The sequence below is a fragment of the Quercus suber genome, unplaced genomic scaffold, assembly GCF_002906115.3.
Source record: "Quercus suber isolate HL8 unplaced genomic scaffold, Cork oak 2.0 scaffold_29, whole genome shotgun sequence".
Taxonomy (NCBI): Eukaryota; Viridiplantae; Streptophyta; class Magnoliopsida; order Fagales; family Fagaceae; genus Quercus; species Quercus suber.
Window position 1 is genome coordinate 424,746 of NW_027069494.1, and position 72,089 is coordinate 496,834.

General features: G+C 33.5%; 4 protein-coding genes and 1 long non-coding RNA gene across 5 annotated transcripts; 3 read left to right on the plus strand and 2 right to left on the minus strand.

Annotated features, from left to right (window-relative positions):
- The first annotated feature begins 5,296 nt into the window (after positions 1–5,296).
- On the plus strand, positions 5,297–10,701 carry LOC112027510 (anthranilate synthase alpha subunit 1, chloroplastic). Its single transcript, XM_024060173.1, has 11 exons — positions 5,297–5,507; positions 5,802–5,986; positions 6,287–6,476; positions 7,940–8,091; positions 8,281–8,396; positions 8,509–8,755; positions 8,929–8,985; positions 9,254–9,406; positions 9,547–9,627; positions 9,921–10,007; positions 10,267–10,701. Exons 1-11 carry the CDS (start codon positions 5,357–5,359, stop codon positions 10,591–10,593), a joined length of 1,746 nt encoding a protein of 581 aa, XP_023915941.1. The 5' UTR covers positions 5,297–5,356; the 3' UTR covers positions 10,594–10,701.
- Positions 10,702–12,747: 2,046 nt separating this feature from the next.
- On the plus strand, positions 12,748–18,195 carry LOC112027526 (putative receptor-like protein kinase At3g47110). The gene is made up of 3 exons (XM_065770268.1): positions 12,748–15,527; positions 17,055–17,528; positions 17,930–18,195. The coding sequence occupies exons 1-2, from the start codon at positions 12,833–12,835 to the stop codon at positions 17,525–17,527; spliced, it is 3,168 nt and encodes a 1,055-aa protein (XP_065626340.1). The 5' UTR covers positions 12,748–12,832; the 3' UTR covers position 17,528; positions 17,930–18,195.
- Positions 18,196–19,618: 1,423 nt separating this feature from the next.
- LOC112027505 (large ribosomal subunit protein uL10) lies at positions 19,619–25,462 on the minus strand. Its single transcript, XM_065770298.1, has 5 exons — positions 25,355–25,462; positions 21,255–21,323; positions 20,528–20,626; positions 20,059–20,451; positions 19,619–19,959 (listed from the first exon to the last, which is right to left on the minus strand). The coding sequence occupies exons 1-5, from the start codon at positions 25,460–25,462 to the stop codon at positions 19,810–19,812; spliced, it is 819 nt and encodes a 272-aa protein (XP_065626370.1). The 3' UTR covers positions 19,619–19,809.
- A 20,910-nt stretch (positions 25,463–46,372) lies between these two features.
- LOC111999857 (probable LRR receptor-like serine/threonine-protein kinase At3g47570) lies at positions 46,373–51,539 on the plus strand. The gene is made up of 3 exons (XM_024031967.2): positions 46,373–49,432; positions 50,391–50,867; positions 51,258–51,539. Exons 1-2 carry the CDS (start codon positions 46,738–46,740, stop codon positions 50,864–50,866), a joined length of 3,171 nt encoding a protein of 1,056 aa, XP_023887735.1. The 5' UTR covers positions 46,373–46,737; the 3' UTR covers position 50,867; positions 51,258–51,539.
- A 16,017-nt stretch (positions 51,540–67,556) lies between these two features.
- On the minus strand, positions 67,557–68,482 carry LOC136066276 (uncharacterized). The gene is made up of 2 exons (XR_010627724.1): positions 68,250–68,482; positions 67,557–68,167 (listed from the first exon to the last, which is right to left on the minus strand). It is a non-coding gene; the product is annotated as an uncharacterized LOC136066276 (long non-coding RNA).
- Between the last annotated feature and the right edge of the window lie 3,607 nt (positions 68,483–72,089).

The following is a 72,089-nucleotide window of genomic DNA, read 5'->3' on the forward strand; positions in this document are numbered from 1 at the left end:
CAAAATTCGATCTTCATTAATATTTGATTGGAAAATGGACCGGCCCTTCTTTCAGAAACAACATGCTTATCACGGATATTATTAGATATTTCCGAATACAATACTGTTGTACTTCCTTTCATGTTAATAATTTATAATTTTATATTATTATAAATTTAATTAGTAAAACGCATTATTATATGAGATGAAGGGTAAAGTTTTCAACTCTCTAATTTTAGCTAAATATGCGACTCGTAATAGTTATTTGATTTTTATATACCACGTCTTACATTTACATAAAATTAAAAAGAATAAGAAGATTTAATGGGAGGAGATAAGATCATCCTCTTCGACTTGGAGTGCTGCATATTTACTCCTTTATTGCACTGCACGTTATTCCTTTGTCTTCATTATTATTATTATTATTATTTATATTAATCTACATTTATCTTATGGTATTGTTACATGTCATTTGAGACTTATTATTTTGTATGATTTTCTTTTTTTTTTTCTTTTGAGAATCTGGTATGAAATCTATCTCTATATGAGAGGAATGCCGCAACAGCTATACATAATATCACCTTGTTAGTTGGATTGAATTTTGGTTCTAATACACGTATTTATGCTACAACCTCTCAGACTAGCTGTGGCCTTTGTTTTTTGGGGCCTATTACCCAACTTCACCCTTTACTTCATTGCTCAGCCGGTGAAAATTGGGCTCAACTCCCAATCAAAATAGTTGTTTGGGCTAGTAGGCCGGCCCAAAATGTTTGATGATTGAGGTTTTCCACTATTAAACTAGTAAATTTTTTCTATTTGTTAAAAAAAAGAAAAAAAGACGTCACATAACTACCAAAATAAAAAGGAACTTGTCATGCCTGTTCAAAGTTCAAACTCTATATAGGAGTTACGCTTGTACTTGGGCCAATGGCCCATGGATTGCCAAGGATTCAGGCACTTGTAGAGATAAATGAATTTATCTTTCCAGCCTGAATTTTCACTCACTAGATTATGGGTTCAAGTCTTGTAAAGGTGTTGAATGGGCTTGGATCAAGCACCACATGACCACATAAGACCTGCCCAAGCCACTAAAAGCAGGCTTTTTAATGGCAATATGGAAGTTGATAAGATTATAAAAAAAAAATAAAAATTGTAAGATAGTAAGATTAGAATACAAATTACATGTCCCATTTTTTATGTTTCACTTTATGTTCCATTAATTACAACTTACAATGTATTTGTTTAACTTTCCTTATAATATAGCCAAAGTTTAAAATGGAAAAAAAAAAAAAAAACACATGACAATTTGTAATTGATAGAACATAAAATGAAACATAAAATATAGTACTAAGAATTTGTATTAGTAAGATACCCAATAAATAGGGTGAAATTGGTTATGTTGGCAATTTTGGGGAGAAATGGATCCAAGATTTGAAGATTCAATTTAATTTTGCCAATTTGGCAATCAATGCCAATTGATATTCCTACTAAATGCGCCAGACTCACCAAAAATAGTCCTGGTTCAAACTTCCATGTAGTTGGTGCTTTCAGATTCATTCACTCTTGTTTTTTGGTTCCATGTGCTCTGGTTTGTTTCGATAGAAAAATATGTGTAAAGATAGTTTTCTTATTTTTTTTGTGTTTAGTAGTATAATAAAAAATAAATCAAAGGAAATATATTTCTGGTCAATATAAAATGTATGATTTATTTTTAGAAATTGTTTTCCATTAATATTGTGGGCCTGTTAGTTAAAAAGGTATAGTAATCCTCAGAAATGGGCTCGGGGCCCAAAGGCCCAATCCGAGAACACGTAGTAATCCGAGGACAGCCTAAAAAGTTTTATTCTTATCAAATGGGTGGTATGAAAGAAACGAGTAGATATTATATACAGCGGCATAACACACGTCCGAGGACACCAAAGTTCGAGGTCAAGGTAACCTTCATGTTAGCGGAAAGACTCCACCAAGTTGTATCTGAACTGGAAATTGGATATAGCTTAGGAGGCGTTAGGGAAGGTAGCAAATATCTTTTGAGGCCATCACCTCCACATTAAATGCTTTCCAGCTAACAGTCTGGCCGCATTAATGTGGAGGTGATACCTGAACAGTAACTAAGCAGCTTTATGGCCACTAAGCTGAAGGTTCCGGTAGGTACTGGATGGGACAGAAAGGAGCTCCCAGGATAAGAACTACACGTGTACGATGGAAACAGGGGGAAAACGGAGTATATAACATAGGAATGAAGAAAACAGGAGAGGGGGAGAGACAAAAAAGGAAAAAGAAAAGGAGGAAAAAGAAAAGAAAGAGAGAGACCAATTGAAAGAGAGCCGAGGATAATTTTCCTCAGAGAGCGAACCGAAAGTATCCCTTATTGATTGATGAGTAGAACCCTTCCTGAAAAACAGTACTAGTTCTTGGACCCATACTCTAAAAATTTATTGTTTGGGCGGGTTGGGCTGAAAACCCATTCATATTCAGGGTCAATCCAAATTGGGTCCCTACAAATATATTTTGTAAGACAACTCTATTTAATGGTAAATTAAATAATAGAAATTATAAGATAATTTTTTAACTCATTTAATGTTGGTACCAAATATAAGAAAATAAGATAATTTTATAGAAATTTCTTTTATTGAACAATGACTCATTTTTTTAGAAAATATTAACATCAAAACAAACAAACCCAAACGTAATTAGTTGGTAATTACCAGTCTATCCAAAAAGAGTATTACGTGTATGTAAGTGTCAAATTGGAAAAAAACATTTAAACTTTTGTGATTCACCTATGTTTCACAAAACTTGGGAGTATAGTCAGTAATTACACGTACAATACGATACACATACGTACGTAATATTTAAAAGCACTTTCATCTCCCATCTTGCTTCCAATTGTACGTGAATAATGAATATACCCGACTTTTCCGAACTAAGAATACATTACGCGCTCTTAATTAAAAATGTTAGAATCGGCTACTAAAATACGGTGCCGTTATACCAAACTCCACATGCAAATGACTAAATCATTCTTAGAAAATATAAATATACAAGCTAACGCCAAACGCATGTATTCGTCCAAGGACAATTTAGGTACAATATCTTAGATGTTGTTCTTTAGGTTCTCTTTTTAAAATTCAGTCACATAGCTATTTAATTAAAAAATACACTTCTATCCTATGAGAAAAAATTCACATTGCAAAATTTTAAAAGGGAAATCTAGGGAACAACACTTCAGTACTGTACTTAAGTCTTACCCTTCACTCAATAGTCAATATATTCATAATTTTTTTTTTTTTTAGAAAGAGTTTGGTGATATGATATGAACTCAAAAAGTTAGAAAGCTGCCATATGTAGTTAGTAACGAAGCCAGGATTTCACTTCATGGAGGGTAAGATTTAAAGACAATTTTGATAATCATGTAAAATTGTATATGCACTACTTTAATTGCTTTCAAAACATATGTAGAATTTAGCCTTTTTCTTTTCTATTCTATAAATGGTTTAAATTTGAGTTCATAGAAGAAAGTCAAAGTTTAAACCATTTGTCATCTCGGTGTACCATTGACATTTTATCTACCAATATCAGTTTATCACTTAGCTTTATCATGATTTTGTTGTGAAAATATTGAGACTACAGCTTTATTGTTGTGTATAAAATATAAGAGCCACAAACAATTGAAATTCCATGAACAAAAAAAAAAAAAAAAAGGGATAAACTTTTAAAATGCCGTGAATAAACATGATATAATTCAGGTACAAGATAATTTAAAAAAAAAAACAAAAGTGACATTAGTTTTTGTTTAAAAAGTGTTGAATCTCTCAATTGTTTTCTTTGGTGTCAGAGTGTATTAAGTAGGGGCGGCCTTTTATTTTATTATGGGACAAAGTATTTAAGAGGTCTATACATAATACTACTACTAGACTTAAAAGATCTTATTAGCTTCTTTAGGTGGAGTCGGGGGGCAAGTGCCCCCGTCGACCCCCCTGGCTTCGCCCCTATATGTAGTTATGAACCCTACAATCTACTAGTCTAATGGTTGTGTGGTTGGGTCTCACAATTTTCGAATCCAATTTCTTTGCTACAATAAATTTTAGAGTTATTCTAGTACTTCAAAGAAATGCAATTTATTACTTTTATATGTAACTATTATTTTTTCTCAATAATCACAGTTAGCCACAAGGAAGTTGTAGCAAAAGTTGTGTATTTTTTTGGGTAATATATATATATATATATATTGTAAATTTTACTCCTTTTTTACTTTTTTTTTTTAAAATAAAAATTTTAAAATCTCTCTTATCTATTATTATAGTTACTCCCCTTTTCATGATTTAATATTTTATTATAATTTGTTAGCATTTTTTTTTTAAATAATTTGTTCGTATCAGTGCTTGTATAATAGAATAAGGATCCCATTTTAATCAATTAATCCCAAAATTTACCCACATCAGACTATGCAAAATCGTGTAAAAATACATTGTTGCTACATTAGATTCAAACTTGTATTTAATTTGAATTACATAATTCTTTTTATGTATTTATTATAAATAAGAAATATGGTTGGAAAGTAAGATCGCTTTGGGAGTATGTTGGATTATTGTATTTATGTTCATAAAAGTATATGACAAATAGTTCATATTTTTGTTGAAAAATTTTAAAATATAAATGTTTTATACACATTCCGTTATTTAATCGTTTTCGTTTTGTTCAGCCGAATATTTAATTCGTACTTTTCTTAAAGATTTTGAATTATATATTTATATATACTTATTGTATTGTACACGCATTGTATTTTACTAACTATGCTATGGAGAAACATTAATTTAACCATTTGCACTAATTCACATGTGTTCCACAAAACTGGGAAGAAACATTTAAATTGTCAATCTGCAGTAATTTACACATGTTTCACAAGTTTTTATTTATTTATATGATCTAATTCAATAATCATGTGAATTACTTAAATAATTTAGGTAATGTAATATATGTTGATGGTCTTCTAGATCACAACGTAATAAGTTTAAAAAAATTTCTCCTACCTTATTTGAACGGAAACTCTGTCCTCACCTACCCCTATTTTTTGAAGTAAAAAGATTTGAATCACTAGTATTGTTAAGTTATTACTAAAATTAAAAAGAAATAGATTTATTTCATGATTTAGATTAAATATTAGAATTCTAATCCTTTCATATAGAACAAATCCTAATACATCCTATATAAGGCCAAAGGTAATGAAAGGAAATAAAAATCGGTTACATGCACAGCTTTATATATGTGTCCCTTCCCAAGTAAATCACTCTTCACTGCTAGACACTGAGTTTTTTTCAATTACAATAAAGTTAGATCTCAGTTTCCGGAGAGCCACACCAATTACCGAGACAACATGCAGACCCTCTCTCCCCACTTGGTCATGTCCAGCCACTGGCAGTCTCCATTTCTAGTCACTGGCATCACCAGAAGAAGCTCAAGCTCACTTGCATTTGCTCGTAGAATCCCCACGGTGAAATGCTCCTCTATCAGTAGCTCATCGTTTGGTACGAGTCACGAGCTTTACAACTTGTATAAAAATTGAGTTTATATGCATTTGGAACCTATTATTTTTAAAAGGCTTATTGGTTTATGTAACCCTTTTAAAGTTTTACATTTTTAAAATATAATTATACTTCTGTCAACTTTCAATAAAATAGATAATTAAACCACCCCATTTAAATGAGGAAGCAAAGTTGAAAGTCAAAATTTTTGTAGATTTTCATTTACATAATTTCCTCAGCAACCAAATTTAATGTTTTCTTTTTAGTTCGAACGTCTAAGGGATTTTATTGATTCAGGTGAAGATGGAGCAAAGTTTGTGGAAGCGTCTAAAAATGCAAATGTTGTTCCACTTTATCGATGCATATTCTCTGATCATCTTACTCCGGTTCTAGCATATCGGTGCTTGGTTGAAGAAGACAATCGAGAGGCTCCAAGTTTTCTTTTTGAGTCAGTTGAGCCACATCCTATTGTTTCTAGAATTGTAAGTGTGCCCTAAGATTTATACTTTTTTTAATAAAATTGAATTTATTAGAAAAGATGAAATATAATTCTAATACCATGATAAAATGTATGAAAAAAAAAAAAAAAAAAAGAGAGAAAGAGGAAAAAAGAAAAGAAAAAAAGAGAATGCATTGAATTAACATGATCTGGTCTTAAGTTAAATGGCTAAGTCCATAGACAAAATGACTTGATTGAAGGCTACGTATTATTGAAAGTAAAGTAGAATTTATGAGTCTCCATAATCATATTTTAAAATTCAATACTGCATTAATTGTACTAGGGACGTTATAGTGTAGTTGGAGCTCAACCAACAAAGGAAATTGTTGCAAAAGAAAATAAGGTAACGATAATGGACCATGAGGAAGGCACTTTGACTGAAGAGTTGGTTGAAGATCCAATGGTGATTCCTAGAAGAATCTCAGAGGGCTGGAAACCTCAACTTATTGATGAACTCCCAGGCACATTTTGTGGTAAGAAAACTTTGTTGTTGACTTATACATGCTTTTTTATTTATTTATTTATTTATTTTTTTTTAAAATAAAATCTTGTTAGGTATGTCTGGATATAGATCATAACTTCGTGAGTTATTAAAATTTGGCTCTTGAGTCTTGACTATACATTCCGCATATAATTTGAGAGTTGCTTGGCATGGATTTACTAGCTAGGATCAAGCTAAAATGGAAGTGAAAATTAGTTAATGTTTATTGCTGATTCAACACTGCCATGCATTTCTATTATTACAACCCACTTTGGATAGGAACAAGATCCTAGCTATTTATAAAGTTTCCATTTTATTGTGTCGTACAACTCTTTCACAAACTTGGGTTTAGAAGTAGCTAGGGATGGTGAAAATTCCCTTACCTATTTTAGTTGTTCTGCTCCATTCTATCTCACGTTAGTTTCCCTACTTTAATTAGGAGATAAGATAAGGATAGGTTTTGCTAACCCCACCTTACCTCGGATGTGTGTATATATTTACACACATTTTTATTTAATACATATTTATATATTATTTAATCTATTTTATATTGATCTAAGATATAATTGATTTATTGTAACTATTTTATTATCATCCTCTAATTAAGCATGAGTTTTTTTTTTTTTTTTTTTCTTTCTTTCTTTTAGTATTCTCTCAACTAACAATCCTTTTGTATTCAAATAACAAAATACCTCTAACTTACCATGTCCCATCCTGCATGAATTTCCTTGTCTAGAAAAGGAGATGGGAAGGGGACAAGGCACCCCTATCCAATCCCATTTCACCTCATTGCCATCCCTATATAAGAGTTATTAGTGCTAGCAATCAGTTGAGATTGGTCAAGAAGGATTATGATGCTCTAGACCTATTGGGAAATGTGTGAATTGAATTTTGTTATGTAATTATGATTTAAACAAATATTAGCTAGCTAATACTTTTTTGTTAAAAATTTAAATTATTGATGTGCAAAATCGGATTCATTTAATTAATAATGATTGATTAGTATTTCAAGAACTTTATGATAAAATTATCTTAAGAACTCAAAAGTATCTTAAACCATATTTAAAAATACAAATCTGTCTCAATTTTAGATATTTCATCTCACAATTTCTTATGGCTTGCTCATTATCTTACAAACAGCAAACCTATGGTAGGTTTCATTCATAGGAAGAATCCAACAGTGAGCGATGTTAAGTATATTACAAATTTTACTAAATAAACTTTATAAGTTAATGATGTGTCAAATCTTAAACATAATAAGAAAAATTAAAAAAAAAAATATATATATATATATATATATATTTATTGTGTTGATGATGTGCTACCAATCATATTTATTACCGATGATTGCATGTAAACACTTCGTAACAAAGCGTTAGCATTTTTCATAATGAATTCCCCCTTTGTATTTTTGTCATGAATTCCTTCTTAGTGGTACATTTTTGTCATGAATAGGTGGCTGGGTAGGATACTTCTCATACGACACAGTTCGCTATGCCGAGAAGAAAAAACTGCCATTCTCTAAGGCTCCGAAGGATGACAGAAATCTTGCTGACATACATCTTGGCCTCTATGACGATGTGATAGTTTTTGATCATGTAGAGAAGGTAATCTGATTTTGTTGCATTAACAATTTTTGACCTCTTACAGGGGATGATCATAAAAGGTTTTAACGTTATTAGTGTATTTACTCTTTTGTGCGAGGCCACTAGATTTCTTATGACTAATTAGCTTGAAGATTTTTTTTCTTAATTAAAAACGTTATTAAGGTAATCTGTATATTTTTATTTCTTCAGAAAACTTATGTGATTCACTGGGTGAGGATAGATCGGTACTCCTCTGTTGAGAAGGCTTATAAAGATGGGATGAAACGCTTGGAAGTGTTAGTGTCCAAAGTACACGATGTAGATCCGTGAGTAACTCTTGTGCTTTGTATGAAAATTATAATGATAATTAATAAATAATAAATTACTCGAGGTTGTAAAATTCTTAAGAAATTTTTTGACCTGGTTGTCATTTTTTAGCCCAAGGCTTTCTCCAGGTTATGTGAGTTTGGACACTCACACATTCGGAGCTTCTTTAGAGAAGTCCACCATGAAAAGCGAAGAATTCAAAGATGCAGTTATAAAAGCAAAAGAACATATTAAAGCAGGAGATATATTTCAGGTTGTTTTAAGTCAACGTTTTGAGCGGCGAACATTTGCTGATCCATTTGAAGTGTATAGGGCACTGAGAATAGTCAATCCAAGTCCCTATATGACATACTTGCAGGTTTGTATCTTATAAAGCTTTTCTAATTGCAGTTTTTGGTTTTGTAGCTAGTTGTGTGATGTTACAGATTTGCTACAGATTTGCAGCTTTTCTAATTGCAGTTTTTTAGCATTTTTCATATCAGTTTGCTAAATTGTTTTAAACTTGCTTTTTATGAAATTGTTCTTGATCAGGCTAGAGGGTGTATCCTGGTTGCTTCAAGTCCAGAAATTCTTACACGCTCAAAGGAGGTAAATTGTATAAACTAATTCCAAGTCGTTATAAACAAAAAAGATTTTTTGATGACTATATGTTGCTGACACTAAAATATATTTGGAACTAAGGCTTAGTTGTTGTAAACCAATAATATGTTCCTTGGTTAGCCTAGTATGATTTTTCTTGCTGTAAGTTTAAGCTAGTTTATGGATACATGTGAATTTTTGTGCATGAAGAATTTATGCCTCTTATTCCCTGAATATCTATAAACAAATATGTCCATCCTTACAATGTTATGAACAGAATAAGATTATCAATCGGCCATTGGCTGGAACTGTGAGAAGAGGGAAGACAAAGGAAGAAGATGAGAGTTTGAAAGTTCAGCTACTAAGTGATGCAAAGCAATGCGCAGAACATGTCATGCTTGTTGATCTGGGTCGAAATGATGTTGGAAAGGTTTCTCTTAACTTATCCCCATCACAGTGTCTCTTAAGATTCTCCTCTATGTTTTTGCTAGAAAGGGTGCATGTGACTTTTCGTTTTAATGTTAGTTGCATATATAAAACTGGTATTGGTGACAAAGATTCTTGGTGTAGGTCTCAAAAAATGGTTCGGTGAAGGTGGAAAAGCTTATGAATGTTGAACGGTATTCCCATGTGATGCACATAAGCTCCACGGTGAGAATTTGCTTTTATTGTGTCTGTTGTTGGTTCAATAGGAGCGTGGAAATGTTTGTTTCTTCTAGAAAATGATTATCTGCATAAATCATGCATAACAATAACATGTTACTATGTCACTTTCTTCCATAACTTGATAGTGATTTAGGACAGAAAATGGAGATGATCCTTTTCCTTGGTTTTACATAGCTTCTAAATGCGCCATTATCAAAGAAAATTCTTTAAAAGCATTACAAAGCAAAGTGCATTATAGATTTATAATGAAAAAGAGCATGCTAATTTATCTAATGCAGGTTACGGGAGAGTTAAATGATGATCTCACTTGCTGGGATGCTCTGCGTGCTGCATTGCCTGTTGGAACCGTTAGTGGAGCACCCAAGGTTTTTATTTTCATTACTTGTTTCCCTTCTTTTCATTTACCACTTTGCTTCATTTTTAGTTCTAATAATTCAAAGGCAAAGAAATGACAAAACATTAGGCTGTTATAGGAGATTTGAGATCACAATTTCCATGAATATTCCATGTTATGCTCCATCAATCGTAGTCTGTCACAAGTCCTTTTTTTCCCCCTAAAGTAAGCAAATTTTAGGTCGGAAAAGTCACACATAATAAAATGAGCAATTTTGCTTATCTGCCCAGGTGAGAGCCATGGAAATAATTGACACCTTGGAAGTAACAAGGCGTGGCCCATATAGTGGTGGGTTCGGTACTGTATCTTTCTCTGGGGACATGGATATTGCTCTAGCTTTGAGGACAATGGTATTCCCTACAGGAAATCGATATAACACAATGTACTCTTATAACAAGGATGGAACCAAGCGCCAGGAATGGATTGCTAACCTTCAAACTGGTGCTGGTATAGTGGCTGACAGTAATCCTGATGATGAACAACAAGAATGTCAGAACAAAGCTGCTGGTCTTGCTCGTGCCATTGACTTGGCCGAATCTGCTTTTCTTGATAAATGAGGTTCAGTTTTAGCTGTGCCAATGTAGGCGTTCATTTGGGCTGAGTTGTAACTAGAATATCAATCATTTTGGACTTTTTACTATTTAATTAGAATTTTGATAAAGGTATTTGAGTGAATTGTGATGTTTTCATTTCAGGTTCAGCTAGTCTTTGGATTTTTAATTTGTTGAAAAGTTGATTAAAATATAATTTTATTAAATAAATAAAACTTTAAAAAGTCGTACATAAATAAATAAATAAACTTAAAATCTAAAGAAAATTTAGACATGAATCAAGGAAATAAGGAAGTGACAAACATAGCGGAAAATTTAAAAATCTTGTACTGTGTCAAACACGGTGGAATTGTGAAAATGATCATGGTCCAAAGTTCATCCAATGTGTAAAAGGCAACGTAGCGAATGGGGCAAGAAGATTTAATATCTTGTGAAGGTCAAAGACGGTGGAAAACTATTTGCTCCTAACATCTGGTGTGAAACTAATATAACCGTCCAAGGCTGCAAGCATCCAAATTCAAACGTGAAATTATTAAGATCATTAATTAAGAGCTCTCCTACATTTAACACTAATTAAGCCTAAACAACAACAAGAAGTCAACAACAAAACCTTAGTTTCAAAATTTGGGATCGGTTATGGATCTTTGACCGATTAGATTGGATTGGTCACATGAATTCTTTTTTCTCAATTTTATTCTATTTGAAGTCATGTTCTCTATTACTTCCCTAATTAACAAGTTATTTAATTACTTTTTTTAATTTTAATTGACATGTTTTTTATTACTTTTACGGATTAAGTCTAGACAAATTATAAATTGGACAAAGTTTGGTTACAATTCCCATTAAAAAAAATTAACAAGACTGCATATTTTGAAAATGTAACCATTGGATTATATGTTTTTTATGTTCTTATTAATACGCATGTCAAATTTTGTGTCAATCAGATGTTATTTACAATTCGAGCCAAAAACTTTTTTTTTTTTACATAATTGTACACTACAGAGACTTGAAATTTAAACATATGATTAATAACCTAACTAGCAACTATTGATCTTTCCTTGTTATGAATGAAATTGGAATCAAAACCACCCCACCATCCAAATTGTCTTGTTGATATAATTAGGCAATGAAATTGGTAACAAAACCACCCCACCATCCAGATTTTCACGTTGATATAATTAGGCAATGAAAATAGATACAAAACCACCCCACCATCCAACTTGTCATTAATATATATATATATATATATATATAAATTTTTAAGGGACTTTTCCTGTTTGGACTGAACATTTTTTTGGTTCCAAAATACCTCTATAGCCTACGTTTAAGTAAGGGCAAGACTTGATAAAAATGCTTCTTTAACTCTTATGTAAAACACTATCTACAAAATAAGACCACACTCCTAGTACATTCACGTTGATTTTCAAACTCAAATTGCTCATTCTTCAGCTTTCCAATTTTCTCAATTCTGTGTTAATTTTCTTTTCACCATTATTATCATTTTTTCTACTTGCTCTGCTCAAATTTGCTCTTTCTCAACCATATGTGTATGTCAATGGACATTAAAGCTGTGTATACTAGCCTGAGAACCACTTGGGGATTCTCTTTAATAAAGCAGTGTATTCTAGCCTTCGATTTCACACTTTAGTTACATGAATGATCTGGTAGTACAAGTAGATTCTCCGGTGCTTTTATTAGCATAGAAAGATTATTTAAGTTACTTTGTCCAAACCTTCCCCCCCCCCCCCCCCCCCCCCCCCTCTTGTGTTTCCAAATAAAAAGTTGTTTTTATTTCTTCAATCAAGAAATTTTGTGACCACATGGCAAACATAACTAAGTACTACTTTTGAAGAAATCAGATTGTGAGTGATCAACAAGTTTTTGACAAAATAGGTTCAATTTAGACATGAACTAAGGATATAATAAAGTGACAAACAGAGCGGAAATTTTTAAAATTTTGCAGTGTCAAACACGGTAGAAAATGATCATGGTTCAAAGTTCATCCAATGTAGAAAAGGCAACGTAGCAGGTAGGCAGGACAATTTAATATCTTGTGAAGTGTCAAATACGGTGGAAAATTATTTGCTTCTAACATTTGGTGTGAAACTAATATAACCGTCCAAGTCTCAAAGCATCCAAATTCAAACAGTGAAATTATTAAGATCATTAATTAAAAGCCCTCCAGTTCAAGAGTGAATTACCCATTTTCATCCAATTATATCACCAGCTTCCTTCTCCAAACCAAATGACGCTTCACCAAACCAATTTGTGTGCATCCTCGTCTTATTCCATATACCTTCATCTCATGATTCTTCTCTTTCCCATTTGCTTACTCTGCTTGCAACCCACCATTACAGCTGCTGCTCCAACAAATGAGACTGATCGTTTTGCTTTGCTCAAATTCAAAGATTCTGTACCTCAGGATCCCTCTAACATATTGCGCTCATGGAATGACTCTACGCACTTCTGCAACTGGCTAGGAGTCAAATGCGGTCGTCGGCACCAAAGAGTCACAGTCTTAGACCTACAAGGCCACAAGTTACGTGGAACTCTATCACCTTACATCGGCAACCTCAGCTTTCTAAGGTCCATCATCCTCCAGACTAATAGCTTCTATGGTAAAATTCCACAAGAAATTGGTCATTTATTTCGACTGCAACAACTCTATCTTACCAATAACACATTGGAAGGGGAAATACCATCCAGCTTGTCCAACTGCTCCAATCTCAGGCTCTTAGATATTCTGGGAAATAAGCTTAAAGGGAAGATTCCAACTGAGCTAGGCTCTTTGATGAACCTCAAAATACTTCAGTTTGGCGATAACAATTTGGTAGGAGGGATCCCACCTTCTCTAGGAAATCTTTCTTCACTCACACAATTTCGTGTAGCATACAATAATTTGGTGGGAAATATTCCAGATGCCATAGGCCAATTAAGTGGCTTAGTAGTTTTCTCAATTGCGATTAATAAATTGTCAGGTACGATCCCTTCCTCTCTTTACAATATGTCATCTCTCCAAATCTTTTCAGTTACAAACAACCAACTTAATGGCACACTTCCAGCCAACATAGGCCAAAATCTTCCAAGTCTCCAATTTTTCTATTTTGGTTTAAATGAGTTCTCTGGGCTAATCCCTACTTCATTATGCAATGCAACTCAGCTTCAACGAATTGGTTTGTCTGCGAATAAGTTTTTGGGATCAGTTCCAACAAATTTGGGAAATCTGCTGAATCTTTTATTGCTTAATTTGAGTAAAAATTATTTAGGAAAGAGTCTCCATTTCATAACATCGTTGACAAATTGTAGTAGACTTCAAACATTAGATTTAAAAGCAAACCAATTTGATGGTGTTCTGCCCAATGCTGTATCAAACTTGTCCACCCAACTCACTAAATTATATCTTGGAAACAATGAAATATCTGGAACTATTCCTGGATCATTAGCAAATCTCTTTAACTTAATTATCTTGGGCTTAAATGATAATCACATCACAAGCGTCATTCCTACTACTTTTGGGAAGTTTGAGAAGATGCAAGCATTGGGTTTATATGGAAATAAATTGTCAGGAGAAATACCAGCCTCCATAGGCAACCTTACTCAGTTATTCACACTTCAATTAAGTGAAAACAGATTGGAAGGAACCATACCTCCAACTATAGTAAATTGCAAAAATTTGCAAATCTTGGTCATTTCACAAAATAACCTTAATGGATCCATAATCCAGCTGCTTATTGGTACTTCTTCGTTACCACTAGTACACCTCAATTTATCTCACAACTCATTCACGAGCAAACTACCATTTGAAGTAGGTAATTTGAAAAATATCAACCAAATGGATATCTCTAACAATAATTTGTCTGGTGAAATTCCTACATCAATAGGAAATTGTTTGAACTTGGAATATCTTTACTTGCAAGCGAATTCCTTTCATGGTGCCATACCATCATCTATGGCTTCTTTGAAAGGTCTTCGACATTTAGATATTTCACAAAATAACCTATTAGGACCCATTCCAGAGGGTTTAGAGAAGCTGCTTTTCTTGGAAAATTTGAACCTTTCATTCAATAATTTTGAGGGTGAAGTACCAATCGAAGGGGTTTTCAAAAACACAAGTGTTGTATCATTGATTGGAAATACTAAACTTTGTGGTGGTATAAAGAAATTGCAATTGCCAAAGTGCCCTGTAAATGTTATGAAACCAAGAAAATCCATTGGATTCAAACTAGCAATTGTAATTATCTCTATTGTTCAAATTTTCCTTCTATTTTCATCTTTTCTTATTTGGATGAAAAAATCAAAAAAGAAATCACCTTCAACGGTTTCAACAATGGACCTCTTTCCAAATGTTTCATATAAAGAACTCTATCAAGCAACTAGTGGATTTTCTCCAAGTAATTTAATTGGATCTGGCAATTTTGGCTCTGTATATAAAGGACTTATTCATCCAGAAGAAAGATCAATTGCTGTAAAGGTCCTTAATCTTCAACAAAAGGGTGCTTCCAAGAGCTTTATGGTTGAATGTAATGTCTTAAGAAATATCCGGCATAGAAATCTTATTAAGATATTAACATGTTGCTCTAGCATGGATTACAGTGGGAATCAATTCAAAGCTCTAGTATTTGACTTCATGACAAATGGAAGCTTAGATTTTTGGCTTCATCAAGGGCTAGACAATGAAAACCAATCAAGGAACCTGAGCCTTCTTCAAAGACTAGATGTTGCAATTGATGTGGCCTCTGCAATTGATTATCTTCACAACTATTCTTCGCAACCAATCATTCATTGTGATTTAAAACCAAGCAATGTTCTTCTAGACAATGACATGGTTGCTCATGTAAGCGATTTTGGTTTAGCAAGGCTCCTTCCAATCACCAATGATTCTTTTGGAAAGCAAACTAGTACAATTGGGATAAAGGGATCAATTGGATACGTTGCTCCAGGTAACTTCTTTTGAATTCTTCTAGTTAAACCCTCAAAACATCTTTACATATATTTTATTATTTTGTTTTTGGAAATCACCTTACTATCAATAGATGATACACAAATTCTCTCTCTTCTTACACACATAGTAGTGCACCTATTCACTCAATTTACAATTTTATTTTAATTGAAGAATTTAAAGGAAACAAAATTAGATTCTCAAAATAAAAACAAAAAACAAAGAAGAAAAAAGCAAATAAAAGCATTAAGCATGTTTTAAGCCTCGATAAATTTGATTAGTTGAGACATTTGCTTTCTCCATTGACTAAGTATCTTCGTTTTTCAGGCATTTATTTCCCCAATACTATATGTTTGTGATGACTGATGATAGCTTGTCAATTTATTATAGCAAATATGGTTCATCTGGTCCCAAAACAGTTATGTGCTATAGTTTTGCGACATTAACTCAAGTATCCTAAACTGAAGATGTTGTCAACAGAAAACATTATTGACGTAATGGAAACTAATAGGAGCCATGATTTTTGTAGAACTAGTCCATACCATTAACCACATTTTCCATGCTACACACAAATCACAAATATTGTCTGCTTGTTATGAGTCTAATGTAGATTGTGAATTGTGATTAGGGGTGGCAATTCATGTTCGCGTGTCGGGTTTGTATCGTGTTAAGTCATGAGTATTCGACTACATAGGTCAACACTAACCCAAATTGTTTATTAAACGGGTCAAGATTCCTCAACCCTAACATGACCCATTTATTAAATAGGTCAGTCGTGTCGACCTGTTTATCAGATTTTATCAAAATGAAAAAAAAATTATGAAAAAACAAATATTTTTAATATAAAATTCAAAACTAACGAGTAATTGCATCACAAATAACCATTCAAAACTAAGCATATCTTAATATCACAAATAATCAATCACAATATGTCAAAGAAAATAAATCACAATAACTAATATGTTTATATACCTAGAATTTGAAGGGTATATTGGTAAAATATCAATTAATTAAACGGGTTAGACGAGTCAAGCAGGTTCTATGTGTTCAACACTAACCTAACCCGTTTATTAAACCGGTCAGCCGTGTTAACCCGAATATGACACGAACCCGTTAAGCCTCAACCCATAACCTGCTAATTTTGTGTCGTGTCGTGTCGGGTTCGCGGGTCGTGTCAAATTTTGCCACCCCTAATTGTGATACTGATATGGAAGGAAGTGAATTTGTTTTTAAAATAGATTTGTTCTGCATGAAAAAGTTTACAAAATTTATATAAAATAACAGAAACACCAACGAATATTTGATAGACAGAACATGCACAGTTGCACACACTCACAAATTATCAATGCTTCTAACTTGAAAGTTTTTTTTATTGAAATGATGGCTTTTGTCTTCGTGTTCTTCTTTAGGTTCAACTTTTGCTTTGCTATTTTGAACTTACAACCAAATGAAGTTTACTTGCATTAAATTCCAAATATCATTGTAAGAAACTGAAAATTTTTCCTTACATGTCATAATTAAATTATAGAGTATGGCATGGGTGGTGAGGCATCAATAGAGGCAGACGTGTATAGCTATGGAATATTACTACTGGAGATGTTCTTAGGAAAGAGACCCACTGATGAAATGTTTAAAGATGGTCTCAATCTCCACAATTTTACTAAGATGGCATTGCCTGAAAAACTTGTTCAAATTGTGGATCCAATCCTTCTACCAAGAGAAGTTGATGAAGCTCCAACGGCAATAGTGGCAGCTAGAGAATATAATAATGGCAATGAAATTCAAGCAGACGTGGAAGCTCAAGGTATTCCAAACCTTTTCCAAATGGATCCCAATGTGCATAAATGCTTAGTATCAATCCTTGAAACTGGACTTGCTTGTTCAATGGAGTCACCAAAAGATAGAATGAAGATGAAGGAAGTTACCAGGGAACTACATTTGATCAAAAAAGCCTTTCTTAGTTCTACTATCAGATGTGAATTTAGAAGAAACCAAGTTTAAGGTACTTCTCTATATTTCGATTTTAATTTGCCTATATAATAAAATCAGCCTATATAATAAAATCACCAATGAAAATTATCTCTTAAAATGATCAAAGGCTAACCAAAATGGAATTGTGAACGTCATTTATTTTATAAAAAATAAATCGTGGACTTCCTTTATTATTTTGATAAATGATTTTAATTTATAAATAATTATATCTTTCGATTCTCATCAACATTCAAATGTTAGACTAAATTTTTTCACACTTTTAGATCCAAAATCTTACAATAGGTTCTTTCATATTCAGTTTTTTAAAATGGTCTCATGCAAATGCGATAGTTGTTTTTGTTTCTATTGTCATGGTTTTTCTTTATAGTTTGGGAAATAACGAATATAACTAACTTTGTACTTGGACTGCAGAGCATGCAACTATCAGAAGAGGTCACTGAAACTTCTTTCATGTCCCTGTTGAGCATATAATATAGGTGTGCTAGTTCAATCTCCTTTGCCAAAATGTTTAAGGAATGATTTTCTTATATTTTCTTCTTTGGGATATGGCAATCCTATAGTGTGTTAATGTATTTTGTTTTCTATTGAAAATCAGTCTAGTTACAGAAAACCCTATTGTATTAGGAATATCAACTACAATGCTTTTATTTGAATGTTTATAAAAGATATGACATATATCCAAAATTCTTGAAATATAGAGTTTTTTAATAATTTTGTTTTTTTTTTAAATTTATTTTTAAAATCTCTAAAAAGGGTTCTAAATATTTTTTATTTTATAATTAGATAATTACAATAATGAGAAATGGAGATTTGAAGGTTTTTCTCATAAAGGGGGAAGACAAGTCACTAAACTATAAGGCTCTTGACACATGAAACATAATTATTAAAGCATTTAAACAAGATGGAAGGGAGAAAATGAAATAACAAAGAAAAATTATATAGGACAACCATTCTCCAAACCAATCTCCTCCAACCCAATAATTTTGGAAATTTGTGAAGCATAGAGATTACAGAGGTTAAATAAATCTTTTCCCTAGAGCACTAACAATATTTCTTAGTTCCCTATTCCGAGTAAACCGACCATACATACTCTAAATTATTTTATATAATTTATAATAAAACATTTTTTATTATCAAGTGAACATCTTCTTTATTTTTCTTCTTTATATGATTTTTTATTCTTCTTATGTGATTTGGGATATTACGAACATATTAAAATTATTAACACAATTTGGTCTAAGCCAAATTTTACTACCAAAGTTTTAAGAATTCTAAGACTATTGCCCATATCAAAATTCTATTTCCAACCGTTTTTATTTTTATTTTTATTTTTTTTTATAGATATTACAAACCATTTATAAATTTAAATAAGTTTTATGTTTCTTTAATCATCTATTATAGTTGATCTTTTTAAATAATAAAATTTAGATCTTTTTAAATAAAATTTGGAAATTACGTGACCAACTTTAGCAGCATATTTTTGTAGATTTCCAAATTGAGGACGGTGATCTTGCATTAGCCTCATGAAATACTTTTTCCACTTTTTGACAATACAAGCATATTGAACACTTCTATTCTAGTATAGTGTTTACATATTTTGCTTTCTATTGGAAATCAATCCTATTCCAAAAAACCGAATGTAACTACGATTCTTTTATTTGAATACAACTATGATTCTTTTATTTGAATGTTTATTAAAGATTTGACATGCTTCCAAAATTCTCAGAATATTTAAGGAAGGTCACTGAGAATTTTGAATCCAATCCTAGATTAGAGGACTCCATTTTTGTTATTATTTTTTAGTATTGCTATAAGACATTGATATCATATTATTCTGTTTCTGATGTTGGGGTGTGCAAAATAATGGGTGAGTAATAAACACTACACTGCTATTTTAGAGGACCTTTCATTTGGGCACCTTTAGGTTATTGCCTTAATGGCCCACCCCTAGTCAAGGGATATTGCTTATAAGGCATTTTGCGCTATCTACAAATCCAATTGGGAAATAAACAGATGTGGAAGAATCTAAGCTCACAGGGGTGACATAGATGGTAAATAACTCAACTAAGTCAATAACCAGTACAAACTCAAGAAACACTCTAAAATAAAACCAACTAAACACATTCATGAAAAAAACAAAACTGCATAACGACATCCAAATAAATAATTTCTCTCAACTGGAGGAAATATTTAAGTCTAAGTAAAATGGCATATTAAACTTAAAAATTCTCCAAAAAACAAAACATTTCTAAAGTAAAACCATCAAGAAATAAACACCACTAACACAAGTTTTAGTCAAATAAACTAAAACCCATGTCATCGTCAGACTCTTCAGCAGGCTCTTCCTTCTTCTCTTCCTCCTTGGCAGCAGCAGCAGCAGGGGCACCACAAGAAGCAGCTGCTGCAACAGGGGCAGCGGCAACAGCAAACTTGCTAGGATCCTGCATTTATACTCAAAACAATTAATCTATTGAACAAAGGATGGGACTTGACTATATGTGAAAAAGTGAGAGCCTAACTAATGCAGAAGAATCAAATACCTTTAGGTACTCCTTAACTTTCTCTGCCTGAGGGAAGGAATACTCAGTAGCAACAGCAACTGCAAGAACATTCTTGTAGGCATTGGTGAACATGTGTGGTGCAGCTGCGAGGGTTGGATATGAGAGAGCAAGCGACAGTGATGTCACCATAGAGACACCAATGAAGAACTTCTCTATCAGGTCCTCATCTGTAAGATCAAGGACTTCAGGGCTGAAGACAGACCCAACATCATAAACTTGAAGAACAACAAGGCCATAAGAGAACGGCCTTATGCCAAGCTTTGCAAGGAGGGCAGCCTCAGAGGACCCAACCTTGTCACCCTTCTTAATAAGCTCTACAGGGGTGATGATTTCAACAGTCCCCTTACTAATCTTAGTGGGGATATTAAGTAACTGAAAGAGAATGGCATAAGGACAAATGTTTCACACAAATAGAAAACCAAATGACTTTTAAGACATGATTACAAACTTGGAAAAAGGATGTCTGCAATGGATCCAGACCGGTGTTGCCTGGAGGGACAACAACATCAATTGGTGCTACCAACCCGACAGAAGCAGGAGCCCCAACCTGTTTAGTTCAAAATTGTTACAGCCAAGTTAGTTAAACTTCAGGATAGGACAAAGCATTTAGAACATGACTCTATGAAATCCTCAGCCTCAAAAAGAATGATTCAGATTTCAAAAATAACAAAAACAAAACAATCACCTTGCTCACTAAGCAAATGGTTAAATGGAACAACCAATAACTTAAGCTCATTCAAGAGTTACTTGATTAATTTTCTCTTTTCTGTATATAGTAAATAAAAACCACAACTTGCAAGTTGTTAGTTCTTCACACATCTATGCTTATGATAGATAACTACCTTATAATTAAAATTACACTATTTGAGTAGATTAGATAAAAAAAGAAAAAGAAAAAAAGTTCCATTTATGTAATTTTTAACAGGTTATAGCTTAACAACAAAATGGGCTATTTATATTATCAATAAATTATAAATTTTAATTTGATATCTTATCTACAAAATAAGTAATCCACTATCAATTCTATTAATCATTGATATGTAGAACTCGGCTTGTTTAATATTACAAGCATATATAGTTAAATATATGTCATTCACAAGGGCTTGCTCATAAATTAATTTTCTCCTCAAATAAATAAATAAAACTAAGGAACCAAACATCTAATTAAAATTTACCCTGTACTTGGCGACCTCTTCACTGACCTCCTTCAAATCACCCTTGGTGAAAATCAGACCCACGTTGCCCTAAAAAAAAAAAAAAAAAAAAAAAAAAACTTTCAAATACACATTAAAAAAAAAAAAAAACCGTTCACCACGCAGTCCATTTGAATTAATGTCTATGTTTTATTTGAATTCAAATACTAGGTCATTGCCACATCTATATCACTTTTATCATTATTGCAAAGAGATGAAAACTCACTAACCCCTCTTTTTTAGTTAAAATGGAGTTCCTTCAAATTAAGGATAACAAAGTCATTTTACAAGTGTTGATACCCATTTTTGACAAATAGCCCAATAGTGAAGGAAGATGGAGGAGGAAAAGAGTGAAAGAAACCTAATAGAAGCAAAACGGTCATGGGAGCCCAACAAAAGAGGTAAACACCTAATGGGCTAACGTGGCAGGGAATAATAGTTAGCAGGCTCATGGGCGTAATGAGAGGTAAAATAAAGTAAATGGGCTATGGAAGTCCAAGAAAAGAGGTAAACGGCCAATGGGCCAACGTGGTAGGAAATAATAGCTAGCAGGCCCATGGACACAACGTGTGGTAAAAGTAAAGTAAATGGGCTATGAAAGTCCAATGAAAAAGGTAAACGCCCAATGGGCCAACATGGTAGGAAATAACAGCTAGCAAGCCCATGGGCACAAAAGAGGAAAAAGTAAAGTAAATGGGCTATGAGGGCCCAAAGGAAGAAGTAAAAAACCAATGGGCCGACAAGCACATGACCACAGCAAGAAGAGAGAAGGAGACTAGTGGGACCGAGGAAATAAGAAAGAAGAACAAAAGCCCAACGAATTAGTTTGGCAAGAACTTATGCCAAACAAGCAAACAAGCCCATGAGGGAATGAGAAGAAATAAGGCAAACCTAGAAGCCCATGCACCTTTTTTGTGGAAGATAAGCATGAGTAGAAGAGACACACAGCAGAATGAGACATGGCAGAAATGGCATGGGAATGAAAGAAAACAAATGTAGAGGATAGTGGAACGAGCACACAAGGGCCAGAGCACCACCCACTTGTACCCAGCCAATATAGGAGAGGTGGGCACGCAGTTAAGGGATTCCGAGGGTGTGATTTGGTATTAGGGGGAAAAAGTCTATTTTGGGTTTCCAACCATAACTTCTTTTGGGAAAAATGCCTTATTGGGATGGCATTTTGCCCAAAAGAGGTAGTAGACGGCTGGGACCACCCAATGCATGCCATAGAGGTAGGTAGTGAGAGACCCAAACCCTTATCCACTGAGTCAAGAGGGGAAAGGTGGGAGGAAGATCAAACAAAGAAAGATTTTATCATGGCATGGGTGGTGGAAGAAAGAGAATGCACTAGATTCACCTAGTGGTGGTAATGGTCGAGCAACCAATGGGTTGATAGGCAGTCTTGAAAGGATGCCCATAACAAACCAAAAATAGTTGATGAAGCCCTAGGGGGGTAAAAGGGAGAAATCCCATGGAATTAGCCCACTATAAAGAGAGGCGGTAGCCATAGATGGAAGAGAGGCGGGACAATAGTAAAAAGACTAGGAAAAGAAAAGACTAAGGAAAAGAAAGAGATGGTTTTGGATTTGCTCTCACTCACTTTGATTTGGGTTTGTTTAGATCATGTTGTCTTATTCAGATATTTTATTTAGATCCGGGTTGTGAGTTGTGTGTTGATGATGCTATTGGTGGGTCTAAGGTTGATTTGGAAGTTTTTAGCTCAGGATTGTTGTGGATTTGAGTTAAGGCTTTGCTGGTTGCTGGGAAATTGATAAAGGAATTTGTTTGATTGAAATTCTGTTTATTTCGTTGAAAATCTATGTTATGAGAAATATTGTATTAGGAAAATAATTTTTGGTTGAATGTATAGTTGATTTTTATGGAAGAATTTGTGTAAAATTTTTGGAATATTCTGGGTTTCAATTCTTTTGTTCTTGTGATTGAATATTCTAGGTTTGTTATTCTTGTGTATTCATGATCAAGATGAACACAAATCTCAATTAATGTGTTTTTTGGTTTTTAATTTTGTTCTTCTCTTTTTTATATAGTTAAAATTGATAATTTTTTTTTTAAAAAAAAAAAATTAGAAACTTATGTGGAGCTGATGTGGCATTTTTAAAAATCAAATAATTTTATTATTATTTTATTAGCCACGTCAGCATTTACTTTACAAATAGTGCACTTCGTCTATCATGTATGAATTTCTGTTAGTGTGTTAATGGCATGAACCAAAATGGACGTGATATTTCTTTTTTAGGGATTGAGGTAGGCGTGAATAAAAGTTAGGGACCAACATGAGAATAGGCCCAAAATGTGTGGACCAAAAGCGTATTTTTGCCTTGAATTAAAAATAAATAAAAAATTGCCCCCCCCCCCTTGCGGTAGCGCCTCTGTTATGCATATTTCCGCACTTGGTAACAATGTCTATGATCCTACATATATGTAATTCGAACATCGCCTTTGCCATTTTCTATCAATCTCTATATAATAATAATAATAATAATAATAATAATAATAATAATAATCTATATATTACTAAAAGTTGAAGCGTAGCATTTAATGTTGCTATGCTCTCGTTGAGCCACATCAGCCGCCATGTCATTTCCAATTTTTTTTCCCTGAATTTCTCTTATAATTTTAAAATAATTTTACTAAATTTTTCCCTACTTTCAAAATCTATATATTACTAAAAGCTGAAGCGTAGTATTTAATGTTGCTACGCTCTTGTTAAGCCACATCAGCCGCCATGTCATTTCCAATTTTTTTTTCCCTGAATTTCTTTTATAATTTTAAAATAATTTTACTAAATTTTTCCTAATTTCAAAATGCTATATTAAAAAAAAAAAAAATCCACAATAAAGCCCAATCTTTATGGCTTCAATTATGCCCACCATAAAGCCAAAACATGAATATTACATTGCTGTCCACCATAAAGCCCAAACCTAACCCTTTATTATTATTTTAACACCAACCTTTCTTCTTCTTTAGACCTTTCTTCTTCTGTAGTTGTACTTTGCATATCAGTCTTCAAACAAGTAAGCCACAGTAGTTTAAATTCTTGGTCATGAATGAGNTTTAGGGAATCAAGTTATTTGCCTTTTGCATTGTTGTGATTGTTAGTACAATAGTAATTGAGCTTCAATATTGTATCAAGGAGAGCATAGTAATTCAGAAAACAAAACAATAGTGAAGATAGCATAGTAGCTGCTGTGAAACTTTTGTTACGACTTTTCTCACCCAAAAAAAAAAAAATGTTGTTATTGCTTTCAAACCACTACACATTGTATTTTCCCTATATTATTGTACGATGTAACTTATGGCATGTGGTTTATCAAATGCTTTCTCATTTTATATGTGCATACATCTTCTTCTCCTTTTGATTTCAAAAACACAACATGCATACATCTCCCTCTCTAAATCTAGGTTTAAACCTCTCTATCCTTCTCTCTAGGGTTCGCTTCTCTGTTTTGATTATCTCCATCTACTTAATTTGCTCACAATTTCAGCAACGCTTCATTAGGACACCCACTTTGGATAATGGCTTTTCCAATCTCTATTCTATGATAATCTATTTTACATAATTCAATTGTATTGGCCTTTTCTTTTATGAGGGGTTTCTTTTTTTTTTCTTTTTTGGGTGGTTGATTAGACATATAAATGTCATGTTTTTTTTTTTTTTAATGAATTTGGTGGAAATAGTTTTTATTTAATTTTTTTTATTATAAATATTTTTATATGGATGACCAAATTTGTGATTTTTAGAGACTTCTTTGGGTTTTGCATGTTGGATTATCTTCTCACAATTTTAATTGAGCATCTATTTGGGTGTTGAGGAAAAAAAAAAAGTGAAGCAAAAGTAAATGGAAGCACAATCAATTGTGAAGGTTCTTTTTAGATACCTTTGTGAATTATGAATTTTGCTTTGTTAATTTGCCAATTGTGGATTACTTTGTAGGTTTTGGTAGGTATTTTTTTAGAGAGATTTAACAAAGCAATGAACTATAGCTTTTTTTTTCCCCCCTTATAAATAGGGTTGTCCATATCACCCGCCAACCCGCGCAACCCGCCCAACCCACCCGTACCTGACCCGCTACAACCCGATCTGACAGCTCCGGTGGTCGGTTTCGGTTTCCAAGCTCCAAAAACCGACGCCAGCGGTTCGATTTCGATTCCCTTCCTTCAAAACCCATTCAACCCGACCCGCCCGAAGAGAGAAATCTGAGCTGCGATTTCATGCTTTCCGACGAGTTTTCCAGCAATGATTTGGCAACTAAAACACTAGATCCGACGATTCTCGGCATGATTTGGGGGAAAAAGCATCGGATTTGGCGAAATCTCAGCCAAATTTGGCTAGATTACACCAGATCTTGCACGGATCGGGAGAGATTTTGCCTCACCCGAAACCGCCTCACCCGACGAAAAACTGACCCGCAAAACCCGACCCTAATACGGGTTGGTTGCGGGTCCGGCACCTCCCCACCCGATCTCCGGCGGGTCGGTTGCGGGTTGGGCACAAACCCAACCCGGCAGACCCGTGGACAGCCCTACTAATAAACATATTTTTTATGTTATTTCTACTAAGATGTTTCTATGGTATTCTATTCTATTTCACTTGTGTTGGTTATTTCAATCCAATATATTTGGGAACTCTCATACCATCATTCATATGGGAGAAAACCGTAATAACTTCTTCTTTCGTTGCAGATGCTTTCATTTTTTTTTTCCCCCATGTTTGTAGTTGTACAACATTAAGCAAGGATTACATATGATTCTTTATTCATTGTTTATTTTTTTCCTTTTTTTTTTTTTTTTTGGTAGTAAGCTTAATTTAATTACTGCATTTGAAGTTTTTTTTCTCCTTTGTTCTTTCTTCTTTTTTTCTTTTTTTCTTTTTTTTGCTCCAAAAGAATGTACTACTATATATGTAGCATGTTAGCTGGAGAAGTTCAATATTATGTTATGCTTTGTTAAATGAGACTTTTACTTCTTCTTTTTTTTTTTTTTTTTTGGGTTTCAATTTTTATAATTTTTAGCTTATTTTATAGAGTTTACCCAAAGAGTTTTTTTTTTTTTTTTAAATGAAAGAATTTTGATTTTTTTAATTTTTAAATTTTGAGCAAGTTATTGGGGTTTTAGTACATAAATTTTGCAGTTAGAATAATGTTTCAAATTCGAAGAATTTTGGGGAGTGTAATAGTGTTAAAATTCTATAAACTTTTACTGTCTAGGAAGCCAACTTGAGTCTAACAAGAAAGCCATGAACAACTTTAGTCCAACATGAAGGCCATGAACATCTAGGTAGTCTGTTGGCATGTTTTTGTTTCAATTCTTTTCCTTTCCTTCCCATGATATAACTTTGTCGTTTGATTTGTTTGTTAAAATTGACGAAACAAAATTTTATTATTCTAGATGAAATTGTTTATGGGTTTTTATTTTATGTATAGTTTTCAATGTAACTAACATCAATTCAATACACAAACATGAAGGTGGAAATGAGAGTTCTTGATGCTCTTTTCTAAAGCTCTCTCTAATCTATTAATTTCTGTTGCTTATTGTTTCAATGTTAAGGATTCAAAGACAAACTTATTTTGTATTTGTACTATTGTTTTACTTTTGGGGAAAATTTGATGAGTTTTCTATGTTTGTGATTTGTAGTTCGTATTGATTTGCTGGATGATGTGGGGGGACTTAGACAAAGATGATGAGCTACTTGTCTTCTATCTCAAGGTTTTTGTTTTTCGTTTATATTCAGCTATAAATGTGTAGTATTTTCTTTGAAATCTTATCTAGATTCTATTTATGGTAATAGGTTCAACATAATATATTCAAAGAAACTCCTATTAATTATTTTTTTCCTAAGTTATTGAATCAAACATGCATCCAAAATCTATTTTAAATGGAAATAATTCAACTGATGATAATTTACCTTTTTTTTTCTAGACTAGAGACGAATGTTTACATTGAATTGTGTACCTGATGGTTCACTACCACACATAGATAGCATGGAAGAAAACCATAAACTGGAGTTCTTGAATACTTGCCTCAAGTTGTGATTAGGAATTCTATGATTGTATGTAACTTATTATAGAATATGGTGGGAAAATTGAATCTAAAGGAAAGAGGAAACATTTTGGTTGAGAGCAAGTGTCACAAATGTCTCAAAGGCTATTAGCGCATGTTGACAAGTTTGGGGTTTGATGGTGCCATAGAAGTTTCAATGGAAGTCTTCTCTCAATTGCTAAGCTGTCATGTATGTAAATTAGGCTACTTATTGAAAAAGAAAATTGTAAAGTAGGCCAGATATTGAAAGCTCTTGCTGAATGCTATAGTTACTAAAAGTTATGTTTAGCTACTAAACTATTTGAGATGTTCCTTAAAATTTTGGGATATAAGTTAATAAGAAATGTCTTTTATATTATACTTTCAGATACAATTTTTATTCAACTTTGATGTTGGTTTTTATTCCCATTTAGATTTTATAGGGAAGTAGGAACATAGAATTTGTATTTTAATTGTATGTGTTTTTGTGTATGCATATCCACATTCCCACCTACAATATATACACAATCAACTTTTATAGTTGCATGGCTAGATAGTTTACCAAATTTCTGTTAGTCTTAAATGGGTTTTTGCATTTTAATAAAATTTATTGAATTCAAAGTGGAAATTTGTTAAATAGCACCAATTGTGTTTTCAACCAATTAAATTTTCAAGAAACATTTGACATTTTTTTAATGAATTAGTTTATATAACATGCCTCATTAAATAGATCAATCACCAAATATTTAGAAACAAATTATATGTAGCATGTAACTTTGCAATAGGAACTAAAGATTAGACCTTTTTTTTTTAGAAGAAACTAAAGATTAAACCTGCATATCTCTTTTCCAACTACAAAATGTACCAATAATGAGAAACACTATTTGAAAGGAGATTTAATTGAAAAATAATTGTGCTTGCCGAGGGAGGAGTAAAGATTCATAAATTTACTTTTGTAGTCTAGAATAGAGTAATTTTAAAGGTTATGATTATGGATTCATCAAACTTGCCACATTTAACCATTTAAACTTGTTGTTTAAGTACATGAATATTAGGAATTAATCTTATAGCATTCATCAATCTAGCGGAAGATGAATTAAAAAAAATGAATTTCTTGAACATTTTTCTGAATTTTCCCGTGCATCGCACAGGTTAACGACTAGTTCATAAGGTTATGAAGGCATTTTAAACAAGATGAAAGGGAGAAAACGGAGTAAGGGAAAAAAATTACATAGGACAATTGTTCTCCAAACCAATCTCCTCCAACTCATTACCTATCGTTCATAAGACCATCAGCATGTATTAAAATTTAAATCATGTGATTCAATAAATCATTTAAATAAGTTATATGATTGTTGAATAGATCATGTGATTAAATGTATACATAGGTACTCTTTTGAGTTGTCAAGTAGTGGTCAAAAGGAATTTCTTCCAAACTAATCTAAAGAAAATTTCTTCCATTGACATAATTCCTCCATGTGATTTGGCTTATTTTACCTTACTTCACATTTAGAAACATACAATCGACCTCCCTACAATTTGGAAAGTGGAATCCTTAATGTTTCGGCTAAAAAAATAGCATGTGAGAATTAGGAATCAAATGGTGCAGTCAATTTTAGTAAAAGTTTTTGCCCCGCATCAACCTTATTGTAGAGGTTTTTTTTTTTTTTTTTTTTTTTTTTTTTTTAAAAAAAAAAAAAAAAAAACTACGAGAAATTGAGCAGAATCGAGGGCCAAGACGAAGCTCTGTGCTCGGTCAAGGCGGACAGCGAAACGGCGCCGTCTCTTTAACCTCTGATTCTAGTGAGAGCTTTTGGTCTGGGGGTTTTCTGAGGTGAGACGCTTGCAGAAAATGAAAGAGCACAGAGGTTTGGATTACGGTTTTTTAGGATGATTTGGATCTGACGGTTAGGATTTTTTTTTTGCTTGGATCAGACGGTTAGGACGTTTTTAAATGGTGGTCTTAGTTTAGGAATTTTAGTGGGCTGGTGGTGTAAATTGGGCCTGTGAGTGGCTCAATGGGATCAGAAGCAAGTCCAGAAAATCAAGTCAGGAGTTAAACGACACAAGTCCTAGTAAAACGGCAGGATTATGCAATGCTACAAGTAGTTTAGTGCATTAAGTATTTTCACATATGTGCAGAGCTTTTAGTTGTGTTCACACGTGATGTAACTAACAGAATTTAATTAGTTAGTGTGTGTGTGTGTGTATATATATATATGTAAACAGGGTTAGAGCATTCCCATTGGGACGTGCAATGGTGGAGATCAGCGTGGTGGAGATCGGTAGGTCAAGATTGGCGAGTCGAGATCGGCGTGGGTTTTGAGAGTGGGTTGTACAATGGTGGAGATTGGCTTGGCGGAGATCAGTGGGTCGCGAGATCAGTGGATTAGGTTTTTATTTTGCTATGAATTTTGGGTTTTGATTTTGCTATGAATTTTGAGTTTTGATTTTGCTATTGAATTTGGCTGGATGGCGAGACTAGGTTTTGATTTTGCTCAAAGAGAGTGACACTGGGTTTTGTTTGGTTATTTTTTAATGGGTTTGTGGTTGGCTTGTGGGTTGGTATTTGCTGGGATCGTGGTGGGTTTGGGGTCACGGTGGTGGATGTTTGGAGGTGGTGTGGTTGAGAGGATGGTTGCTGTGTGGTGCTGTGGTTGAGAGAGTGACAAAGAGACAAAAATTAGAAAGGAGAGAGATATAATTTGTTTATTATTTTATTGTATAATTTATATTATTTTAAAGTGTGGTATTTTAAAATAAAAGTTGGGATGTTGGGAGTATTGTAAAATGGTATGGTACAATTGATAAAGTAGCTTTTTGAGATGGTAAAATAGGATAGGATACAATTTTCGGATGGGGATGCTCTTAGAGATAAGGTACTTCTTGATATATTAAATTTCAATTTGCCTAAATAATAAAATCATCAATAACAATTACATCCAATCAACAAGGTTTTTTTAATTATTGAATGGGTTAATTTTATGATCTTGATGAATTGTTAGAGAAAAAAATGACTTTCTTATCAATTTTATCAATTATTAAGTCATAAACTATAAGGCTCTTGACACATTAAACATAATTATAAAGGCATTTTAAACAAGATGAAAGGGAGAAAATGGAGAAGGAAAATTTACATAGAACAATTGTTCTCCTAACCAATCTCCTCCAACTCATTACCTATCGTTCATAAGACCATTAGCATGTTAAAATTTAAATCATGTGATTCAATAAATCATTAAAATAATATATGATTGTTAAACAGATCATATGATTAAATGTATACTTAGTTCTCTTATGAGTTGTCAAGTAGTGGTCAAAAGTAATTTCTTCCAAACTAATCTAAAGAAAATCTTTCATTTACATAATTCCTCCATGTGATTTGGCTATTTTACCTTACTTCACATTTAAAACATACAATCGACCTCCCTATAATTTGGAAAGTGGAATCTTAATGTTTCGGCTAAAAAAAAAGCATGTGAGAATTAGGAATCAGATGGTGCGGTCAACTTTAGGAAAATTTTTTGCCCCGCATCAGCCTTATTGAAGAGGTTTTTTTTTTTTTTTTTTTTAAAGTTTTTTTTTCTTATATAATTTTTAATTTGGAAAGGAAAAAAGAAAAAGAAAAAGAAAAAAAAAGCACAACTCAAAGTCAGTGATTTCTAGTTCATGCCTCTTGGAAGTCTGAAGGCTCATCTATTTATTTATTTTTTTGTAATATGTTTTACCGCACGACTCACATATTAAGCTATCATTTTAAAGATTTTCACATGCTCTAGAACCAACCTATAAAAGTATAAACGCCATTGAAGCATATATTATAAACTAGTTGCAACATGAACGGGAAGTATTGAGTATTGAATATATGATTTAATCTTGGTTTATTTACTATAATGCAGATATTGAATTTGTAATAACACTATATAGCTAAAACATAATTAAACAATTATATGTTATAAAATGAGAAAAAAAANAGATTTGGCAAGTTTTAATCACCTTGATTTAAAAAAAAAAAAAAATCCCTCTTTTTAACAGGTAGGAACATGAAACGGGTTTGTAACTCCTACCCAAAAGCTAGAATGTTGTATTCTTTTTTAGAAGAACAATGGGTTTTTTTTTTTTTTTTTTTTTTAAAGGTTTTTTTTTCTTATATAATTTTTAATTTGGAAAGGAAAAAAAGAAAAAGAAAAAGAAAAAAAAAGCACAACTCAAAGTCAGTGATTTCTAGTTCATGCCTCTTGGAAGTCTGAAGGGCTCATCTATTTATTTATTTTTTTTGTAATATGTTGTTACCGCACGACTCACATATTAAGCTATCATTTTAAAAGATTTTCACATGCTCTAGAACCAACCTATAAAAAGTATAAACGGCCATTGAAGCATATATTATAAACTAGTTGCTAACCCATGATGCACGGGAAATGTATTGAGTATTATATATGATTTAATCTTGGTTTATTTTACTATAATTGCAGATATTGAATTTGTAAATAACACTATATAGCTAAAACATATATTAAACAATTATATGTTATAAAATGAAGAAAAAAAATGTCTTGTATAATTATTATTATTATTTACAATGCATAAAAAATGCTACGGAATAAAAAAAAAAAAATATATATATATATATATATAATTTTTTACAAACTAACATAATTTGTTAACACACCTGAAGTTAATAAGTGCAGCTCTTGAATCTTGATAAAATAAAATCTACAAATTAGGAATTTAACACATTGAAAAATTTTTGTATCCCAAAATTTATTTTTTAATGGGTGTCTACTGTAGTAACCTATTGCAATACTTGTCGATAAAACCACAAACCCCTTAATCCCACACTATCATTTGATTTGAGAAATTTGTTAAAATCCATAATTAATAACCCATAACTCGTAGATTTTCAATTTACATAAATAAATAAAAACAAATAATTAAAAAAAGCATAAAAAAATCAAATTCTATTCCCTTTAACAAAATTTGCTTCATATTGAATATTTTCTAATTATTTCACAAATAGACGATCTCTTCTACAATATCCAACAACAAAACCTTAAAATAACCCAACTTAAAATTTGGAATGATGAATCCTATTAGTGGATAGCAAGAACCACAAAGGCACAAAGATTATTCCTTTTGATAGCCTATAATAGAGGCTAAATGACTATAATAGATTTTTGTATATAGAGCTAAACAAAATGACTGGATCAATAAAACATTTTCACCAAAAAGAAAAAGAGAAAGCAAAAAGAAAAAAAAAAAAAACATTTTATAGAGACAATTTAAAGAAAGCTTTTAAGATCCTCAGACCAAAAACTTAATCTCTACAGAATAACATAGCTTTTTTCACCTAAAATGACAGGTAACATAGTTTGGTTTACGGCTTACATATTGATTATCTATAAGACATGGAGCATGTATTGACGTGTGTGCTTCTTAGACATTGAGCATGCTTTGTCATGTATTTCATAATTGATTAGTAATGTGAGTCAAATCCAAGGAAGTCAATACCGTATCGGAGGCTGTACCGGTTTGCCCAGCGGTACGATATATTTCGGATACGGGTCAATACCGGTGTACCGTTTCGGATTTACCGCTATTTTTTATATTTATAAATAAATATATATATATATATATATATATGTATGTGTGTGTATATATATTATAATAAATATAAAAGTTTACCATAAAACATTTCCTCAATTTAGAACTAATTATTCATGGTTTTAGACTTTAGTATCAGTTAAAAGAAAAGAAAAAAAAAAACACAATATAAAAAATAGAAAGCTTAAAAGTTACCATTGCATTATAAGAAAACAAATAATACTAATAAGTTAATGCAAATAAGTTACCATTCTGCCCTAACAAAAATTCAAAAATTACAAAACTTAAAAAAAAAAAAAAAAAAAAAACTTTGAACGGTTTTAGACCCCTTAAACAAAAAAAAAAAAAAAAAAAAAAAGGCAAAATAGTCAAGCACTGAATTAAAAGGTGAAATTAAGGTGACCTAATTTTGCTCTGATTGGGTCAGATAAAGGCCAAGAAAAACAGCTGCGAAAAAGAGATTGAATGTTGATTAGAATTAAAGAGCAATACAATGAGAAGGGTGAAGAAGAAGGGGAAAGAGAGAGAGAGAAAGAGAAAAAGCAAGCATGCCTCAAAAAATAGTACCAAAACCACCACATGGTAAACAAAGAAGACCAATGGTGGAAGCCATAGGAAGCAATTGTTGAAGCAATTTGAAAGTTGGTGGCCTTCTCTATATAAAAGCGTAACATGGACGGCACACCTAGCACAATCTCTTTCAATGTGGTTGGTTTAAATTCAAGGATGCTAGAAGTGGACGTGTTGAAGATTTCGAGAGTGACTCTATCACAGTTTGGTTCTGTATGTGGGGTTTTTGAGTTTTTGAGTCCTATAGTAATTAGTTAAAAAATTAAATAAATAAAAACTAAAAAAATAAGGCAAAACTACATTATTAGTCTTTGAAGTTTACCCTGTGAGCGTTATAAGTCTCTCAAGTTACAAGTGAACGCTATTAGTCCCTTAAATTTTAAAAATGAGCAGTATTAGTCCTATATTAACTGAAGTTAGTGATATTGCTTATGTAACTAACGGAATAATGACCTGTCATATTTTGTTTAATGACATGGAATTTTTGAATGAATAAATTTCAAAAACCAATATCAAAATACTTGATCTGAGTCATTTGAACTTTCCCTGCGAGTTTCTAAAACACACGAGCGAGAAAAGTTGCCTGCGAGGCTATTGTTGGTTTCCATGGCTATCTCAAGAGTCGCACCGATCCTCCGGAATGGCACCATCCGCAATGAAATTGCAATCAATCCATGGATCCAGAATTGTATTCCCACCATAACCTTCTTTTATTCAAAACTGTGCAAGACCCTTTGCTAATGACCCATAATTTAATCAATCATTAAGTTTTAAACTCAAATGGTTGACAAATACTAACACAAAGGTTCACAAATGAGATATACGCAATCATTAAACCACTGCAATACATAAGGATCAATGATTTCTATGCTTAACACTGGTTTTGTTTTAGATCCAAAAAAACCCACACATCCTCCAACTCTGATGTGTATCTATATATCCCAAAACAAATGCAAGCCATGCAAACAACTATTGCAATCCACTCTTCGGTCTACAATATACAATATATGTTTGCCATGATTGAATCTCAATACCCATACGGTTTTGTCCACAATTTTAAACCCATGGATTGATTGCAACGTCATTGCGGATGGTGCCATATGGTGAATTGGTGCGACACTTGAGACAACCAAGGAAAAACAATGATATCCTCTTTAGGCAACCTTGCTTTCTCATGCGTTTTATACTTTCAGTATCAGATGGGGGAATGGCCAAGTCAAGTATTTTGGGATTAAGGGTTTTGACATGTAAAATATTTTTTGAAAATTTTCCTTAAAATATGCCACAACATTTAAAAAATTGCAAAATCATTATTCCGTTAGTCACGTAAACAATACTACTAACGGTAGTTAATAAAAGGACTAATACAGCTCATTTTAAAAACTCAAAGTACTAATGGCGCTCATTTGAAACTTGAGAGACTAATTGCGTTCACAGGGCAAACTTTAGGGACTAATAGCATAGTTTCATCAAAAAAATAATGTGTAAAATTGTGAGGTTGCTAAAACTTATGTGGCAAAATATTAGAAGGTTAACAAATAGTCAATCGTCTTTGGTTTCATAGTATATATATAATATATAGATATAGATAGTTCAACTTCATTCAGTGTATTGTTCAATTTGTGTTGGAAATTTGTGAAGCATAGAGATTACAGAGGTTAAATAAATCTTTTCCCTAGAGCACTAACAACATGTCTTAGTTCCCTATTCCAAGTAAACCAACGATACATACTCCAAATTGTCTTATATAATTTATAATAAAACTTTTTTTTCATCCAACTTTAAAATAAAAGTTAAAACTAGATACCACCAAATACCAAAATGTGCCCTACAATATGTAGTCAAAATTATATTTTTTGGCTCCACATGCTGTGCACTGTAGCTTTAAAAGGTATTTTTTTTATTTGTGCGTTCACACTGCTTTTGATTATTTTACTCATTTTTATTCTTTCTTTTATTCTTATTTCTCTTCTTCTGCGTTCACAATGCTATTGTTTGTGCGTTTACACTTCTTTTACTCATTTATATAATTTTGGCTCTAAATGTTGTGCACTGTAGCTTTAAAAGGTAAAAAAAAATTTTATTTGTGTGTTCACACTACTTTTGATTATTTTACTCATTTTTATTCTTTCCGTTATTCTTATTTCTCTTCTTCTGTGTTCACACTACTATTGTTTGTGCCTTTACACTTCTTTTACTCATTTATATAATTTTGGCTTCACATGCTGTGCACTGTAGTTTTAAAAGGTAAAAAAAAATTTCATTTGTGCGTTCACACTGCTTTTGATTATTTTACTCGTTTTTATTCTTTCTTTTATTCTTATTTCTCTTCTTTTGCGTTCACACTGCTATTGTTTGTGCGTTTACCCTTCTTTTACTCATTTATATAATTTTGGCTCCACATGCTGTGCACTATAGCTTTAAAAGGTTTTTTTTTTTTTTGTTAAAAATTCTAAAACTATTACATATATTAAAATTCTATTACCAACCGTTTATTTTTTTTTTTTATATATAGATATTACAAACCATTTATTAATGTAAATAAGTTTCATGTTACTTTTTTTTTTAGAAAAATGTTTTATGTTACTTTAACCATCTATTATAGTTGATCTTTTTAAATAATAAAATTTAGATCATGCCTACTACCATGCTTACTATATGCTTTGGAAATTACAATGTGTTCATGTTCATGTGGTGTATCATAAATTCATAACAAAGGAGTTCATCTAAAAAAAAAAATCATAACAAAGGAAATGAAAATTCAATTATCTTGACCAACTTTGGTAGTATAGTTTTTGTAGATTTCCAAATTGAGGTCAGTGATCTTGCAAATAATTCCTTAAGAAACAACATGGGGTGACAAATTATTCACGACATTTACGTTTATAGGTTAATTTGGTAATCTATTAATGTGAATCACATATAATACATTTGATGGGACAACTCACAAAAAATGTGGCACCCATCCGAATCCAATCAAATGACTGCAAGGTTTTATAATTGTTTGTATAGGTAATGGAGAGGGGTCAAACTGTGCTCTAAGTAGAAAATGGAAAATAATTATCCACGTCGATGAGAGAGAGAGAGAGAGAGAGAGAGAGAGAGAGAGAGAGAGAGAGAGAGAGAGAGAGAGATCATTTTTTTTTATGAGAGAATGCGAGAGATAATAACAAATTTAAAAAAAAATAGATGAGAAGAAAAAGAGTTAAAAGATATAGTATAATTAATGAACATCAAATTATCATAGTCATGCTGATAAAAATATATTTGTATATACTATATTTATAATGCAATTGTATAACATTTATGAAATTAAATAAAATTTTAAAAATAAATAAATAAATAAATAAAAAAAGATAACAACTTAAAAACATAAAATTAAATCACATAAACCCAAAGCAGAGTTCTAAAGAACACAAAAGTTTATAATCAACCTAAATAGAGATGCAAGATTAAAAAAAANGCTTTAAAAGGTTTTTTTTTTTTTTATTTGTGCGTTCACATTGCTTTTGATTATTTTACTCATTTTTATTCTTTCTTTTATTCTTATTTCTTCTTCTGCGTTCACACTACTATTGTTTGTTCGTTTACACTTCTTTTACTCATTTATATAATTTTGGCTCCACATGTTGTGCACTGTAGCTTTAGAAGGTAAATTTTTTTTCATTTGTGCGTTCACACTGCTTTTGATTATTTTTACTCATTTTTATTCTTTCTTTTATTCTTATTCTCTTCTTCTGCGTTCACACTGCTATCGTTTGTGCGTTTACACTTCTTTTACTCATTTTTTCTTTTTTATATAGCGTTCACACGGCTATGTATTGTTTGTGCGTTCACACTGTTGTGTGATGGTTATATTATTTTATTGTGTTGAAAGTTAAAATAGATCCACTGATGCTAGATGTTTTGTAAAGTGAGTAGATAAAATAGCTTTTCGTGGTGCCAAATAGCTAAAAAAATAGCTCCACCAATGTGGATGCTCTTATATGATTTCCAAATCTTCTTATGCCATTTGGGATATTACGAACATATTATTATTAAGACAATTTGGTCTAGGCCTAATTTTACTTCCAGAGTTTAAAAATTCTAAAACTATTACATATATTAAAATTCTATTACCAACCGTTTATTTTTTTTTTATATATAGATATTACAAACCATTTATTAATGTAAATAAGTTTCATGTTACTTTTTTTTTTAGAAAAATGTTTTATGTTACTTTAACCATCTATTATAGTTGATCTTTTTAAATAATAAAATTTAGATCATGCCTACTACCATGCTTACTATATGCTTTGGAAATTACAATGTGTTCATGTCATGTGGTGTATCATAATTCATAACAAAGGAGTTCATCTAAAAAAAAAAATCATAACAAAGGAAATGAAAATTCAATTATCTTGACCAACTTTGGTAGTATAGTTTTTGTAGATTTCCAAATTGAGGTCAGTGATCTTGCAAATAATTCCTTAAGAAACAACATGGGGTGACAAAATTATTCACGACATTTACGTTTATAGGTTAATTTGGTAATCTATTAATGTGAATCACATATAATACATTTGATGGACAACTCACAAAAAATGTGGCACATAACAAAAATGAAAAAAAAAAAAAAAAATTTGAGAAAGATGGATAACCTTTTTATGTAGGAATTGGGAAAGCTATGCATAGAATGTGAGAGAATTGCAAATTTATGGTAAAATGATGAAAATAAGAAGAACGAAAATAAAGGAAGATAAAACGTTAGGACAAAGTGATATTAAAGTAGATAATAGTGAGGATATGAAAATGTAAAAGGGAGGAGAAATGTTAGAAAGAGTGTAACAATAATTTGGGAATTAATAAGAAGTAAAAGAGTTAAAAAATAAGAGAGAGAGAGAGAGAGAGAGAGAGAGATAAATTGATTGATTAATTATTTATTTTGGATTTATCACTAGTGTAGACTGCGGTGCTAGAAGAAGAACAAAATACAGGTTACTATTCACAAAAGAAATTGAAGATGAGGCTAATACAAGGCCAAGGAAGACCATGGTTTGAGTCATGAGTAACATGGAAAAGCCAAACATCAATGAAGTTTTGAGGAAAGAAACTCATGCGAGGCAGTGAAACTGATTTTAATTGGGAATGCAAGAAAGTTAGGAATAAAAAATTAAATAAAATCTAATGTTATTTCAATTATACCATGTAATATTGTTCAGATAATAGGATAAAAGATTCTATTACATGATTAATCTTGATTAGTTACTTTAATAAAACAAAAGCAATCCATTAATCACTTTGTGACCTCTACAAAGCCACTTTATCTGCATTTACCAAACAACTTTTACTCACTATGATAATTTCTCAGCATCTTCCACTAAAGGAGAGGTGACTCCATTGATATCCCCTTCGTGTCCTTCAGCAAACTGACCTGAAAAGAAAGTCCACATGATTCCTTCCTCCTCTTCTTCACTTATGCTACATGGAAAAGCCAAACATCAATGAAGTTTTGAGGAAAGAAACTCATGCGAGGCAGTGAAACTGATTGTAATAGGGAATGAAAGAAAGTTAGGAATAAAAATTTTATAAAAATCTAATGTTATTTCAATTATACCATGTAATATTGTTCAAATAGTTCGATAAAAGATTCTCTTACATGATTAATCTTGATTAGTTACTTTAATAAAACAAAAGCAATCCATTAATCACTTTTGACGGATCCTCGAAAATCAGTAGGCTGAAAATCTCGAGCGTTGATGATTTTAAGGCTGAGTCCTGAAAGGACAAATACAAAATCAGAGGAGACTGGTGGAGGCCGGCCAAAAATTCTCCGATGGTAAAGTCAGGGGGTTTCTAATTCCAAGTAAAATGGAAGTGTTTCTAGGATTTTTACTTGTTTGTGGAAATGTCTTCGTGCCTTACCTTCTCATGGATGAATGCTTATATAGCATACGTGAAACGGTTATTTGTTTAATAACTATTCCTATTGTCGAGGAGTTCGGAGGATTCGGAGGTAACTTCCATAACTGCCATGGAAGTTACCTTATTTGGACCTACGGTTAGTGGAGGGCACAGCTTGCAGCAGTGCAACTTGTCCCTTACGCTCAGTGGGAATCATGCTCGTCCAAAATTAGACACGTTCAAAGCCCGATGAACTCATCCATTCTTTATTAAGGATGGACGGGGTTATTGGGGACGAGTCTCCTTCACGCATCCACTTTTTCCTTTTTTTCTCACGAACAACCCGTATGGGCGAGATGAGACTTGTGCACTTTAATTACACCATCAGTTGCCCCCTTGTCCATAGGTCGTCCAAGGAAATATGGAGTCTGACATCATTCCTTGGATGGACGTGCTTATCCTCACAATCAAATGTGCTATGTGTCATAGTTTCATTGGTGGCTGGTCACGTCGATTAATTTTTTTGAGATGCTTGCCACGTGGCAACTTTTGGTTGGCTGTGTCATTTTTGATGTCTAAGTCCATGGCCTATAAATAGTAGAATCCCTCTGATACCCTTTGCATTTTTGAAATTTTCTTCCATGACACTCCTCGTCTAGAAGTCTCTCCACGTCTTTAGTCTTCTTCCGTCTAGAGCCAGGTATTCTCTTCCTTCTTGTCTTTAGGTTTTCCTTAAAGTTTTCCTTAGAATGTCTAAAAACGTCATTTCCTCGTCTAGCAATAGCTTAGATTAGGCTATAGACGAGTATCACTACACCACTAGTTACAGTGGTTCTAGCAGCAGCACTGATAGTAGTAGTGGGGGGAATACCACAAAGGAGGAATATATTTCTGGTGTCCTTGGATTTCCTATAGGTGTTGTACAAGAACAACTTAAGGAGAGGGCAACCTTTGGGTTTCAGGTTGGCACCTCGACGAGTGTTCCTTCGTCTAGTCCTTTGGACGAGGAAGAAACTGTTTATAGTTGTGTAGTTGGGGTCAATTCCAAAACCGACGAACAAAGACTCAATAATCTTAGGAACTGGTACCAAATTCCAGACGAGCTTAATCCCAGGTTGGCCGTTTGTGGAGAATGGTGTTGTAATCCTCGTTTTGGGATAGGCGTCTATGAAGCCTATTTTTTAGGTGGGTTAAGATTACCTTTAAATGCTTTTGCTAGGGAGCTGCTTAGTAAATTATGTTTAGCGGTATGTCAATTCAATCCTAATGCGTGGAGATTAATTATCTCCATGCAAATTTTGTGGAGGGAAGTATTTGGAGAGGACCGTCCTCTCACTGTGGACGAGTTCCTCTTCTGCTATAAACCCTCAGAAATCAATCAATCCCTAGGTTTTTACCAATTTACAACTAGGGGTACAAACTATAGGCTAATAAAGTCTTTAGTCTCGTCTGACAGAAACTGGAAGATGGAGTTTATCTTTGTCTCTGGTTTCTGAGCTAGAAATCTTGTGGACGTGGGTAGGGATCCTTTTGCCCCCTATGCTGGGGACTTAGGGAACCTTCGTCCTAAAGGTATGCACCTATCCTTTTCTCTTCCTTATCACTATTTTTCAGTAATATATGTTTAACTTGTACCTGTTTATTGTTTTATAGATGCCGGGCGTCCTTCTTTGAGCAAGTTTCACCATGATCGCGACCACAGGGCTCGTCTACACATTGACAGGGATTTCCATTCCTTGTTCACCCTTAGACATCTTGCCAAGTGGAGACTTGGTCCTTAACCATCCGACGAGGCTATTGCACATGAGGTCACAATCCATAGACATAAGTTTATACTTAACATAAATAGTTATACTTTTCTTCTCTCTTCTTTTTTTTTTTAATTTTTTTTTTTTTATGTTAATTTTAATTATAAAGCAATCAAATAATCATATCAAGATATAAAGCAGCGGAAAATAAATGAACACAAGATATGATGACCCAGGAAACCACACGGTAAAAACCTGGGGAGGATTTGACCTAGCTATCCTCAAGGTAAACCTGAATCCACTATGCGAAAGAATTGAAGTTCATACAGAAGGACTACAAGCTCCCCGCTTGACTTCCTAATGCTACCCACCAGTAGAACTTACTGACACGACCACGTGCAAGCTCCGAATCCACGGACTCCTTCTTTCTTGGATTCTTCAATCAGCTACAAGCACCCCCCCTTGATTATCTTTAAGCTTCAATGGTAACAACCAAGTTGATCATCAAGATGTAGATAATATCTCCAACTTGAAAACCCTAAGCTTTGTGTAAAGGAAAACTCCTCAAAGATCTCACAAGAGATTTACACAAAACAGCAATGTATGAGCAACAATACAATTGGAGCAACCTTCAAAAACGTGGCTAGGGTTTTGTTTATATACCTAGGGTAAAAACATAAAACCCTAAACGTTTAATGAAGTAGGGCAGAGTTGGAAATTCTGCAGAAAAAACAACCTGTGCGATTTTCGATCGATCGAGTCTATTCTTCGATCGATCGAGCCAGGCCGAAAGTCCCAAGTACTTCTGCAGCCACTCGATTCCAACTTTACAATAATAAACCAACTTTGAGCAAGCCTAAACAAAACTAAATACATTGTTTTGATCATGGTTTGCCAACATTACAAATTAGAGTTCTAAATGCATAAAATCCTAAGACCTTAGAACCTAACAAACTTTTTTCTATACCGGCCGGTATTGCCCGAAATTGGCCGGTATGGCCGGTACGGCCGGTATTTAAACCGATACGAAACGTTGATGTTTCGATACCGGTATGTAGCCGGTATGGCCGGTACCGGTATGGTATCGACCACCTTGGTCAAACCTGAATTCAAGCTAATGAGACCTGTAAAAATGGACATGGTACAAATTCCAAACTATGGAATAGGAACAAAACAATCAAGTATTTTGTCAACCAATTTTAATGCATGCAACATAGAGTCTCGTTAATTAAGTCCACACCAAAATAACCGAGAAATTTCTTTTAGAGGGGTGATTGACAGAGAGAGACAAACAAATCAAAATTTCAAAAAAAAAAAAAAGTCAAGCACTAAATTAAAAGGTGAAATCAAGGTGACCGAATTTTGCTCTGATTGGGTTAGACAGAGGTCAAGAAAAACAGCTGTGAAAAAGAGGTTGAATGTTGATTAGAATTAGAGAGGAATACAATGAGAAGGGTGAAGAAGAAGGGGAAAACGAGAGAGAGAGAGAAAGAGAAAAAGCAAGCTGATCTTTTTAAATAATAAAATTTAGATCATGCCTACCACCATGCTTACTGTATGCTTTGGAAATTACAATGTGTTCATGTCATGTGGTGTATCATAATTCATAACAAAGGAGTTCATCCAAAATAAAATTCATAACAAAGGAAATGAAAATTCAATTATCTTGACCAACTTTGGCGGTACAGTTTTTGTAGATTTTCAAATAGAGGCCAGTGATCTTGCAAATAATTCTTTAAGAAACAACATGGGGTGACAAAATTATTCATAACATTTAAATTTATAGGTTAATTTGGTAATCTATTAATGTGAATCACATATAATACATTTGATGGGATAACTCACAAAAAATGTGGCACCAATCCAAATCCAATCAAATGATTGCTGGGTTTTAATAATCGTTTGGTACAGGTGATGGAGACGGGTCAAACTATGCTCTAAGGTAGAAAATTGGAAAATAATTATCCACGTCTATGAGAGAGAGAGTTTTTTTAAGAGAGAATGTGAGAGATAACAACAAATTTTTAGCAAATTAGATGAGAAGAAAAAGAGTTAAAAGATATAGTAATAATTAATAAACATCAAATTATCATAGCCATGCTGATAAAATTATATTTGTATATAGTATATTTATAATGCAATTGCATAACATTTATGAAATTAAATAAAATTAAGAAAAAAAAAGATAACAACTTAAAAACACAAAATTAAATCACATAAAAAGCAGAGTTCTAAAGAACACAAAAGTTTATAATCAACCTAAAATAGAGATGCAAGATTTAAAATAAAAAAAAAAAATCTGCCAAAAAATGGGAAAAAAAAAAAAAAAGAGAGAGAGATGGATAACCTTATTATGTAGGAATTGGGAAAGCTATGCATAGAATGTGAGAGAATTGCAAATTTATAGTAAAATGATGAGAATAAGAAGAATGAAAATAAAGGAAGATAAAATGTTAGGAAAGAGTGATATTAAAGTAGATAGTGGTGAGGATATGAAAATTTAAAAGGGAGGAGAAATGTTAGAAAGAGTGTAACAATGATTTGGGAATTAATAAGAAGTAAAAGAGTTAAAAAATGAGAGAGAGAGAGAGAGAGAGAGAGAGAGAGATTGATTGATTATTTATTTTGGATATATCACTAGTGTAGACTGCGGTGCTAGAAGAAGAAAAAAGGACAGGTTACAATTCACAAAAGAAATTGAAGATGAGGCAAATACAAGGCCAAGAGAGACCATGATTTGAGTCATGAGTAACATGGAAAAGCCGAACCTCAAAGAAGTTTTGAGGAAAGAAACTCTTGTGAGACAGTAAAACTGGTCGTAATAAGGAGCGAAAGAAAGATACGAGTATAAAAATAAATAAATAAAATCTAACGTTATTTCAATTATACCATGTAATATTGTTCAGATAGTTGGATAAAAGATTCCCTTGCACGATTAATCTTGATTAGTTACTTTAATAAAACAAAAGCAATCCATTAATCACTTTGTGACCTCTACAAAGCCACTTTATCTGCATTTGCCAAACAACTTTTCCTCACTCTGATAATTTCTCAGCATCTTCCGCAAAAGGAGAGGTGACTCCATTGATGTCCCCTTCTTGTCCTTCAGCAAATTGACCTGAAAAGAAAGTCCACATGATTCCTTCCTCATCTTCTTCACTTATGCTACATGGAAAAGCCAAACATCAATGAAGTTTTGAGGAAAGAAACTCATGCAAGGCAGTGAAACTGATTGTAATAGGGAATGAAAGAAAGTTAAGAATAAAAAATTTAAAAAAATCTAATTTTATTTCAATTATACCATGTAATCATGTTCACCTAGTTGTATAAAGATTCTCTTCTATGATTAATCTTGAATTGCTTTAATAAAACAAAAGCAATCCGTTCACTTCACTTTGTGAACTCAACAAAGCCACTTTATCCAGCGTCTTCCGCAGTGCAATGACCTGAAAAGCAAGTCCACATGATCTCTTCCTCATCTATTTCCACGTATTATTATGCTACATTAATACCTTCACTCGCTTTTAGTATTTGTACTTTTTTCCAAAAGACCAGCATTTAGCAAGAACGGTTGCTTTGTGTTATTTTATTGCCCTCTGTGTTTTTATTTTTTCTTGTATGTTATCATGACTAATAGCCAATCAGCCAAAAAAAAAAAATGTCTAATTTGTTCCGTTTGGAATTGTACTCTTGGTGTTTTTTTTTTTTTTTTTAAAGGAAAAAGAGTTACACTTTTTTATTTTCAATTTCTTTTTTTATATTTTAAATTGTATTTTTGCTGAGTTTTATTAATTTTTTAGATACATTTCTTGGTGTTTAAGATTGTATGGTAGAAAAAATTGGGCTTCAAAAAGTTTGTTTAAAACTAAAAGAATAATTTCCAAATTTTATATATTTTTTAATGATACACAATATTATAAATAACTTTTATTAAAAAATTAATATTTTCATTAACTTATCCTTTGAATTCTTGAGAAAAATTGTATTGGTTTGATTTTGGTACGACTTAAATTAAATATGCTACATTTGTGATTGTCCCTATAATAAATAAAAATATTATTATGAATTACATTACTATTTATTTATTAAATTAGTCCAAATTGAAGAAAAAAAGGTTAATAAGACCGTTCTAAAAATTTATCATGCACAACGTGCGAGGTCCGTGGCTAATATTAGTAAGCACAAATACTTACTTTCAGTTTGCAAGATTGGCCTTACTTGTTCATTGGAATCACCAAAAGAAAGAATGAGTATGTAAGATGTCACCAGGGAGTTGCATCAGATAAAAAATGCTTTTCTTGGTATTGGAATTCATGGAAACGACCAAGGTACCACACCATATTTCCCTACAGTACTGAAGTTTAGCCAATAACAGATAACCCATGGAGTGACTAAAGACTGACCTAGTAGCATACAAGCCTTAAATTTCACACATTTCAATTCCCAAATAATTCTTTCAAACCACAATCACAACACTTTCTGTACATAAAGTGCTAGTACAGACGTTTAGACAATAATAGATTACAGAGTATTTTTATTTATTCAATCATGGAATTTTGTTACCATATGGCAAACATAACTAAGTACTACTTCTGCAGGATCATGAATTTAGAAGAAATCAAATTGTGAGTGATCAACAAGTTTATGACAATATAGTTTCAATTTAAACATGAATTAAGGATAAAATAAAGTAACAAACAGAGGAGAAATTTAAAAAAATTTGTAGTGTCAAACATGGTGGAAAATGATCATGATTAAAAGTTCATCGAATGTGGAAAAGGCAACGTAACATACAGGGCCGGTAAATTTAATATCTTGTGAAGTGTCAAGTTGAAAATTATTTGCTCCTAATTATATAATATAAGCACCCCACCATCCAAATTGTCATGTTGATATAATTAGGCAATGAAAATGGGAACAAAACTACCCCACCGTCCGGATTTTCACGTTGACATGACTAGACAATGAAGATGAATACAAAACCTCCCCACCATCCAACTTGTCATTTTTATATAGACAATGAAGATGAATACAAAACCTCCCCACCATCCAACTTGTCATTTTTTGTATTCATCTTCATTGTCTAGTCATGTCAATGTGAAAATCCGGATGGTGGGGTAGTTTTGATATAAAAATGACAAGTTGGATGGTGGGGTGGTTTTGTATTCATCTTCATTGTCTAGTCATGTCAATGTGAAATTCCGGATGGTGGGATAGTTTTCTTCCCACTTTCATTGCCTAATTATATCAACATTCCACTAGTTTGCCTATACAACACCAAATATATCACCAGCTTCCATTATCCTTCTCCAAACCAAATGACGCTTCACCAAACCAATTTGTGTGCATCCTCGTCCTATTCCATATACCTTCATCTCATGATATAGTGGTCATTTCAACAAATTGAAATGACCACTATATCCTCAACGATATAAAAATGACAAGTTGGATGGTGGGGTGGTTTTGTATTCATCTTCATTGTCTAGTCATGTCAACGGGAAAATCCGGATGGCGGGGTAGTTTTGTTCCCATTTTCATTGCCTAATTATATCAACATTCCACTAGTTTGCCTATACAACACCAAATATATCACCAGCTTCCTTTATCCTTCTCCAAACCAAATGACGCTTCACCAAACCAATTTGTGTGCATCCTTGTCTTATTCCATATACCTTCATCTCATGATTCCTCTCTTTCTCATTTGCCTACTCTGCTTGCAACCCACCATTACTGCCACTGCTCCAACAAACGAGACTGATCGTTTTGCTTTGCTCAAATTCAAAGAATCTGTACCTCAAGATCCCTATAACATATTGAGCTCATGGAATGACTCTATGCACTTCTGCAACTGGTTAGGAGTCAAATGCGGCCGTCGGCACCAAAGAGTCACAGTCTTAGACCTAAGTGGCCACAAGTTACGTGGAACTCTATCACCTTACATCGGCAACCTTAGCTTTCTTAGGTCCATCATCCTCCAAAATAATAGCTTCTATGGTGAAATTCCACAAGAAATAGGTCATTTGTTCCGATTGCAAGAGCTCTATCTTACCAATAACACATTGGAAGGGGAAATACTATCCAGCTTATCCAACTGCTCCAATCTCAAGTTCCTAGATCTTTATGGGAATAAGCTTAAAGGGAAGATTCCAACTAAGCTAGGCTCTTTAATGAAACTCAAATCTCTTCAGCTTGGCGCTAACAATTTGGTAGGAAGAATCCCACCTTCTTTAGGAAATCTTTCTTCACTCACAATGTTCGCTGTAGCGGAAAATAATTTGGTGGGAAATATTCCAGATGCCATAAGCCAATTAAATGGCTTAGTAGTTTTCTCAGTTTCAGATAATAAATTGTCAGGTACGATCCCTTCCTCCCTTTATAATGTGTCATCTCTCCAAACCTTTTCAGTTTCAATCAACCAATTTAATGGCACACTTCCAGCCAACATAGGCCTAACTCTTCCAAATCTCCAATGTTTCTATTTTGCTGCAAATGAGTTCTCTGGACCAATCCCTACTTCATTATGCAATGCAACTCAGCTTCAACAAATTGAATTAGGTGGCAATAAGTTTTTAGGATCAGTTCCAACAAATTTGGGAAATCTACAGAATCTTTTATTGCTAAATTTGGGGAACAATTATCTAGGAAAGAGCCTCCATTTCTTATCATCGTTTACTAATCGTAGTAGACTTCAAACATTGGAGTTAGAGGTAAACCAATTTGATGGTGTTTTGCCCAATTCTATATCAAACTTGTCAAACGAACTCATTGAATTATATTTTGGAAACAATGAAATATCTGGAACTATTCCTGAATCATTAACGAATCTCGTTAACTTAATTATCTTGGGCTTAAATGACAATCACTTCATAGGCGTCATTCCTATTGCTTTTGGGAAGTTTGAGAAGATGCAATCATTGGGTATATTTGGAAATAGACTATCAGGAGAAATACCTGCCTCTATAGGCAACCTTACTCAGTTGTTCGAAATCTACTTAGATGATAACAGATTCGAAGGAACCATACCTCCAAGTTTAGAAAACTGCCAACATTTGCAAAGCTTGGACATTTCACAAAATAACCTTAATGGATCCATACCCCAGCAGCTTATAGGTGCTTCTTCGTTACCACTACTATTCATCAATTTATCTCACAACTCATTCACAGGCAAACTACCATTTGAAGTAGGTAATTTGAAAAATATCAACCAAATGGATATCTCTAACAATAATTTGTCTGGTGAAATTCCTACATCTATAGGAAATTGTTTGATCTTGGAACATCTTGAACTGCAAGGGAATTCGTTTCATGGAGCCATACCATCATCTATGGCTTCTTTGAAAGGTCTTCGACATTTAGATGTTTCACAAAATAACCTTTCAGGACCCATTCCAGAGGGTTTAGAGAAGCTGCCTTTCTTAGAAAATTTGAATCTTTCATTCAATAATTTTGAGGGTGAGGTACCAATTGAAGGGGTTTTCAAAAACGTAAGTGTTGTATCATTGGTTGGAAATACTAGACTTTGTGGTGGTATACCAAAATTGCAGTTGCCAAAATGCCCTGTGAATGTTATGAAACCAAGAAAATCCATTGGATTCAAACTAGCAATTGTAATTATTTCTATTGTTCAAATTTTCCTTCTATTTTCATCTATTCTTGTTTGGATGAAAAAATCAAAAAAGAAATCACCTTCAACGGTTTCAACAATAGACCTCTGTCCAAATGTTTCATATAAAGAACTCTATCAGGCAACTAGTGGATTTTCTCCAAGTAATTTAATTGGATCTGGTAGTTTTGGCTATGTTTATAAAGGACTTATTCATCCGGAAGAAAGACCAATTGCTGTAAAGGTCCTTAATCTTCAACAAAAGGGTGCTTCCAAGAGCTTTATGGTTGAATGTAATGTCTTAAGAAATATCCGGCACAAAAATCTTGTTAAGATACTTACATGTTGCTCTAGCATGGATTACAGTGGGAATCAATTCAAAGCTCTAGTATTTGAATTTATGACAAATGGAAGCTTAGATTTTTGGCTTCATCAAGGGCTAGACATTGAAAACCAATCAAGGAACTTGAGCCTTCTTCAAAGATTAAATGTTGCAATTGATGTGGCTTCTGCAATAGATTATCTTCACAACCATTCTATGCAACCTATCGTTCATAGTGATTTAAAACCAAGCAATGTTCTTCTTGACAATGACATGGTTGCTCATGTAAGCGATTTTGGTTTAGCAAGGCTCCTCCCAATCACCAATGATTCTTCTGGAAAGCAAACTAGTACAATTGGGATAAAAGGATCAATTGGTTACGTTGCTCCAGGTAATTTCTTTTGAATTCTTCTAGTTAAACCCTCAAAAACATCTTTACATGTATTGTATTATTTTATTTCAGAAAATTACCTTACTATAGAAGCACACCTAGCCACTCAATTTACAATTTTATTTTAATTGAAGAATTTAAAAGAAACAAAATCGGATTCTCAAAACAAAAAAAAAAAAACAAACAAAAAAAAGAGCAAACAAAAGCTTTAAGCATGTTTTAAGCCTTGATAAATTTGATTAGTTGAGACATAGCTTTCTCCATTGACAAGGTATCTCGTTTTTCAAGCATTTATTTCCCCAGCAAAATATGTTTGCGATGATTGATGATAGCTTGTCAATTTATTATAGCAAATATGGTAGATCTAGTCTCAAAAAAATTCTGTGCTATAGTTGCGTGACATTAACTCATGTGTCCTATACTGAAGAAGTTGTCAACAGACATTATTGAAGTAATGGAAACTAATAGGAACCATGATTTTTGTTGAACATGGGGTAGCCGATTGAGGCATTCATAACTACGGAGTCCAGTCCAACTAGTCCATACCATTAACCACATTTTCCGTTCTACACATAAATCACAAATATTGCCTGCTTGTTATGAGTCTAATGTAGATTGTGATACTGATATGGAAGGAAGTGATTTTTTCTTTTTTAATAAATTTGTCCCGCATGAAAAAGTTTACAAATTTTTTGTAAAATGACAGAAATACGAACAGATGTTTGATAGATAGAATCTATGAACATATCGTACTAGAATATGCACACACGCACAAATTATCAATGCTTCTAACTTGGAAGTTCGAAATGATGGCTTTTGTCTTCATGTTCTTCTTTAGGTTCAACATTTGTTTTGCTATTTTGGATATACAATGAAATGAAGTTGTACTTGCATTAAATTCCAAATATCATTGTATGAAACTGAATATTTTCCCATACATGTCATAATTAAATTATAGAGTATGGCATGGGTGGTGAGGCATCAATAGAGGCGGACGTGTATAGTTATGGAATATTACTACTGGAGATGTTCTTAGGAAAGAGACCCACTAATGACATGTTTAAAGATGGTCTCAATCTCCACAATTTCGCTAAGATGGCATTGCCTGAAAAACTTGTTCAAATTGTGGATCCAATCCTTCTACCAAGAGAAGTTGAGGAAGCTCCAACAGCAATAGTGGCAGCTAGAGAATATAATAATGGAAAGGAAATTCAAGTAGACATGGAAGCTCAAGGTATTCCAAACTTGTGCCAAATGGACCCCAATGTGCATAAATTCTTAGTATCAATCCTTGAAATTGGACTTGCTTGTTCAATGGAGTCACCAAAAGACAGAATGAAGATGAAGGAAGTTACCAGGGAACTTCATTTGATCAAAAATGCTTTTCTTGGTACTGCTATCCGCAGATGTGAATTTAGAAGAATCCAAGTTTAAGGTACTTCTCGATATTTCAAATTTTAATTTGCCTATATAATAAAATAATCAATGACAATCTTCTCCTAAAATCATCAAAGATTGTCCAAAATGGAATCAAGGACATCATTCTTTTTATATAAAAATATATAAATGGAGGATGTCTTTTATTATTTTGATAAACGATCTTAATTGTGTAAATAGTTATATTTTTCAATTCTCGTCATCAATCAAATGTTAGACTAAAATTTTTCTCACTTTTAAATCCAAAACCTTACGAAAGGTTCTTTCATATTTAGTTTTTTGAAATGGTCTCTTGCAAATGCAATAGTTGTTCCTGTTTCTACTTTCTTGGTTTTTCTTTAGAGTCTAGGAAATAACGAATATAACTAACTTTGTACTTTGATTGCAGAGCATGAAACTATCAGAAGAGGTCACTGAAACTTCTTTCATGTCCCTATTGAGCATATAATATAGGTGTGCTAGTTCAATTTCCTTTGCCAAAATGTTTAAGGAATAATTTTCTTATATATTCTTCTTTGGGATATGGTAGTCGTACTTGTGTATATATCGCCACTTTTTTACAGTACAATCATATTGAACACTTCTACTACAAGTTCTAGTATAGTGTGTGTGTATTTTGTTTTCTATTGAAAATCAATTCTATTACAAAAACTCTTTCGGACTGGGAATATCAACTATGATGCTTTTATTTGAATGTATATTAAAGATATGTCATGTATCCAAAATTCTAGAAATATACAGTTTTTTAATAATTTTTTATTTTGTACTTTAATTTTAAAATCTCTAAAAAGGCTCTAAATATTTTTTATTTCATAGTTTGATAATTACAATAAGGAGGAGTGGAGATTTGAAGGTATTTCTCACGGAGGGATAAGGCACTTGACACATTAAATATAATTACTAAGGCTTTTAAAAAAGATGAAAGGGAGAAAATGAAAAAATGAAGAAAAATTATATAGGACAATTGTTCTCCATACCAATTTTATGCCTAATTTTATGTTAGGAACACGGTGGTTCCTAATGGAGACTGATGGGAATTATAGAGGAATGGATGGGATTTGTAGGAAAATTGACTTAATTTGAGATAGTGACCCTCCATAGAGAAATAGAGAGATTAAGAGAGAGAGAGAGAGAGAGAGAGAGAGATGCACTAATGCACTAACAAATTGGTTTATTCTTTAATGATATCTCATATTGGATTACAATCATGCATTTATAGGAGACTAGCTCTAATCTCATTGGCCCACATGGCCTCATCCTATTGGTTCTATTATTCTCCATGTGCATTAATAATTCAAACATGTGCTAAATGTGATTAACATGCCTCATCCTATTGGTTCTATTATTCCCCATGTGCATTAATAATTTCAACATGTGCTAAATATGATTAACATATTTAGAATTGTAACTAACTAATTAACTAAATCTCAATGCACAAATTATTATCCATATGCTTATAGCATTCCTAACATTTCCCTCTCCTTGAAAACACCTTGCCCACAAGGTGTTGTTGTGAAATAGCATCTTCATCAAAGGAGATCTTCCAATGGACCAATACCGTAGTGACATTTTGATCACCATATTCATGCATTTCTCTTTGACAAGCGATCCCATACATATGAAGGTTTCTTCTTCATAGATCTTCAAAATTTGCTTGAATTCTTGAGGCTTCAATGGTTCTTCAATCTTCAAGGTCTCATTGATTTTTTCAACCTTGAAATGTTCTTGTATCCTCAAGACTTCATTCAATTCTAGAACCATTAAAATTGTTGGCACTTGTATCTTGGATTCTTGGATCACCGACACTTGGATTGCCACTTCTTGAATCATAGACTCTTGAATGGAAGCCTCCATTGGTGCATCAAGAATAGGTTCTTGGAAGATCATCATCATCTTCTTTGTTAGTTCTTTTGACTGAACTTCAAGGGCAGCATGTACATGTACATCATCATCCACTTTGACACAAAAATCAATATCTTGGCTTGTAACAACAGTTGTAAATTCTCGAAACTTGATTTGTTCTTCAACTTTCATTGAATCAAGAGCTTGTAACTCTTTTTCGAACATGTTTTCAAGATCCTCTTGCACTCTTGAAAGTTCTTCCTTCATGGCCATGTTAGATTCAGCCAAGGCCTTCATCTTCTTTAAAATATCCTTGGATTCTTCTAAGGCTTTGTTCAACATTTCTTGTATTTTTTTTTAAAATTTTTCTTTCATCACAATTGCTTATCTCAAGATCAACGGCTCTGATACTATTTGTTAGGAACCCGGTGGTTCCTAATGGGGATTAATGGGAATTATAGGGGAATGGATGGAAATTGTAGGAAAATTGAGTTAATTTGAGGTAGTCACCCTCTAGAGAGAGAGAGAGAGAGAGAGAGAGAAAGAGAGAGAGATGCACTAATGCACTAACAAATTGGTTTATTCTTCATTGATATCTCATATTGGATTACAATCATGTATTTATAGGAGACTAGCTCTAATCTCATTGGCCCACATGGCGTCATCCTATTGGTTCTATTATTCTCCATATACATTAATAATTCCAACATGTGCTAAATGTAATTAACATGCCTTATCCTATTGGTTTTATTATTCCCCATATGCATTAATAATTCTAACATGTGCTAAATGTGATTAACATGTTTAAAATTGTAACTAACTAACTAACTAAATCTCAATACACCAATTATTATCCATATGCTTATAGCATTCCTAACATTTCTCTCCCCTTGAAAACACCTTACCCACAAGGTGTTGTTGTGAAATAGCATCTTCATCAAAGGAGATCTTCCAATGAACCAATATCGTAGTGACATTTTGATCACCATATTCATGCATTTCTCTTTGACAAGCGATCTCGTGCATATGAAGGTTTTTTCTTCATAGATCTTCAAAATTTGCTTGAATTCTTGAGGCTTCAATGGTTCTTCAATTTTTAAGGTCTCATTGATTCTTCAACCTTGAAATGTTTTTGTATCTTCAAGACCTCATTCGATTCTAGAACCATTAAAATTGTTGGCGCTTGTATCTTGGATTCTTGGATCACCGACACTTGGATTGCCATTTCTTGAATCATAGACTCTTGAATGGAAGCCTCTATTGGTGCATCAAGAATAGGTTCTTGGAAGATCATCATCATCTTCTTTGTTAGTTCTTTTGATTGAACTTTAAGGGCAGCATGTACATGTACATCACCATCCATTTTAACACAAAAATCAACATCCCGGCTTGTAACAACACTAGTAGATTCTTGGAACTTGATTTGTTCTTCAACTTTCATTGAATCAAGATATTGTAACTCTTCTTTGGACATGTTTTCAAGATCCTCTTGCACTCATGAAAGTTCTTCCCTCATGGCCATGCTAGATTCAGCCAAGGCCTTCATCTTCTTTGAAATATCCTTGGATTCTTCTAAGGCTTTGTTCAACATTTCTTGTATTTTTTTCAAAAGTTTTCTTTCATCACAATTGCTCATCTCAAGATCAACGGCTCTGATACCATTTGTTAGGAACCCGGTGGTTCCTAATGGAGATTGATGGGAATTATAGGGAAATGGATGGGAAAGGTAGGAAAATTGACTTAATTCGAGGTAGTCACCATCCATAGAGAAATAGAGAGATTAAAAGAGAGAGAGAGAGACAGATACACTAATGCACTAACAAATTGGTTTATTCTTCATTGATATCTCATATTAGATTACAATCATGTATTTATAGGAGACTAGCTCTAATCTCATTGGCCCACATGGCCTCATTCTATTGGTTCTATTATTCTCCATATGCATTAATAATTCCAACATGTGCTAAATGTGATGAACATGCCTCATCCTATTGGTTCTATTATTCCCCATGTGCATTAATAATTCCAACATGTGCTAAATGTGATTAACATGTTTAGAATTGTAACTAACTAACTAACTAAATCTCAATACACTGATTATTATCCATATGCTTATAGCATTCCTAACATTTTCCTCTCCTTGAAAACACCTTGCCCACAAGGTGTTGTTGTAAAATAGCATCTTCATCAAAGGAGATCTTCCAATGGACCAATATCGTAGTAACATTTTGATCACCATATTCATGCATTTCTCTTTGACAAGCGATCCCGTGCATATGAAGGTTTCTTCTTCATAGATCTTCAAAATTTGCTCGAATTCTTGAGGCTTCAATGGTTCTTCAATCTTCAAGGTCTCATTGATTCTTTCAACCTTGAAATGTTCTTGTATCCTCAAGACCTCATTCGATTCTAGAACCATTAAAATTGTTGGTGCTTGTATCTTGGGTTCTTGGATCACCGACACTTGGATTGCCACTTCTTGAATCATAGACTCTTGAATGGAAGCCTCCATTGGTGCATCAAGAACAGGTTCTTGGAAGATCATCATCATCTTCTTTGTTAGTTCTTTTGACTGAACTTCAAGGGCAGCATGTACATGTACATCATCATCCACTTTGACACAAAAATCAACATCTCGGCTTGTAACAACAGTAGTAGATTCTTGGAACTTGATTTGTTCTTCGACTTTCATTAAATCAAGAGATTCTAACTCTTCTTCGGACATGTTTTCAAGATCCTCTTGCACTCTTGATAGTTCTTCCTTTATGGTCATGTTAGATTCAGCCAAGGCCTTCATCTTCTTTAAAATATACTTTTGGATTCTTCTAAGGCTTTGTTCAACATTTCTTGTATTTTTTTCAAAAGTTTTCTTTCATCACAATTGCTCATCTCAAGGTCAATGGCTCTGATACCATTTGTTAGGAACCCAGTGGTTCCTAATGGGGATTGATGGGAATTACAGGGGAATGGATGGGAATTGTAGGAAAATTGACTTAATTCGAGGTAGTCACCCTCCATAAAGAAATAGAGAGATTAAGAGAGAGAGAGAGATGCACTAATGCACTAACAAATTAATTTATTCTTCATTGATATCTTATATTGGATTACAATCATGTATTTATAGGAGACTAGCTCTAATCCCATTGGCCCACATGGCCTCATCCTATTGGTTCTATTATTCTCCATGTGCATTAATAATTTCAACATGTGCTAAATGTGATTAACATGCCTCATCCTATTGGTTCTATTATTCCCTATGTGCATTAATAATTCCAACATGTGCTAAATGTGATTAACATGTTTAGAATTGTAACTAACTAACTAACTAAATCTCAATACACCAATTATTATCCATATGCTTATAACATTTCTAACATTTCTCTCCCCTTGAAAACATCTTGCCCACAAGGTGTTGTTGTGAAATAGCTTCTTCATCAAAGGAGATCTTCTAATGGACCAATACCGTAGTGACATTTTTATCACCATATTCATGCATTTCTCTTTGACAAGCGATCCTGTGCATATAAAGGTTTCATCTTCATAGATCTTCAAAATTTGCTCGAATTCTTGAGGCTTCAATGATTCTTCAATCTTCAAGGTCTCATTGATTCTTTCAACCTTGAAATGTTCTTGTATCCTCAAGACCTCATTCGATTCTAGAACCATTAAAATTGTTGGCGCTTGTATCTTGGATTCTTGGATCACCGACACTTGATTGCCACTTCTTGAATCATCGACTCTTGAATGGAAGCCTCCGTTGGTGCATCAAGAATGGGTTCTTGGAAGATCATCATCATCTTCTTTGTTAGTTCTTTTGACTAAACTTCAAGGGCAGCATGTACATGTACATCATCATCCACTTTGACACAAAAATCAACATCCTGGCTTGTAACAACAGTAGTAGATTCTTGGAACTTGATTTGTTCTTCGACTTTCATTGAATCAAGATATTGTAACTCTTCTTCGGACATGTTTTCAAGATCCTCTTGCACTCTTGAAAGTTCTTCCTTCATGGCCATGTTAGATTCAGCCAAGGCCTTCTTCTTCTTTGAAATATCCTTGGATTCTTCTAAGGCTTTGTTCAACATTTCTTGTATTTTTTTCAAATGTTTTCTTTCATCACAATTGCTCATCTCAAGATCAACGGCTCCGATACCATTTGTTAGGAACCCAGTGGTTCCTAATGGGGATTGATGGGAATTATAAGGGAATGGATAGGAATTGTAGGAAAATTGACTTAATTCGAGGTAGTCACCCTCCATAGAGAAATAGAGAGATTAAGAGAGAGAGAGAGAGATGCACTAATGCACTAACAAATTGGTTTATTCTTCATTGATATCTCATATTAGATTATAATCATGTATTTATAGGAGACTAGCTCTAATCTCATTGGCCCACATGGCCTCATCCTATTGGTTCTATTATTCTACATGTGTATTAATAATTCCAACATGTGCTAAATGTGATTAACATGCTTGGAATTGTACCTAACTAACTAACTACCTAACTAACTAAATCTCAATACAACAATTATTATCCATATGCTTATAGAATTCCAAACATTTTACCACTAGATTTTAAGAATTCTGAGATTACTACCCATATTAAAATTCTAGCTACAACAAACTTTTTTCTTTTTTAATAGATATCACCAACCATGAACCGTTTGCATATGTAAATAAGTTTTATTATTTATTTTATGTTACTCAAATAATCTATTATAGTTTTTTTTAAATAATAACAAATCATGGCTACTATGCTTACCATGTGAAATTATAATGTGTTTCCATCACATGGTGTATCATAATTCATAACAAAAGAAATGAAAATTCGATCATCTTGCACTAGAAGAAAAAATGCTTATTGCAACCAAAAAAAAAAAAAAAAAAAACTGTTGCAATAGCATTAAACTCATTGTAATAGTTGATGCAAGTTGTTGTAATAAAATTTGATATAATAGGTTTGTAAAATAAAAAATTTTGTTACAATAAACTCCAAATATTTTAATTAAAATTTTGATGCAATGATATAAATATACATATATAATTTACTGCTTCAAATATCTTGTAGATATAGGCTATTGTTTCATGAATCTTATTGCAATAGATTATAAATAATTGACAAAAATAAGTCAGATTAAATTATTGCAATGACATTTTCATTGTAATTGATAATTACTTCATTTTGTCATATATTATAAAATAATTGATATCACGTTTTTGCAATAACATATTTGTTTCAATTTCGTGTTTGCCATTGCAATAAATTGTAAAAGAAGTAATATCAAATAATTGCAATCAGCTATTAGTTCAAAATTTTCGTTGCAATAAATTGCAAAAATAATTGGTATCAATTTATTGCAAACAATTTCTTCATTTTAAGTTATTGCAACTATTTTTTCTAATATATTAAAACATCTATTGCAACTGAAAATTATAAGTTATTGCAACTTATTATTGTTAATGCAATAATTTAACACTTTTAAGTTATTATTGCAACAATTGTAACTTGTAAATGTGATATTTTGTCTAATACAATTATACATATTTTGTAGTATTAACACTTGATATTATAAGCTTATTTTGATGTAGTCTTGACCCACTTTAGCAGTATATTTTTGTAGATTTCCAAATTGAGGATTGTGATATTGCAAATAATTTCCTAAGAAACAATATGGGGCAACAAAATTATTCACAACATTTACATTTATAGATTAATTTGGTAATCTATTAATATGAATCACACATGTAATATATTTGATGGGTTAACTCACAAAAAATGTAGCATCCATCTCTCGTTCTATATAAACTCAACCCCTCAACCGTTTTGCAGAATAAAAATCAATCTTGTGAGTTGTGAGCAATAACAAATAGAAAGAGTTAGAAAAAAAGAGTAAAAGCTCCTTGATTATCGATGCTTGTTCATCCATAAGATCAAGGACTTCTGGGTTGAAGACAAACCCGCCATATTAAACTGAAAGTACAACAAGCCCATAAGAAAAGTGCCCTTGTTAATCTTTGTAGGTATGTTAAGCCCTTGAAAGGTTTTTTTAAAGAAGGAAAAAAAATATATTGTTTAGATGCTGAACATCCTTCCTACATAAATTAACAGGGGTACTATTAATGGCATAAGGACAAACTGTCTCATACAAATAGAAAACTCGAATTCAGGTAATAACTGTGTGGTACAAGTAATGGAGAGGGGTCAAAGTATGAGAGTAAACTCGAATCCAGTAGAGTTGGGCAAATGAAACAAAGTATTTACTATGTAGAATGAGAACATGTGGAAAAGTTTATGTACAAGAGAGTTTGCATGAAATAGAAAAGATATTCTTGTAATCTTATGGCCTGTTGCAAATTATATGAGATTTTGTATGAGATTTTATTATCTCTCTTAGAACTCTATTAAAAAAAATTTACTTTAGCCTAATGGGTATTAATTATTTATTTAAATAGATTATAAATGGGTTAAGATTATTAACACAATTTGGTCTAACGTATTAAAATTATTAACGCAATTTGGTCTAAGCCTAATTTTACTACCAAAGTCTTAAGAATTCTAAAACTATTACCCATATCAAAATTCTATTTCCAACCGTTTTTGTAAAGATATTACAAACCATTTATAAATGTTAATAAGTTTTATGTTTCTTTAATCATCTATTATAGTTGATCTTTTCAAATAATAAAATTTACATCATGCCTACCATGCTTACTATGTAATTTGGAAATTACGTGTTCCTGTCATGTAGTGTATCATAATTCATAACGAAAGAAATGAAAATTCAATAATCTTGACCAACTTTGGCATCATAACATTACACCAAAATAAGTCTATTATATCCAGTGTTAATACAACAAAGTTAGTATAATAGTATTAGACATAATATTACATTTACAAATTAAAAGTCATTGCAATAATAATTTAAAAGAGGTAAATTATTACATTAACAGTAATTAGTTGCAATAACTTATCATTTTTAGCTACGATAGAGGCATTAATATTAAATTGCATTAAGAAAATTTTTTGCAATAACTTAAATTGAAGAAATAGTTGTAATAATTTGATACCAATTATTTTGCAATCTATTCCAATAGAAATTTCCAAGTGACATCTTATTGCAACAAATTTATCATTGCAATAACTAAATATCAATTATTTTACAATCTATTACAATGACAAACATGAAGCTGCAACGAATATATTATTACAATAATCTAATACTAAATATTTTACAATCTATTGTAATGAAGAATGTGAAATGAATATCTATTACAATGACGATATAGTTGCAATAACTTGACCTAAATTATTTTTGTCAATTATTTGCAATCTATTGTAATAAAATTTGTGACATAATAGCCTATTGTTACAAGATATTCGAGGTATTAAATTGTTTATTGCAACAACAAATATATTATATCATCAAAATTGTCATTAAAATATTTAAATTTATTGCAACAAAATTTTTTGTTCTTTATTGCAACACTTTGCATAAACTAAAACTATTACAATGATGCTGATGTTATTGCAACAATTTTTCGTTGTAATAAACATTTTTTTGTTGTAGTGATAATTAATAACAAAGGAAATAAAAATTCCATGATCTTGACCAACTTTAGCAGTATATTTTTGTAGATTTCCAAATTAAGGGCGGTGATCTTGCAAATAATTTCCTAAGAAACAATATGGGCGGCAAAATTATTCACAACATTTAAATATAAGTTAATTTAGTAATCTATTAATGTGAATCACACATATAATATATTTGATGGTGTAACTCACAAAAATTGTGGCAACCATCTCCCGTTCTACATAAACTCAACTATTCAGTCGTTTTGCATTATACAAATCAATCTTGTGAGTTGTGAGCAAGAACAAATAAAAAGAGTTAGAAAAAAAGTCTAAAAGGTCCTTGATTATCGATGCTTGTTCATCCATAAGATCAAGGACTTCGAGGCTGAAGATAGACCCTTCATCATAAACTAAAAGTACAACGAGGTCATAAGAGAATGGCCTTTTACCAAGCTTCGCAAAAAGGGTAGAATGAAGGACCCAACCTTGTCACCCTTCTTAATCAACTCTAAGGGGGTGATGATTTTAACGATACCCTTATTAATTTTCAAGTGCTGAACATCCTTGAAAATTAATAAGGAAACTATTAATAGCATCAAGACAAAATGTTTCATACAAATATAAAACTCTAATCCAGGTAGTAATTGTTTAATAACTATTTAGCATAGGTAATGGAGAGGGGTCAAAGTATGAGAGTAAACTATTTTTCACAATAAAGGCAAATGAAACTGTGTTCTAAAGTAGAAAATTGAATAATAATTATCACTTCTATTCAAGAGAAAAAGAAAGTAACAATCCAAGACTTCCTAGGTAACTTATGGCGTGTTGCAAATTATTTGATATTTTGTATGAGATTTTATTATCTCTTTTAGAACTCTTTAAAAAAATTAATTTACTTTAGCCTAATGGGTATTAATTATATATTTAAACATATTATAAATGAGTTAAGGATAATAAAACCAAAACAACCATCTTGCTTTGTCAACAAAATAATAAAATCAATCAATCAAGCACCAAGTAGAGCTTGGAAGGATGTGGGGTGTGGGAAGAGTTCTCTTTAAGTATGTTTCCCAAAACTATTTAGGATTAGTCATGATAAGCCTCAGGGAAGATCTCATGAAATTATCTAATATGGTAGTCCTAATTGTGTAGGCATATCAACACTTTCTAACAGTACAAGCATATTGAACACTTCTACTATAATGTGTACATATTTTGTTTTCTATTGAAAATCAATCCTACAACAAAAACTGAATATAACTATGATTCTTTTATTTGAATGTTCATTAAAGATTTGACATGCATCCAAAATTCTCATAATATTTAAGGAAGGGCACTGAGAATTTTGAATAAAGTCCTAGATTTAGAGGACTACTTTTTTTTGTTATTATTTTTAGTATTCCTATAAGACAAATATCATATTATTCTATTTCCGTTGTTAGAGGGTGTAAAATAAGAGAAATGCTATGTCTACAATATTCTTATTTTACACAACAAAACAAATCTTAAATGATAGATTGTTACTCGTTGTTATTGTTGGAGCAAAAAAGTAATCTCAATGATAGGTTCAAATTTGAACCAACAACAACTAATCACCAATGACTTATTGTAAAAATATTATAAACGTAGAACTTCTCATAAAATTAATGAGTGAGTAATAAATGCTCCACTCCTATTTTAGAGAGGCCCTTCTTCCATTTGGGCACCTTTAGGTTATTGCCTTAATGGCCCCCTAGTCAAGGGATAGTGCTTATAAGAGCATTCCCATAAGCTCTTTTATAAAAAAAATGTCATTTTGAAGTACCAAAAGCCTACTTTATTATTTTAGCATATCATTTTACAATATACTATTTATCACATGTTCTATTCTTCAATCTCATATATTAAAATAATATATACATCACATTAAAATATCATTAAAAAAAACTTCAAACAGTAATATATATTGCCCATAGCATGCCACCACCACCACTGCCCATAGTAGCCCACCCTTACAACCACCGCAATCCACCACCGCCAACAACCATAATCAAAACCCAAAATCAACCAACCAACCAAATCACTACCACTAACCACCATGGCTAAAATCCAAAATCAACCAAACCACCAAAATCAACCCACAACCACCACCATAGCCCACCAACATCAGCCCATCACAACCCATGACAATTGTTGATACCCATTTTCACGACACATTTTGTACAAGCCCAATTCAACCAAGCTCGACTTCCTTATGGACTCGATTCATGTATTATATTTTATTTATTCTTTTAAGCATGACCTAAGCCCATGCGACATATGGGAGAAATTAAGGAAGTGTGGTTTGGAGGGTATGGGTCGGTTCCTTTTGGACCTTTTGCATGAGCCCAGCCCACGTGTGCTACCAAGTGGGCAAGGGACACTAGTAGCACCTCAGGCTCATGGAAGAGGTCTTGTATCCAAAATTTCCACCCCAAAACAGCTTTTATGCTCTGTGTGACTGTGGCCCAAAGTTTCTATCCGAACCTTCTTTTTCCTTTAAAAATGGTTGGCTCTCATTGGACAACTTCAGCTGCTAGCTCTCATCCAGTTAAGCTTCCCAAAAGTCTGAAACAACTGAAAATGAGGAGCCAATGAGGGTTTTGTCAAGCTTTCCCTTAATGATGATAAAAGTAATCATTCCTTTTATCCAAACAAAAGCAAACCTAAAAATCACTCCTTGCTTAACACCTTAGGGTCCAAAGCCTTTTCTATTGACCAAAAACCAGTCACTTAGAGCACCCCAAACTCAATATAAATTTCATAATCAGATTCAAAACAGAGGAGGACGTTTTACTCTGAGAGCAACACCCCAAGCTCAATACAAGAGTCTTTCTTCAACTAAAAAAACAACCAGCCACGTTCTACCTAGAGACCTGAAACTTCAGAGCAAAAATCCATTCAGCTAGTCAACAATCTCACAAATCCAAACATTAGGGGTGGAAATATGGGTACAGGGGAACCTTCCCTCTCTTCCTCACGACCTCCCTCAATTCCCTCTTCTGTGTGACTACAGGTCGAAGTTTCAGACCTGTTATGTTTTTTATGGTTTTCTGCACTTTTGTTATAAGCACATTGATTTTCTCTTATCAAAGCACCATTAGCCTTTTGTTCATTATACATTTGGAATTTTGGGCTTGATTCTCCACAATAAACACTTCTAAAGAACCCAAGGGGAGATTTGGGCATTTCTCGCATTTTCGGCCTTTGTTGCAAAAAACGTCCCCGACATTTTGGCGACTCTGCTGGGGAGTCAAGCAGCTGACACAAGAGAAATGGTGCCTCCAAAGGTGTGGAATCAGTAAAGAGATGGTGTTTCTCACACCAACTTGTTGTTCCAAGGGAAATTGTATCATGCTTTACCGCGTAAAAAAAGCATTGTGAAGTTGAGCTTGAAAAAGTTCTATCCTCAGCTCATTAAGCTACTGGAAATGCTCCAAATCATGTGACAAAATCGCTCCAACCTCCAGAAACCACCCAAGAAGTGAAGGACAGAGGGAGAATCAACTTTCTTATCCAAGGAAAAAAATTCTTCCACTCATCTATATTATTATTTTTTAGCTATCATTATTATGGATAAATCATCATATATTTCTTACTTTACATGATATTTGTGAAAATTTTTGTTGTAGCTTGAAAATGCAAAAATGGTGAGCCACAAATCCAACCGCAAAGGGAATGACAGTTCTAACGAATAATCAACAATGCAAAGCTCTAAACATCAATTTCAAAACCAAGAACCCCTCTCGCGCTGAGCATATGGGAGCCGCGGGTGATTGACTCATTTTGCCGCAACAATAATTGCCACTGTGTGCGACCCTTTGTAGCTGAATATTTTTGGCGTCACCGCTAAATGAAGTCTTCACCAATTAGCTAAAGGCCATAACTAAATGGCCTACCGCAAGGCGCTAGATATGCCATACACCAAGCCTTGGGGTAGCGACATACCAGACATCAAGTTGTATTGTTGTTGAGTTAGCGCCAAGCATATGGGGGCTGCAACGGGTGATGAAATTATTTTGGCACAACAATAATTGCCACTGTGTATGACCCTTTGTAGCTGAATATTTTTGTCGTCACCGCTAAATGAAGTCTTCACCAAATAGCTAAAGGCCATAGCTAAATGGCCTACCGCAAGGCGCTAGATATGCCATACATCAAGCCTTAGGGTAGCGACATACCATACATCAAGTTGTATTGTTGTTGAGTTAGCGCCAAGCATATGGGGGCTGCAGCGGGTGATTAAATTATTTTGGCACAACAACAACCGCTGCTGTGTGCGACCCTTCGTAGCTAAATATTTTTGGCGTCACCGCTGAATTAAGTCTTCACCAAAGAGCTAAAGGTCATAGCTAAATGGCCCACCGTAAGGCGCTAGACGTTCCATGCACCAAGCCTTGAGGTTGCGACACACCATACATTAAGTCTTTAAGAAGCGACATTTCATAAGCCAAGTTTTGAAGTCATAAGAGCGACACACTATCGTTTAAAGCACGCTTAAGCTAAGACTCTCGAGCACTCTCTTCACTAATTCATTTTTTTTATACATATCGTTTAAACCATTTAATTTTTCAAATTTTTAATCAAAATATTTTTTATAAGTCGTTTATGCTACTTCGCTTGGCCATGACTATCGCTTACTAATATAAATCACATTTGCACTTAGGGTGAAACAGAACCTTCTCGGAGCACCCAACAACAAAGAAAATCCGAACTCAATTCCCTCTCACCGAAGCAGTGACACGCTCATGAACGCTAAGCTATGACGAGCTCACGCACCCAAAATCTTGGTTGATTCATGCACGCCAAGCCATGGTATATTCATATATCTCAAGTCATGACAAGCACATGCATTCTAAGCCATGACAACACCTTAATCCTTCTTGAATTTGAGATTATACATGAAGAGGGAAGTTCAAACGTTGCCATCATCAAGAAAAATGTTCTTGTCACTCAATTCTTGCAATTGAAATTCGCAGCCAAGCCAACTAATAAGGAAAGTTCGTGTGCACCTTTGAAGAATGCTTCACTAGAGCTCGCTTTAAACATTGATGTCAAACAACTCAAAAATCACAAGCCAGTTGCTGGAAATCCATTCCAAAGATTTTTGAGTGGAATCTTAGTATTGATGTGAAAGCTCGGTATAAGCGGCATAGAGGCCAATGAGAAAAATTGTTGTGCTAGGGATGCGGCAACCCTATACTGACGTCTCTAATGCTTAGCCCATCATTGTTCGAAAGTTAGAAGCCAAGCAAGCAAAGTATGGAACCGCTGTCTGCAGTACCATGTATCTTCAACAAATGGGCTAACCGAAGCGTGGGAGAAAAATTGCTGTGCTGGGAATGAAACAACCCTATATCGACATCTTCGACGCTTAGCCTATCATTGTCTCAAAATTAGAAGCCAAGTTAGCTGAGTATGGAGACACTGTCTATGGCATAACAAATCTTCGACAAAGAGGAATTATATTCTGCCCTTTAAATAGCAAATGAGGAACCCTATTTTTGGAATTCATCTTGGAGGAATATGGTGAATACTAAGGGAGGAATAAATCCTACCAACAACTCTTGGTGGTAGGATACCATTGGTTTGGCATAACCAAATTCGCTAAAGTCACCACACTTCCAAGTGCACTCTAAGCTTATATGCACACACCATATAAGCCTTCAAGACATGAGCGCTCCATAGGCTTGAACTCATCGGACCTATCCATTCATCCTTGAATGAGTACATTCGGGTCTTTGCCGCCACTAAATAGTTCACTAAGTGGGCGGAAGCAATTGCACTCAAGAAAAGCGATGGGAATGCTTGTAGCCAAACTCATCAAGAAGCATATCATTTGTCGCCTTGACATCTCATTCATAAGCGACAACAATACATCTCACTTATACCAATTTTCGAAGGCAAGCCCTATGAAATACTAGGAAGCCGACAAACTATCATGTTATCAAAGCAAGGTGAGATCCCTACATGCGAAGGTGTGATGCCTTCAATAAGGTAGGGAAAGCCAACGCTTTCTTCTAATGAGAAACCTTGCGAAGTGGCAAGAAAACCAACAAATTACTCCTACGGCAAAGCCTTTACATACGAGGGTAAAAAATACTCTCAATAAGGTAGGGAAAGCCAAAGCTTTTTTCTAATGAGAAACCTTGTGAAGCGCAAGAAAACTAACAAATTACTCTTACGGCAAAGCCTCTACTTATGAGGGTAAAAATACTCTCAATAAGGTAGGGAAGGCCAAACACATACTTTCTCAATGGTAAGCCTTATCAAATGGCTAGGAAGCCAATGAGACGTTTTATTATGGCGATACCCCTACTTCTGAGGGCACGACTAGCCCTCAACAAGGTATGAAAGCCAATGCGTCCTCAAAAGGAAATCTCTACCGAATGATTAGGAAGCCGGTGAGATGTCATATCATTCCTATATGGCAAGACCCCTACTTGCGAGGATGCAATACCCTCGACAAAGTAGGGAAAGCCAACATTTTCTTAACAGCAAGCCTTACGAAGCGGTATTTAAGCCAACACAATATCTTATAATTCAAGCATAGTAGTCCATTACATGGTGGACATAATCATCCCTAAAACATTTTGGGAAAATTGACGCAACAAATCACTATCTCATTGCCACATGGTCATTTGCTATACACGAGGATAAAATCCTTCCTTAAGAAATTAGCAAGCCTATGTATGTGAGAACGTGATTGCCTCTATGAAACGGTGACAAACAAGTGCACCATGAGCCGCAGCATGCACAAACGCAGCTTATATGTGGGGGCTTCTTGAAACTAACGAAATAGCAACCTAATATATGTGGAGAATAAGTCGACTACCAAACGCCGAGCCAAGCCTCAATATATACGAGGTGCTATATGTGAAACCAAATCTGTCTGTCAATAGAGCGTTGGAAAATGGTGCACAGGCAACGAGACGTGCGCTTAGCCAAAACCTTTTCACAAAGGCGTGACAACCAAGCAACATGTCTACTAACTTGTCCTTGCAAAGGCAAAGCCACATTCACGAGCTATCCAATTAAGCACAAGTAATCTTCAAAAGACTAAGTGCATATGATCTATCAAAATTATGCTACTTAATCGCAAGGTGCACTCAACCCTTCCAAGCAAGCTGTTCTCAACATACTCAAATGCTCATAGTCATACAAGGGCTGTTTTCGCAGCAAAAACATGCTCATGGCCTATCAAAGAAAGGTACAAGCTCATTCTCAAGGTACAAAATACAAACTATTCACATTTTTGAGTTACAAATCATTTTTTTCATTCCAAAATACAAAATTTACATCCAAATGTCATATATGTTTGCTTTGTACAAAATACAAATTGTGCATACTAACCATGACAGTACAAACTCAAAGTGGCACCAATACAACTAGATAGGAGTTGCTGTATACATAAGTGGTTTGTCCACAAGGGTGAAATACAAGAGAAATTGTCTCCAAGGCAGCAGCCCATATTACGCAATTCAACTAGTTTGAAATTTCAAAGCTTGGGGCTTAATACCAAACAATCGAAAAAAAAAAAAAGAAAAAAAAAAGGAAAAAAAAAGAGGGAAATCAAGAACGGTGGCGAAGGAAAAAGTTGAAGTAATGTCGTAGTTCCCATCCAACGTCACCATCTTTGGGACATTGGCTTGCAGTCACTCTCTTCTTTATTTCAAAGGCGCTAGTAAGAGACGAACCAAAACGGTTCAAAGTTACTAATGGCAACCGTGATTCCATCTATTGCAACTCTATGTTGCTGTCTGCAGTAGCTTTAACCTTAGAAAATGATGCATTGGTAATGAGATTGGCCTCGTGGATGAAAGTCCCAACGATAGCACCACAATTCTCTAAGCCAAAGTCATCCTACAAGGAACCATAGCACGGCTCGCTCAATATACTATTATATGCAATCAAGAAAAGAAAATGAAGAAGATATGTGACTTACAAAGTGAGTTACAAAGTTCCCGCTCAACAATGGCGCAGTCTGCCAAAGTACACTTATTCTATGTAGAATGGAGAAGCGTCACACTCAACAACTCCTAATGGCGTGACAAGAAAGAGTGGCAACGAGCTTTGGCTTGCCACAGCAGATTTTGACTTGCCAAAAAAAAGAAAAATTGCGGCTTCATTCTCAAATAAATGGAGCTGCGACATCACCACAAGTGAAAGCATCTCGACACAATGACATTTCATTGAACATTTTTATAGCCACGCAACAAAAAGGAATCTCCTACTTGCTTACAAGTTACGCCATTCATCATTTTAGCATACACAATAGCAATTTTACAAGGCGACCTCTCATGCTATCATGGTCAATCTGGTCCTATCAAGGCCCAAGACGCGAAGTCTGTTATGAATGGGCAATACCATGATCAAATAACAGACACTCTATGGAAACATCAATAATGGTTTCACCCACACTATCTCCTCATCATTACAACAAGCACAAAGCAACAACTAGTGGCTGTATCTCCTGCTTGCATTTGTCACAAGGACGCGATACAGGGGGCTACCATGCCCACATAATGGCTATGCCTTATCTCTATACTACATCGGCAAGTGATATCTTCGCTCCATTCCACCTCAAATATGCTATCCCAAGGCAGGCAACAATATTGCTCATCGCTCATGATTGCGGATTTGTCAAAACTAATCTTGGCAAACACAATCTCACCAAATTTACCAACAATCAAGCAACTCAAATATTGAAGCATCCTGGTGGTCCAATTTGTACAGAGGTTCAAGATGATCTCTCATTCATCATCATTTTCCTCTATGTGCCCAAGTCAAAATTGTAGTAAGTTATTGACTCATTCTACTTCCAACACGATGGTCAACTCAAAGTCAAGCAAAGCCGCGTTGCAAAACTAAGTTTCATGCCTTGCGGCTATTAGAATCAATGGAAATTAGCTTCAACATGAGCTTTTGGCTTCAATTAAAAAAAAAAAAAAAGGGGGGGGAGGGGGGCTCAACCTCATGAATCGACACAATGGGACTATCATTTTTTCTAAAGGAAAGCCACTTTACAAATTTATTTGAGTAATTTGTTCAACATATCAGTAAGCACAACCAAGAGATAGCCACAATGAACAAATCAACTCACCAAGGCACTGCTCCATCACCATTGGTACCAATGAGCTCGTGGCCATGGGTAGCGGGCTGCTGCAGACCTTCTTTGGTCGTCATCGGCAAAGTTTCCTTGCTTCATATTATCGAGCTCCCTCTCTTCTTCAGCAGCAGCACTTTGTCCCACCCAAATCCTGACATTTTGAACGGTTGATGGTGCTGGGCTCTTCAAATTTATGATCTCCACCAAAAAAAAAAAAAAAAAAAAAAAAAAAAGGGGGGGGGGGAAGGGGGGCCTATTGAAACAAAGTGGCGTGAAGGCCAATAAAAATGAGAAGAAAAGAGACAAGGTAGAAGCAAATAATTAGGGATGGCAATTTTTACCCGGCCTGACCCTAATGGGCCGGGTTTTACCCGGTCCGATTAGGAATAGGGTCGAGTATGGGTTTAAAAAAAAAAACCCGAAGCAGGTCCGGGTTGGGTCCGGGTTTTATTAAAAAAACCCGAGACCCGACCCGAAACCCGACCCGGTAAAAACCCGGTTAATTGAAATTACTAAAATACCCTAATATATATATACCCAAAATTTCTAACCCTAATTCCCATTTCTTCTGCACTCACTCACTCAGCAGCCTCCCTACACTCCCTCCCTCTCAATCCGACACAGTCCTACACTCCCTCACCCTCACTCCACCGTGAACACCACCAAAAACCCAGACGGCGAGATACAAAACCACCAAATCACAACACCACCGCCTCACCTCAAGCTGTCGCAATTTTTCTTCGCCAAATCGGAGCTGTCGTCGCTTTTCTTCACCAAATCGGAGCATCAATTTTTTCTTCAGGCTTGACCAAATCAGAGAGCATCAGATTCAGCTTCAGCCAAATCGGAGAGGATTAGATTTTCTTCAGGTATTTACTTGAGAAGATACCTTTATTGATGGTGTTGGGTTTCTCGGATTTCAGAGACAGATAGAATGAGAGATGGTATTGGTTTTTTATTTTTGATTTTTTGGGTGTAAATGTGTAATCCAGGACCATTTTGATTTTATGAATATTGGGCTTGCTTTGTAACAAAGTTGATTTTGAATCTGATCATTTCCATTGTAATCATTTCCAATGCAAATGGGGTTGATGAGTTGTGGAGTACAATGATAATGCATGAAGCTCTACTTTGCTTTTTTTAATTGCTTAAAATGTTAAGGTTAATTTTCTAAAATTGACTCTACCAGGAATTTTTTTGGTCTCCCATATCACTTCAATTTTTGGGGTAGGGGAAATGGAAATAATGTTGCTCTTTTGTTTTGGTTCGAGTTGTGGAATTTTTTTTTTTTTTTTGAATAAGTACTTTTGTTTTGGTTCGAGTTGTGGAATTTTTTTTTTTTTTTTTGAATAAGTAGAGTTTTGTTACTTGCTCAAAGATTAAACATTGACTAATTCTAATGTAAAGTTGGAAGCTTTTCTATGTGTACTGCTGTCTGGATAATAATAATAATAATAATAATACATTTCAATTGTAATGTATGAAAATTATATCTAAAAATAAAACCGAGATGTGTTTGATAATCCCGTAAACTCTGCAAAAGATTTCCGTCTATATTCCCGTAAAATAACTATTGATAGTCATTAGATTTTTGGTCTGTCTCCACTAAATTCCCAATTCAGAACACATTGTTGTAGAGTTAAAGTGCTCAGACTGGACTGCAAAGAGAATTTACTTGCTAGTCATATGTTTACTGAACTTTTTACTATAGCTAGTCAATAAAAATGATTATATATGAGCACATATTATTCAAACCACATTGGTCTTTTTTTTATTATAATTTTATGGTTTTTGGTAGAACAGTATCCCATGTGTGAGAGTTGTGTTTCCAGCAAGAACCATGATTTCAATATGGTTTTTGAATGCGATTACTATACTTGTTAAACAGGGTCTTTAATACCACCTCTTTGCACCTAAATGGACCGTCTGAATTTCAGCTTTAAGAGCCAATTCATCTAAAGTATGACTATAAAAATATGAATTTCTAATGCTTTTCGAGTATTCTATTCAACAGTGATGCATACGCAAATTGTTTAATAAGCTGGTCTCACACTCCATGATTGACCCAACACTTGTGGTTGGCACAAGGTGCTTCTTTTTCTATTATACCCTTTCACACGTACAGTCTTATTATATGGGTGTTTCTGAATAAATTTCTTGCAGATTGTGTTATAGAGCATCGGAAAAAAATTAGTTAAATTGAAGATGCTCAGTGAATACAAACCATAATATAATTCATCTTGCTTGATGCTTTATGATTATAACAAATCAACCAGCAAGCAATCGATTTGTATTACTCTTCATCGCATCTATTGCAACAAAACAAAGAGAGCATTTGCAGAACCCTAATTTCTAAGAACTTGTAGTGTAGATGTGTTTGTTATTGTGAATTATAATGTCATCTATGTGCTTAAATTCAAGCATGCCTAATGTAAACACAACGAAAGCTCATATCACTAGAAACTAGGCACTTTAGTTTGCTTCCATGCCTTGCTACTTGCTTTGTTGTTGTTGAGGGTTTGGTTTATGGGTTAAGGTGTTTGTGGCGTTATACTATTATTGGGTTTGTTAAATATTGTTTGGGTTGTGATGACAATTGTAATGAAATATTGTTTTTTGTGTTTGTTGGGAATGCAGAGCCTAAAACGGAGATGGAAGACACAAACACAAACAAAT

Excerpts from the sequence above, each read along its gene's own strand:
- LOC112027510 (XM_024060173.1), top strand. The coding sequence starts at position 5,357 with ATGCAGACCCTCTCTCCCCACTTGGTCATGTCCAGCCACTGGCAGTCT. Across the intron at positions 6,477-7,939 it reads ACTCCCAGGCACATTTTGTG|GTGGCTGGGTAGGATACTTC; the intron begins GTAAGAAAACTT and ends TGTCATGAATAG. Across the intron at positions 8,986-9,253 it reads TTCTTACACGCTCAAAGGAG|AATAAGATTATCAATCGGCC; the intron begins GTAAATTGTATA and ends TGTTATGAACAG.
- LOC112027526 (XM_065770268.1), top strand. The coding sequence starts at position 12,833 with ATGACGCTTCACCAAACCAATTTGTGTGCATCCTCGTCTTATTCCATA. Across the intron at positions 15,528-17,054 it reads AATTGGATACGTTGCTCCAG|AGTATGGCATGGGTGGTGAG; the intron begins GTAACTTCTTTT and ends ATTAAATTATAG.
- LOC112027505 (XM_065770298.1), bottom strand. The coding sequence starts at position 25,462 with ATGGGTTTTGAAGGAAGGGAATCGAAATCGAACCGCTGGCGTCGGTTT. Across the intron at positions 20,627-21,254 it reads AAGAGGTCGCCAAGTACAGG|GTTGGGGCTCCTGCTTCTGT; the intron begins GTAAATTTTAAT and ends TGAACTAAACAG. Across the intron at positions 19,960-20,058 it reads AAGTTAAGGAGTACCTAAAG|GATCCTAGCAAGTTTGCTGT; the intron begins GTATTTGATTCT and ends GTATAAATGCAG.
- LOC111999857 (XM_024031967.2), top strand. The coding sequence starts at position 46,738 with ATGACGCTTCACCAAACCAATTTGTGTGCATCCTTGTCTTATTCCATA. Across the intron at positions 49,433-50,390 it reads AATTGGTTACGTTGCTCCAG|AGTATGGCATGGGTGGTGAG; the intron begins GTAATTTCTTTT and ends ATTAAATTATAG.